General features: G+C 38.7%; 3 protein-coding genes across 3 annotated transcripts; 1 reads left to right on the plus strand and 2 right to left on the minus strand.

Annotated features, from left to right (window-relative positions):
• Positions 1–11,574: 11,574 nt before the first annotated feature.
• LOC122639134 (threonine--tRNA ligase, mitochondrial 1-like) lies at positions 11,575–45,247 on the plus strand. Its single transcript, XM_043831963.1, has 21 exons — positions 11,575–11,900; positions 13,278–13,389; positions 15,049–15,174; positions 15,596–15,655; positions 25,353–25,442; positions 32,303–32,377; positions 32,486–32,614; positions 32,706–32,795; positions 34,531–34,619; positions 34,713–34,809; positions 34,890–34,976; positions 36,834–36,918; positions 37,146–37,240; positions 38,550–38,582; positions 38,679–38,765; positions 39,449–39,541; positions 40,186–40,278; positions 40,460–40,681; positions 42,076–42,147; positions 43,180–43,251; positions 45,018–45,247. The coding sequence occupies exons 1-21, from the start codon at positions 11,575–11,577 to the stop codon at positions 45,111–45,113; spliced, it is 2,229 nt and encodes a 742-aa protein (XP_043687898.1). The 3' UTR covers positions 45,114–45,247.
• A 5,425-nt stretch (positions 45,248–50,672) lies between these two features.
• LOC122639334 (pentatricopeptide repeat-containing protein At1g53600, mitochondrial) lies at positions 50,673–52,953 on the minus strand. The gene has a single exon (XM_043832161.1). It carries the CDS (start codon positions 52,877–52,879, stop codon positions 50,777–50,779), a length of 2,103 nt encoding a protein of 700 aa, XP_043688096.1. The 5' UTR covers positions 52,880–52,953; the 3' UTR covers positions 50,673–50,776.
• Positions 52,954–55,383: 2,430 nt separating this feature from the next.
• Positions 55,384–56,956, minus strand: LOC122639135 (transcription factor MYB10-like). The gene is made up of 4 exons (XM_043831965.1): positions 56,813–56,956; positions 56,212–56,341; positions 55,939–56,116; positions 55,384–55,908 (listed from the first exon to the last, which is right to left on the minus strand). Exons 1-4 carry the CDS (start codon positions 56,949–56,951, stop codon positions 55,384–55,386), a joined length of 972 nt encoding a protein of 323 aa, XP_043687900.1. The 5' UTR covers positions 56,952–56,956.
• Between the last annotated feature and the right edge of the window lie 705 nt (positions 56,957–57,661).

A 57,661-nucleotide genomic window follows, 5' to 3' on the forward strand; every position in this document is an offset into this window, starting at 1 on the left:
TAGAGACAGAAGAGTAGAAATGTAAATGGATTGAATACAAATGGAATGTGATCGGATATGGGTATCCCCCGACTATATATGAATACTTCTAAATGGGATATGGATGCAAATCAAATTCATATTTTCAACTATTTGTTTACCTCCCTAACTTGTGAAACCCGGACCTTCCTTCCCCTGACCGATCCAATTTGTTCTCAATCATGTCTTAGTTGTTTTAGCTCTTTTCCTCATTCTTTAGAACTTGTTAAATCTACAAGAACCCTCAAGATCATTAGCTACTTAATTTTAATTATTAGTTTTAGGGGGAGGGTTTCCCACAAGGGCAATGTAAAAAGGAATCTAGACACTACAACCAAAGAAGGATTGGAAAATGGTATCATCTATGGGGCCTACATGGGGCCCACATAATCAAAATAGGAGAGAAAAATGTTAGTATGGGTCTCACTGTTTATTATGTGAGGGGGTATAAGGGAATTTGTACAAGGGTAGTGTAGCAATCTTTTTCCCTTAGTTGGATATCTATTTGAATCGAATAGATTATGTTCCAGATTATCTATTAGCTGTCATAACTGAAGCAACCAATTCAAATTCAATTTTTGAATTTGAAATCCTTGAATATCTTTGTATTAAATGTCATAACTGAAGCAACCAATTCAAATTCAATTTTTGTTCTTGGCCTGAAGTGACATGGTGATGGCGCGGCTCCATATGGGAAAATTATCCCCATTTAGGATTTGGATGACAAGGGGTGTTCCTGGATGGTCGGAATTATGAAGGTAGTAAGGAGAGGTGGGATCAGAGATAGCAGGGATTGATGGAGCCATTGGAGAAGGAGGACCGATCAACCTTTGACTGCTGATACCATATTAAGATTGTATTTGGGATAATTTCAGTATGTTTTCATTCACCCATGAAGGGGAAATATATACACTTAATTGTTGTAACTGTCCTAGGAAAAGTAGTAAAGAATCTTGAACAGTTATATACAAAGATATACAAAGATATTCAAGGATTTCAAATTCAAAAATTGAATTTGAATTGGTTGCTTCAATTATGACATTTAATACAAAGATATTCAAGAATTTCAAATTCAAAAATTGAATTTGAAATGGCTGCTTCGGTTATGACAGCTAATATTATCCGAATTCGGATTTGGATACCCTCTAACCAGATATAGATTTAAATGGATGCGGATCGAATTCATATTTTCAACTATCCATTTACATCCCTACATAGAAGTACTAGGATACCCAACCTTGTTAGCCTGGAAAACTTTTTTGTTTTTTCACAAATATGAAATATCTATATCTCCAATTAGTTAATATCCTCTGCAAGTATGTTCACCTGAACGTACGCTTCTTTGTGCCAACACCTGTCCTTTTATTTCCATAAATACCAATCTATATCTTTTAAATGATAGTAAAGAGGGTAGGTGCGTTGACACCTAGAGTGTAAGCGCATGTGAACACATGTGATGGGAATTTCAGAGGGCAGGTGCGTTGACACCTAGAGTGTAAGTGCATGTGAACACATGTGATGGGAATTTCAAACTCATCTCCATCAGTATTTATTGTTTTGAGTTAGTGAAAAACCACTATTCAAGTTTTTTGTTTTCTCAAACATTGGAAGAGTGATGTTATGCCAATATCATACAGAGTCATATTGTGTGTACTGTTGCAAAGAGAAACAAAGGATTCCAAAATAGTTGACTACTCTTTGGTTGACCTTAGTTGTGTACCTATGGGTCTATTGTGTGATATAACTAATATAACCATGATCATGACAGTATCAGAAATGGAAGGACATGATTCATGTTATCATGTGATTTCATGCTTTTCCCCACTATGACAATGAAATGTTTCTGGGTTTCATCACTGTAATGATTCCACTATAATTTTCAATACTAATGATTTAAAAAGGGATTAATATCATGTTCAATGAGGAGATCGCTCAAGAGTGCCTAATGAGGCATCCAACGACTAGGCTACATGGCACACATCGTGGGGTACGCCTAGTCAGTGTGCGAAGGCAACCCAGCCATTGGATGCTCATTGGGCGCTCATTGGAGAAGAACCGAATCCTCTAAAAAGGACGTGCGTACATCGTTATCAAGTTCTTATCCGTCAGATAGAAACTCAAAGTTGATCCACACCTTCCATGTTTTGATGTAAATACCTTTTGCATGCTTTCATTTCATTTGACTGGTTAAGTGAAAGGAGCAGTCACACTTGCCCATATTTTGATTTGAACAAATTTACACTTTCTATGAACCATTACACCAATATTTGAGATCCACCAGGTATTGTTATCACCTAACGATAAGGATTAGCCAATACGGCCTATCCAATAAACAATGGTTGGAACTTGAAATGTGTCATAATAAAAAATAATGTTTTTCTTATAAATAAAAATCACTTTATGAAAAATAAAGAAAATAATATATACCAGCCAAAGGGTGACATCTTTAATTAATTATCTCCCTAACAAGGACAAACCACAAAAGAGGGAGGAGGCACTTAAACATAAAGAAAGCAAAGGCCTTTTCCTAAACCAAGAGAAGCACAAAGGGACATAAAATAGAGCAAAACGTACAAAACCAACTCGAAGAAACCAAGGGAGAAGCTCACAAAACTTACACCGAGAACATCATCTAAGCCCCCTTATTTTTTCAAAAGAAAAAACACTTTAATGGAATTTTCCTCCTTGATGGTCACAGCACGACAATGATCCTCAACCTTTGAATGGATTTCTCTAACAATAATGGGAGAAGTCTGGATTTTATTCTGAAATATATAGAAATTTCTCTCCCTCCAAATGTGATCAACAGTATAGTAGAACGCCAGCTTAGCAATGCATCGAGTGGTATCTCCCTTAAAAGTTTATTGATCTACAATGCCTCATGAATGACCCTTCTCTCCAAGATCCTTGATGGGACACATAGTTTGACGATGTCACCCTATTATGGATAGTAAAGGAAGGGCACGTACGCTAGAGTTGTGCCCAACATTGTGACTGCCTTTCTCCTCCTGCTATGGAAAAGTCCCCTGCCCCTCCCATCCCAGCCCCCAACCCAAATTGATTGAGCCGCTAGCTCGACCGACGTGTCCAATCTTTGCCCAAAAAAATAAATAAAAGGTTCTCTCAAGACTAAACTGACTATGGAGGGTATACTAGCACCTTTTCTCTCTCTCTCTCTATACCTCTGTACTCCTCATATGAAATGATCTCTCTATCCCTATCATATGGCCGATTCATTTCCTAAATATTTGTCCTATTGTTCACTCAGATTATGTTATTGTGCAAAGCAAAAAACAACCAATCCCATTCTCTGAGGGTTACAGGGATAGTGTTATTTTGGATTCCATTTCTCTTCACCCAGGTGAGGAGATTTTGTATCTTTATTGTAGTGGATAGGACTTCAAGGGTACAATTGAGAGGGAGACTCCGTGGTACTTTTACTATCTTGTATTGAAATGGACCTTAGTGTAAACTGATACCTTTGGAGCGCATAATAAACATTTCTTTATAATAATATGGACATCTTTGGATATAGAAAACTTGAAGACAAATGATAGCCATACTAACCCATATAGATACTGTTCTTAATAGGAAGAGTACTGCAAGTGTAAAATAGGCACTTTGTCATAGAATCTATGCCTTATAATTCATTTATTTAATCAAAATAAACCTGCTTTGTCCCTATCATTTATGATTAAAAGCATGCCATGCAATACTCCGTGGTACTTTTATTATCTTGTATTGATGTATTGAAATGGACCTTAGTGTAAACTGATATCTTTGCAGCACATAATAAACATTTCTTTATAACAATATGGACACCTTTAGATAAAGAAATCTTGAAGACAAATGATAGCCATACAAACCCATATAGATACTGTTCTTAGTAGGAAGAGTACTGCAAGTGTAAAATAGGCACTTTGTCATAGAATCTATGCCTTATAATTCATTTATTTAATCAAAATAAACCTGTTTTGTGCATATCATTCCTGATTAAAAGCATATCATGCAGTGGAATTGCAAGTTCCCATCATTAATTCAATTTTTTTTGTTTACACAGTACTAAGTGTTAAATCCGTGCCCAAAATCCGGTTTAAAGCCTGGTCTGATCGGTCCAGTTTAAACTTGTGTAGAGTCGTCGGCGGAGTACTATAGGGAGTTGTGTGCGATGATGCTCAAACCATCTTATAAGATCATCGATCGAACGACAAGTGAAGCCGTTGAGGATAGGTTCATCGATAGAGAAAGGGGGAAATTTATTGAAAATGGAGCATTCTGGGCATTCCCTCCGCAAGCGGACCCGCAAGGCCTGTATCGGTTCCCTGTACCACTTTCCGACGACTGGTGGTAAGTCATTACCCACATGTTCTATTATTATACAAACATCAAGTAAGCTTAGGACTGCAAGATCACCCTACCTAGGAATAAAGTCTAGCCCATGGGCCCAAGTGAACTCTAAAGCCAATGACCCAAAAGGGGGCCTAAGGGTAAGACCTATCCAAACAAGCCCTGGGTAAATAGACCTAAGTATTTAGACCTACCCCAAACACACCCTAAGGCACAAATGGGTAAAGTAAATAGGAATCCAAGGATTTACTATTCACTTCACCAAGAGGAACCCTAAAACGAATTTGAGAGGAAGAGAAGGAGAGAAGAAGAAGAAAGAGGAGAAGAAGAAGGTGGGAGGAGCACCCTTTCACCTCACCTCACCATTGAAGGTACACTCCCCTCCATCTCAATTTCTCCCTCTCTTTGCTGTCCTTGGAAGGGATCATGGAGGAGTAATGTCCTCCCATTAATGGAGCTCTACCTACCAAAGGGGAGTGCCATCAATAGAGGGTATTAATGCTTCCATTCTTATACTAAATGAACTATAATGGCCTCTTTGCTTCTATCAATGTTAACCTAAGATCATTTAGGTAAACCCTAACCTAAGAACTTGTGATTTAGGGTTTTCCTTTGGGATCTTGAGCTATACCTACATGGCTGTGTCAAACAACTCATGGAGGTTTGACTTAACATATCTTCCCCTCTTGTGCACCTCAATGTACCAAAAACCCCTATTATATATGATGATCCATCAAACCCTTGGGTTTGTAGATCCATGTGATTGCTATGAAACCCTAACTTGTGGTGTCCCTCTTGACTAATAGATCATAAAGAGCCATTGGTATAAATTATTTTGGATTAAGAGACAAAAATCACAAAACTAAGATGGCATTTGAGACTCAGGTAGACACCGAAAGATGGAGCCCAGGTGACCATCTTCCGGTCTGGAGGCCTCCATCTTCCGATTCCTCTTGGGAAAATACCAGAAGATGACACATGAAGTCCATCTTCCGGTCTGAGGAAGTCCATCTGCCTGTGTCCTGTTTTGGGTTTTTGAAACCTTATCGACCCCCTCCTCTTTTGAACACCTATGTGCGGGTAATTCATGCGTTTTAGTGTAATCTTAGGGCACCTAAGCTCGGAGGCCCTACCACGTTCTAGCACGCCAGACCCCTCTTAACGCATATTCAGCCCAGATCTCAAGGTGAGGAAATCGGATACCCGAACCTACTTGCATTTCATTATATGATTGTCATACACGTACACATGTATGTTTACTTATCGAAAAGTCTATTGTTTAATGATGAAAACTTTTCCATGTTGAGTGTAGACACTAGGTTGCACTTTACTTTCAATTACTGTTATGATGTGATATTTGACTGAGAATATGGTGATATATATTGTGAATGACAATGTTATGTGATTTGACAATAATGGAATTCATATGTTATAGTGTACGTACACCATTAGACAGTAGGTGTTGTGGCTAGGCATTGTTTACCTAGTGCTACGACCCTTGTGAACAGGGATTTAGGTGTTGGATGATCCCCCACGGGAAAACCAGCGATTCTGATTGAGGACTGGGATCGGCGATTCCGATGGAGGACCGGAACCGTGGCAGTGGGGTTAACCTTGGGGGTTTGCTAGGTAAACCAGCAATTCCGGTTGAGGTACTAGGACCGACGAGTCCGATCGAGGATCGGGACCGGCAGGCTCCCCGCGCAACTCGGGTTTGACATCGTCGGATAGGCCATCCGGGTGAGAGTGATGGAGGGCCGGGGATGCTACTTAGGGTGTTGCAGTAGCACTATACCTAGCTTAGAATTAGATTTAGGTGCACATTGTTATTGTTTATTTCATCATGAATATTGTCATCCATGCATGTAGTAACCAATTGCATTATTCGATTTGCTCATTGGGCTCAAGGGAGCTCATTCCTTGTAAAAAATCTTTTTTTTGTTAGATTGTGATGCAGGTGTGGAGGAGCCGATCGACTTGGAGTGCGTGGCCCCTCAGGGTAGCAGTGGCGAGGATTGGTGGGCTCCTGAGGAAGGGGAGTATGGATCTAACTGCTACTGTGAGTCATGCTACTTGGGAGAGTAGCGTTATTTGGTTATTTGGGCTGGTGGCCCTTTTTGATATATTATATTTTGCTACATTGATCATGTTACTATATTATTTTGATTCCAATCATGAGCGATGTATTATCTAACTCTTATGTAATACATAAGTCCTGATGGGAATGTTCGGTATCAGCCGATGTTTGGATGAGTTGAAATATTAAATTTGGATAAACTGCCACAGTTATATATTAAGTTATAACATAGATTCTGCTACTCTGATTTTGGTTAACTATATATAACACATCTTTATCTTTGATTTATCATGTGTGATTTGGATGAGTTAGCTTAACTACTGCATCTGTGATCCTGACGGAGGTGTGGGAGCATAGTTGTATCGGTGGTTTGGAAATCAGGGTGTGACACTAAGAGTTCCATCTTTTCTATCAGAGGAAAGGAATCTTATAATTTCACATGTATGATATTAAAATATATCTAGTCAAATGCATAGTTGATAAATTTGTATTTATAGATAATTTCGAATGAATAGATTTAAGCTTAATTTGTTTTGTCAAATTTTAAAGTTTGGTAAAAAAAAATTACTAAAAAGCAATGGATTGTGGCAAAAAAAAATTGCAAGTCTACTTCAAGACTTACCTTTTTTTATCTTCCAAATGTTCATGGCCAATAAATTTGGCAATTCGATTTTAATGCCTATTGTACACATCTTCAAATAATCAATTAACTGCCATATTTCAATCACAACCATTGATCACATTAAAACAAGAAGTAAAAAAAAATTCATTCTCCCACAAATTGGCTGTTGAAGATTTATATATGATCATCAGATGCAATTGGCCTCTGTAGAACTAAAACTTATTCACGATTCAGAAAACACGATAAACAGAAAGAATAAACAAACTAACACAACCAAACGTAACACAAGGATTTATGTGGTTTAGCAAGATGCCTATGTCCATGGAGAGATTAGACCACTTTTACTAACAATGGATAAAGGGTTACAAGGGTTCTTCTCTGTGTTTACAAAGAAATTCCAGTAATCCTGATAACCCCCCAAACAAAAGGATATGATTTTCCCGAATTACCTCATGTAAACCCTAAAAAATTTCCTTGGGATTGGATGCCCTTGAACCCCCCCGCATGGAACCCCTAACTCCCTGTAGCCCAAAAAATGAAGATAAAACACTAAGGTGCATTGACTCCTCTAGGCCCTAAGCTCTACGGGCTTTTAACGACCCTTCGAAGGCAGCCCACATCCCAGTCCTCAGAATACAAGACATCAACCCTCAACAACCTCATGGTTTTTCTTGATAAGGGAGAGTGGAGGGAAGACAAGAGGGTGATGACTCCCCAATTTATACAAAGAGAAAATAGTACATGGGTTATTTATATTGATTTGAAAGTTCGACCGATAATATATGATAGTATGAACAATATGTCCACAAAATCTAGGATCCAACCAAACTTGCTAAATGATTGTAGTTGCGGCTGTGATGGATATCTTTTTTGATGCAGGTTCAATGGAACTATATCTTTGGTAGTCTGTGATTCTTTATATCAATTATTATTATTATTTTGTAAACAAACTTTATATCAATTACGGGGAATCTTGCACACCCATGCAAGAACGAAGAACCCATTCCTACATGCCTATTAATTTGGAGCGACATGGAAGTTAGGTTGAGGCTCAAATTTGTGAATAGTTGTCCACATCATCTCCACCAAAAAAAAGTTCATATCATCATCTATATATGGTTAAAATTTTAAACCAATATACGATCCATATATCAGAATGTAAGGGATGCATTTTTTTATTTTTTTTGGTAACAATGTAAGGAATGCATTGACATACATAGGAGGGTGTTACATTGCATGGGAAGGTATATGATTAAATTTTGAGGTTGAAAAATAAGATGAAATATTAGTAGATGGTGGCCATATAGTTGACATAGGTAGCTAATTTGACAGGTGGCCTAATAAGGAGGTCCTAAAGCAATCCAACATTACCCTATGGAATTACTAGTCCACTTGGCCAAGGATTGGCATACATTTAGGAAAGCATTCCTAGTCCAAGCCTGGATGATCATTTTGCCATCAATTATTTGTTGAAAAAGGGGGAAACTAGATAGATTCTCTAAAGATTATGGGTGGAGTATTATTATTATTATTTTTCAAATCCTTGACTTATAATTATATATTTGGATATTAGAATTCATAAAAATTCAAAAAGTGGACAACCCTTTATTATTTATAAATTTAAAAACTTGACCCATACATTCCCAAAAACTTCAATTTGTTCTTCCAATGGGGGAACCAACCTCTTAAATCTTTCAGAATTTGGTTTGGTTGGATTTTATTTTATTTTATACCTCTTTATGATTTTTTAAAAATCTTCTAAAGGTCAAATTTCATGAATGAATATTTTTGTAATAATCCATAAAAAGGTATAAAATAAAATAAAATCCAACCAAACCAAATTCTGAAAGATTTAAGAGGTTGGTTCCCCCATTGGAAGAACAAATTGAAGTTTTTGCGAATATATGGGTCTAGTTTTTAAATTTATAAATAATAAAGGGTTGTACTTTGAAATTGTTTTTGATATTTAAACTTGACTTTAGAATTTGGGCAATTTATTCATAAAATTTGTTTCGTTGAATTTATCATGATTTTTTTTCTCCGAATATGTCAACTCTATACATAGGAAAACAATGTTATTCTTTTTTATATTATTTATTTAGGAAAAAAATTTCAGAACATGTAACTTGCTAAGGATCAGATCATTACATAGTTTATGCAACAAAAATTTACGTGTGTGTGTGAAAGGATCAGATCATAATGTAGTTTCAAATAGTGGTATATGGTCTTTGAACATCTATTTTTGACAAGCAGAGTCCAATACGCCTGATTGGGCATTGATCAGACTCCTATGGAAAAAGATTCTATTTTGGGGTCAGGGATTGGCTGATGGAATCTATTGAGCCCATAATGCTTAGGATGATGTACCCCCCTCCTCCAAGGGTTGAGGTACAACAGGGAACATCCTCGTCACGCATAAATAATTTTATATTATTCTTGACAAATTCATCATTACAAATGGCGTGAAATATAACATTGAAGATTTTGAAATCTCAATTTAGCGGCATAACAACTAAGAAGAGGAATATTTATCTATTTTGAAAGTCCCAATTTGGCAGCATAATGGTTGAAAGAGGGATTATCTATTTGGAAAATCCTAAATTTAGAATTATATCGGCTAAAAAGGAGACATTTAAAAACAAATTGTTTTTAAGTAAGCCCACTCAACCATATCTTATGCTTTAAAACTGTCCAACCCTTTTTCTCTTATGAGTTTTAATAAATGGCATATCGCATGAGCAATTATGATATTATCAGATATTTGTCTATCTTTGGTAAAAATAGCTTGAAATGGAAACACAATACGTGCAAAACCGATCGAAGCCTATTAGCAAACAATTTAACAATTATTCTATTACATACAATACAAAGGCTTATTGGTCTAAAATATCTACCAAACAAGGTTTATCTTTTCTTGGAATAACAATTATCACAGTATGGTTGATACCAAAAGGTAATGTAACGATATTAAAAAAATCATGAACAAATTTAATGATATGTAACTTGATTATATCCCAACATTTGTGATAATTTTTTTTCCAGATATTTCATCATGTTCTAGAGCCTTGTAGACCCCAATTCCAAAAACTGCCTCTCCATCTTCCGAAGGAAGACAAGTGAGAGAAACTATTTTCTTAATTTCTTCCTTAGTCATTACAAGATCAAACAAGCCTTCAATAAATGAAGACCTAAAGGTTTTATATATTAGTGTAAATAGATTCAAAATGATCAACAAACATCCTAACTTTAGATGGAGTATTGGAAACTCTAGAGCCAACATTATTTATTAGTAAAGGAATAGATGTTTTCCATAAGTCCATAACTGTAAGTTAGGCATAGAATGAAAAAATAAATAAAATTATTCCTATCTCATTTTGTTATGTAAGAGACTCTAGATTTTGGCATCCATAACAATTCTTTTGCTTCCAGAAGTCAAGTCAAATATTGTTAACCTCAGCTATCTTATTTACAATCAAAGGAGAAGGATTTTAGAGATTCAAGATAATGCATCTCTTCCAATGAAATATATTTTCTTTGCTGTAAATTATCAAAAATATCTTTGTAAATTCATGAGATTATTCTATTTACACACTAAGTGATTTATCAGTGGTTATGTGATCTTGTGATTGACTCCTATGTTATCATTAAATACCACAATATTATCTAAGGTTGGAATAAACGTTTTCCATCTTAATCAAAGGATCAATTCTCAATGGTGAAGAGATCCTCTCTTTATTTAGGGTGAAGAGAAATATGTCCTTATAAAATTGTAAGGAGAGTGTTCTCTATGGTGACATTCCCTTGTCTATCTCTCTCATTGGGGCAGATATCTCATTTTACTAATGAGAGAGATAGACTATGGGGGAAGGAAAAGGGGGGGGGGGGGGGGCAGGGGGGGGGGGGGGGCACAAAGAACATTTTTCCTAAATTGTATAATCTATGTGGAAAAAAACGTTGCCTCGTTATGCCCACACATAGGAGTGTGCAAAATTACTGCCCCACCTTCTATGAAATTAAAAATTCCATCCATGTTAATGCCTCTATAAGTGCTCAATGGCCCCACGTTGGTGGTGTAGGGGCTATGTGACAAGGCAGCGATCTCTTGCCCAATCTATTTTTATCTTAAAATGTATTTATGAATAATTTTCTTTTATCTTAATAACTACATTTGAAATAACCAACTGTTTTTCGGATCCAGATCCTCTACTGCCGAGCTGCCCGATAGGATGGTACTGCTGAGACACAGCAAGACGGGGAATGATCGCTTACCCCTGCCCGAACTCCTTGCCCGAGCAAGGGTAAGGCGGTCATTCACCACCTCGCTGTGTCTTGATAGCACGGTCCTGCCGGGCAGCTCGGCAGTAGAGGATCCAAATTGCTGTTTTTCTCAATTTATTCCTTTTCATTGTATATTATTAGGCAAATTCTCTTTTAACTTCCATTTTTTTTAATAAAAAAAAGAGAGGAAATGAAAAATTATAAGTTTTAAAACCCTCCAATTAAAACAACAATGCGCAAAAATGTTCCAAGGGGCCTGCTTTTCATGTTCTCTTCTCTACTGAGACCTGCCTTGTCTTTAACTTATAGGCGAGTTGCCGTTTTTTCTTCTTCACTGCTAAACCGCGCGTCCTTCTTACACCTCCCTTCTTCCACTGCTGAGCCACCGGCAATGGGTGAGACGCCTGAGCCCAAGTCGGACCCCAAGTCCTCTCCGCCCAGCTACGCGAAGGACGAAACTTATCTTCAGAACGTCATCCCCAAACGCATTAATCTTTTCGAAGAAATCAAAACCCAGCAAATCGCCGAGCGAGAGCGCATCGGTGGAGAATCCATTAAGTAAGAATCCAAAACCTAACTAGCCCATTAAGTAACGGCTATAACTCTCTTTTCTTCTTCTGATTCAACTGCGTCAAACAATATGAAATTTGCAATTTGATATTGGACTTTAACTAACTCCAAGCGAATTTCAACTCAAAGTTTAGATTTTGATGTCTTTATGAAGTAGCGGAAAGTAACTGCAGATCCATTCCCACTAATTTTGTTTGCATTTTTATTCATGGGTTCTGAAAGGGACGCATTTTGTGTAGAGAATGTCATTCTGTAGAGTTTTCTCAATTTCCTTCCCATCCCTTGAGATCCTTTACTTTTTTATAGTGGTATTAATATTATTTTGTAAAAGCACTTTTTGAGTCAAAGTGTTAGTTCAAAAAGCATTTTTTCAATGTGAGTCAAAGTTTCAATTTTTTTTGACTTTTGTTCATTCCAGCCTTTTTATTTCCCTCCAATATCTTGTTTGAATTTGTTGTGCTCTCTTGTGTGCAAGAGACAATAATTGAGCTCAAGAATAGTCCCACATTGGTTGTGGGAGAGTTATTTGAGGGGTATATATATAGGATTGTTTCCTTAAGGGGTGAGCCCTTTGGAGAGGTAGTCACCCTATTCTCTAGCGTGTGGGGGTCCTTGGGGTGCTTTTGAATCGCAAGGCCGTGGCTGGGGTGTGGGCAAAACCTTATTTTTAATAAGTAGAAGTTTTGCACTTTTGAGTTTTAATTCTTCATTTAAAACTCGGTTTGGTTCACCCATGGTTCATCTATATGGTTGAACCGTACGTGTCTATTCGTATATGTCTACGAATAGATACACCCCCTCTCTATACGTGAAGGAAATATGTACTGTCTGTACGTACGTCTCCTGTATTTGTATGGATGTATCCCTTCATGAAAGGGTACTCCATTACTATATATATATAAAGTCTTGCCTGCATTGCATACACAACAGAAATGTATTGTCTCTGCAACAGTCCGTTCCAGAGACAAGTACTTACGGTATTTTTATTTAAGTAATAAGAGGGCTTGTATAGCCGTTTGGTATCCATAGTACTCGTATCAAGTTCTCCAACCTATACGTTTAGGAGTTGTATTTATCTTGGAGGGTAAGATGCAAGGTCAACCCCGTTGCAGTAGTGGGGGGCATCTAAATCCTTAAGGAAAGTATCTTTCAGATACGACTCAACTCGGTTTGTTCGTGCTTCTTCCTTTCTGGTTCGTTTCTCTCTGCAATTGTTGTGTGATAACAGGTATTTATCTATTTTTGTATACCTGATTAGTCGTACAGTATATGCCTTGTATAACAGTTAATTATCTGTCTTTCCTTTTTGTTATCTCCATTTTTAATATTCTGATCTGAAATTATCTTTTGAATTATGATTTCTAGAGTAACTTTGCCAGATGGTACTGTCAACGAAGGAAAGAAGTGGATATCAACTCCTATGGACATTGCTAAGGAGATATCGAAAAGTTTGGCTGCTAATGCTGTGATATCTCAGGTGCACACTAAATTCTTTTTGTTGTTGGAGTATAATAAAACCAGTCCCGACTAGAAAACTAGAGAATGATTTGCAAACAGAGGACCTCCAATGACAGAAAACTAAGCAAAAATCTGTGACTTTGGATATAGAGGCCAGAATGCTTGAAAATTCAGTCGAGTGTTCACACTAAGGGCCTATACTGGACTGCAGAAGATCTCAGGAATCTGAGATCAGAATAAAGCTGCACAGGTGCACTCTTAGTACTACTTGGATAACAGAGAAGTAGTGATTTAACTAGAGTACTCAAAAGGTTAAAAACACATTTACCGAGCGGAGTTTAATAGAGAATGATGACAGACAGGGACTGATAAAGGAAATTTGAAACCAATCGGATCGGTTGATTAAGATATAATCAAGTAAAGCTAGCTGGAGAAGTGATAGAAAACAGGGTACCACTGGCTAGACGAAAGAGATGGAAACGGACCTGTGAACTTGAAGAAAAAAAATATAAAATATAAGAAAGGATAGATGAGCAGGAAAATCATCTGCAATGCTACTGGAGTCTCACCAGATAGCCACCTGAGAATCTCTCCCAAGTAATCCTGTAAATCTCTCACAGCACATAAAAAGAAGCTCAATGCTTTATCCATTACCTCGTTTGTTTGGCCATAGGCCATTGCATCTATATATAGATTGATAAAGTGACCCTCTTACAAACCTAAACTGATTTGGAACTCAAACTACTACTTGGAATAGTAAAATCAGACATGAATTTGGCAAACTTAATCAAACTAGGATTCTAAAACCATAGTTGTCAAGGCAGTGGGGGGGGGGACCAAGGTGACACCAACAAGGCGCCTAGTTGACGCCTTGACAACTATTTCTAACACAATAGCATAACCTAAAAGTAAAACCCAACCAGTTTTCTTTATGACTTGACTCAGCTAACTTCTAATACAATAAGGGCAATAAAGACTGAGTCAAATAACCCTATGAATTTGGATTGAATTTCATGCTTGACTAATCTCGTATTCCTAGTTCCTACCCTTAGTTTAAGCCCGTTAAAATGAAAACCCATTGGACCAAAGGCCCAATACATTTGTAACCCGACCAAATCTTATTTTAGTTTTGGGTTTTGCTTTTATTACTGCCTCCATAAGGTCCAAAACAAGTGTAGATTCCATTGCTAAAAGTTATGGAGTATGTATGTCTCAGAGTCCATTGCCTTTACTTTCATTTTCACGTTGGAAGGGGGGGGGGACCATTAGTAGCTTTGCAAAAAAGGGTCATTTACTTGTCTAATTTGATGGTTTTGCTTTGAGTAGCCATTTTGGAGAATATGGCCTGTTTTTTTAGGATAAGAGTGGAATCTAATTTTGTCCCTTTTTTGGCTTATTTTCTAATTCTTACCTCTCATTGTATTACAAACATTTCCTTTCTTTTAGCACCTGTTTCTCTTTTTTAATCCCCTCTTTTAACACTTAAGCTCTACTTTGAAAGTTAATGGATTTCTCTACTCTCATTTATGTTGAAAATTTTTAGTTTGGATAAATAAAGGTAATATATATGTTCTCAATATCTTCAATAGCTATATATATCAGCACTTCTGAATACCCTATTTGTTACTTCAATTGCAATATTCCTGCTCACATTCTCTTCAATCTCCTCGTGTTATAGGTTAATGGAGTTCTTTGGGACATGTCAAGACCGCTTGAGGGAGACTGTGAGTTGAAGTTATTCACATTTGAAACTGATGAAGGGCGTGACACATTTTGGCATTCTAGTGCACATATTCTTGGACAGGTTAATGAACTTTCTATTGGATTTATGTTTTCCTGCTTTTATTGTACAATATTGGAAGCAGGTTCTATATATAAACAGTAACTTCTACGGATCCCGAGGGAAAAATTAGTTAATAATAGTAACTTCATATGTACAATATGTATATTATCGTTCAATAAGGAGATATTTGCAAAACTAAATCAAAACTCAAAAGGACTTTAGAAGCAGTAAGAGAATGGAGACTGGAGAGAAACTCTGGACAGTGAAATGACTAATAATCTCTAATTTATCATCATCCATATAAAAATTAATAAATATAAATAAGTTTTTGACAGTGTTTCACTCTGTTTATTTATCTATTATCATCTCGATAAGATTTTTGTTATTTTGTCTTATTAATCTGTTTCTTTTCCTAAGTGGAATTGTACTCTTTTTGTGGCAGTCTCTTGAGCAGCAATATGGATGTAAGCTTTGCATTGGACCATGTACCACTAGAGGGGAGGTAACTTATGATATTTTTTTTTTGAATATTTTCATTTATTGATGGTAATAGTTTAAATTCAGTGTTTAGTTTTTGGTGAATACGTAATCAGATCCATCTCTTCTGGTCTTTTTCTCCATGATTAGAACTCTATAAGAAGCATAATCCATGATGTATGGTTGAGTATCACTGATGATGAGTCTGTTCCTTCAAAGCATTCAGATTTTAACCCTTACCACAACAGAACCTCAAACAAAAAATAACCAGCAGTCACCAAACTGCCTCTGAAAAGAGATAATAAGTTTGATTGCTCTAAGTCTCTAACCAAGTGACAATTAAGACTTGCGCAATTGTTCCTGCTTATGTGTTTCCTGATAGATCCAGATGTGTTAGTGCTTCAGTGGGACCACAAGGATTAGTTCAATATTTCAACATGGATAGTTCCTCAGTGATGCTGGTCTGGATAGGTATAGATTGGACAATCCAAACAAAGGACCCACTTATCAAGTGAGAAAAATTCAGATACTGCTACTGGATCAACCAATCCGCTATACGTGCTTGATCAGATTGCTCCCATCTGTTACTAATATGGGCTGGATGATTCAACTGTTTCAATATCAGTATTTAAAACCATGGGGTTCTGTGGATATCTTTTTGCCTCTCCTTAGTTGTGGCTTCTGAAGTTAGTCATTCTCCTCAAAACCAACTCATGGCTGTGTCACCAGTAGTGGCCCAGGAAAGCTAAGTGTATAGCATAATCACTACATAGTGATTTTTGCTCAGGATATGCCTGATCTTCTCTTCCTACATCATTAACCAGTATCAGAATGGATCTCCAAACACACCGTAAAACTGCATAAAATTTTATTGCTTTCCCTTTATTGTTTTCTTTCTCGTCATTTTTTATTTCTTTGCCAAACTTCTTTCTTCTTGGCTATTATAACCATAGCAATCAATGTGTCGCCTAGGCGACAAGGCGGTTCTTGAACCCCTAGGCAACCTGTCGCCAAATTGTTCAAGGTGCCCAGATGGAAAAGAGGGGGAAAAGAAAGGCTAAAATGGGAAAATGGGAGGAACAGGAAGGAAAAGAGAGGAATTGGAAGAAAAACTAGAGAGACAAGGAAGAGAAGGAAGGTACATACTTGGCACTCGTGATGCAACCTGTTACCAAAACCAGAACTGAATGAATGCTTGAATGACCAGAATCCATCATCCAGCCCCTTATTTATAATAACCACAGATCATAACCAAAGTATGAATGCCCCCCTAGTCCTATTCCTATTAGGAATTCCCACTCCAATTAGGAATCCCAAATAGAGATCGGATAGAGGGAAAAATACAGAAAAGAAATAAAAAATAAAACATAAAACAACTAAAACAATAGGACTAAATTACCCCTATCGGGTAAAGTAGCCCATCTCAACACTCCCCCTCAAGTTGGAGCAAAGATGTCGATCATGCCCAACTTGACTAGATTGGGATGAAACAATTTCCCAGACAATCCCTTGGTGAAGATATCAGCAAGTAGATTAGCAGATGTCACAAAGGGAATACAAATCAGCCCATCTTCTAACTTCTCTTTGATGAAATGCCTATCCACCTCAATATGCTTGGTACGATCATGCTGTATTGGGTTGTGTGCTATGCTGATTGCAGCCTTGTTGTCGCAGTACAACATCATAGGAAGACGAATAGGAACACCAAGATCTTGTAACAAACCTTTAAGCCAGAGTAACTCACAAATACCTTGTGCCATAGCTCGAAACTCAGCTTCGGCACTAGAACGAGCAACTACATTTTGCTTCTTGCTACGCCATGTGACAAGATTTCCACCTACAAAGGAGCAATACCCAGAAATAGACTTGCGATTCGCAGAACCAGCCCAATCAGCATCAGTGTATGCTTCTATCCTTAGGTGACCATGTGCAGACAGAAGAATTCCTTTTCCAGGAGCTGACTTCAAATAGTGCAAGATACGAAGAACAGCCTCCATATGAAAAGAGTAGGGATCATGCATAAACTGGCTCACAGTACTCATGGCGACAACAATGTCAGGACGAGTGTGTGAGAGATAAATCAGCTTCCCTACAAGTCTTTAATACCGGCCTTTATCAACAGGCTTACCCTCTTTTTCCTTGAGCCGAACAGTAGGGTCCATAGGAGTATCTGAAGGATGGCAGCCTAACAACCCGGTTTCAGCCAATAAGTCTTGGACATACTTCCTTTGGGAGAGAAAAATGCCCTTAGAAGATCTGGCCACTTCAATCCCAAGAAAGTATCGTAGTTTCCTTAGATCTTTTATCTCAAATTCTTGTCCAAGGAAGGTCTTCAACCGTCTGATCTCATCACCATCATTGCCAGTAACCACTATGTCATCAACGTAGACTATAAGAATAGTGAGTTTTTCACCAGCCCTCTTTATAAAGAGTTTGTGATTAGCATTACTCTGCTTATAGCCCACAGAAATCATGGCCTTGTGGAACTGGCCAAACCATGCTCGAGGTGACTGCTTCAGCCTATATAGTGCACGCTTCAGCCTACACACTTTTCCTTGGTTTCTATCACAAGAGAACCCTGGTGGAATGTTCATATACACCTCCTCATCCAGTGCTCCATTGAGGAAGGCATTTTTTACATCTAGCTGCTGCAAATCCCATCCAAGGTTGACTGCACAAGATAATAACACACGAACAGTATTTAACTTTGCAACAGGTGCAAAAGTTTCCTGGTAATCAATGCCGTATGTCTGAGTGAACCCCTTGGCCACGAGTCGTGCCTTATACCTATCCACAGTGCCATCCACATTCTATTTCACCACAAACACCCATTTACATCCAACGGTTTTCTTCCCAGGTGGAAGAACCACAAGCTCCCATGTGTTATTTTTCTTCAAGGGCTCCATTTCTTCCATCATAGCTGCCTTTCACTTTCCATCTGATAGAGCTTCTTGCCAATTGTTAGGAATACGAATAGAAGAAAGAGAGGAAACAAAAGCACGAAGGGATGGGGAAAGGGAGTCATAAGAAACAACATGAGATATGGGATGCTGAGTGCAAGTCCTGGTACCATTGCGAAGAGCAATAGGTAATTCAGGAGAAGGAACATTACCAGGTGGAGAGGCAGGTTCTGGATCCGGGTTCGGCAATTGGATGGGTACTGGAGCAACAGTTGATTGAACCTGCTTATGTTTCCTTCCATAGGTCTTCACAGTACTGTCATCAATCCTCCTCTGACATTCACTAGTAGTCCTCTGGATAGGAGTTTGGACCTGGGTAGGTTGCTCCCCCTGAATAGAGATAGTCTCCCCCTGTATAGGAACCTCTCCCCCTGACTCAGGGGGAGTACTAGGGGCAGGCCGAACTGGTTCAGACTCGTGGTAAACAGACTGAAGTGGAGGTAGAGAGTCAATAGTCAGCACATCTTCACTAATACTCTCCCCCTGAAGAGGTGGGGACACATAATATGAAACATTTTCATGAAAGACGACATCCATGCTGACAAAAGTCCTGCGGGATGGAGGGTAATAACATTTGTACCCCTTCTGTGTAGTAGAGTAACCCAAGAAAATGTAGCGGAGACTACGGGTGTCAAGTTTACCAGGGGACCTTGTATCCCTGGCATAACAAACGCAGCCAAATACCTTAGGTGGGACTATAAAGGAAGAAGAGCCAAGTAATAGCTCAATAGGGGTTTTGGAATGAAGAACCCGACTGGGCAGCCTATTAATTAAATAGGCTGCAGTAAGGACAGCATCTCCCCTATAAAGGGAAGGGGCATTGCGAGCAAACAGAAGAGCTCTAGCCACCTCCAAGAGGTGGCGGTTTTTCCTCTCAGCCACACCATTTTGGGCTGGAGTATCGACACAGCTGGTCTGATGGAGGATTCCATGGGTAGTAAGGTATTTTTGGAACTGACCTTCCATATACTCTGTCCTATTGTCACTCCTCAAAATTTGAAGAGTGGCATTAAATTGGATCTTAACCAACTGATGAAAGTGCTGAAAACATGAAAAAACTTCATTTTTTGTGTGCATAAGGTAGACCCAAGTGAACCTAGAATAGCAGTCAATAAAAGTTATATACCACCGATGACCAGAAAGGGAAGCTTTCCTAGTAGGACCCCACACATCAGTATGAACAACATGAAATAAGGAAGAGGATCTTTTATTAGAAATAGGATAAGTTGAACGTGTCTGTTTAGCCAAAACACAAGGCTCACAAAAAAAATCTTCCTTATTACAGTCTTTAACTAATGCTGGAAATAAAGTTGATAAAGTACCTAAAGGGGGATGACCTAGCCTAAAGTGCCATTTGTGTAATTCAGAAGAGAGAGATGCCGGGTGATAGAGCCTAGAAGGTAAAGCCTGGGTAGGTGTAGGATCTCCATCAAGCAGGTACAATCCGCCATGCACTTTACCTGATCCAATCGTCTTCCTCGAGTCCAATTCCTGAAAAACACAGTGAGTGGGAAAAAATGTCACTTTACAATTCAGGGATTTGGTGATACTGCTAATGGAAAGAAGGTTAGATGTAAATTTTGGAATATGCAACATAGATGACAATGTAAGAGAAGGAGAACAACCAATAGATCCTTTCCCTGAGATGGAGGAGAGGGACCCGTCAACAATTTTGACTTTATCCTTATCAGAAGCAGGAGAATAAGTATTAAAAAGATTGGAAGAACCCGTCATGTGCTCAGTAGCACCGGAGTCTATGATTCAGGGAGTGGAAACTACTGATGCACAATGACCAGCAAAGGAAATACATGTACGGGCAAAGAAGGAACCTGAATTGGCAGCAGATGTAGTAGAGGCAACAGATGTGTTGAACAGACGTCGGAGAGCCTGGGGTTCTTCCTGATAGAAACCAGTGTTAGTAGTGGGAGTTGGAGTTACACTTTCAGTGTGATTGGCTTTGTCTTTAGACTTAGCACGACCACGTTTGGCCTCAAAATCAGCAGGCTTCCCATGTAATTTCCAACACTGAGCCTTAGTGTGATATGGTTTGTGACAATGATCACACTTCATAGGCTCTTTGGTAGTAGTAGTCGCAACAACACTGTCAGAAGAAGTATCTGGGGTGGAGCTAGTAGTCTGTAAGGCTGATCTCTCAACTTTGGGAGTAATCATCATGGCAGCCCTTCGTGTCTCTTCGCTGTGAACATAAGAAAAAGTCTCCTCTAAAGTGGGGAAAGCAACACGACCAAGGACTTGTACCCGAATAGGATTATAATCATCATTAAGGTCAGCCAGGAAATCATAGACCCGAAACTGATCAATATAAGAGTGATAGGCAGTAGTGTCAGTAGTAGTAGTAGGTTGAAACCGAGCATAATAGTCCAATTGCTGCCATAAACACTTGAGGGCAGCATAGTACTGAGTGACAGACATCTCCTTTTTAGTAGTATTTTGGAGTGTCTTCCTGATTTCATAAACCTGAGCACCACTACCTGATCGACCATAAGTTCCCTTGACGACAGTCCATATTTGAGTAGCAGTGTCAAGGAGGAGATACTGACTAGAGAGGTCAGTGGTCATAGAATTCAAAACAAATGACATCACCATAGCATCGTTGGCAGCCCATTTAGTACGGGCAGCACCTTCTTCAGTAGGCTGTTTGGTTGTGCTAGTAAGATGGCCAGTGAGTCCCCTACCATCCACGGTCAAGGACAATGATTTGGCCCAAATTAAATAATTTGTGCCATCAAGTTTAATGGCAGCAGCATAGGGAAGAAAGTCATTCCTAATCTGACCATCTCCTCCAGAAGTAGCAGTAGTCATCTACTCATCTCTGAGTCACCCATAATTCAGCCAAGCAGGAATCGATCCAATAATTAAGAAGAATCAGATCTTCAAAAAAAATTGCAGCAAATGAGGCTGATAAGCAGGTCGAGTGTAGCAATGTGATAGGGAAACAGTTCCTCAAAAAATCTCCCCAAGCAAGTAGCCCAAAAACAGAAATGGATATGGTGTCAGGGTTTTAGAAAACCCTGACAGTTGAGATCGATAAGAGAAAAGAGGGGCTGGAATTTGAGGGTCTTCAGAATATGCTGATGTAGCTGTGATAGGTGCTGTCCAGAGGTCTTCCAGCAGTGCTCCATGATGAACAATCAACCTCCCATTTGATAGGGTTGATTTTCCAAAAAACAAGAGCAGTCCAAAATCGCAGGTAGATGAAGGCAGCAGCTATCGTGAACAGAATTTAGGGCATAAAATTTGAGGTGAGATGGAGGGCAGCAACTAGATCATAATGGGATCACCTCATTAGTGCTGCCCTTGAAGGATGGAAGAGACCAAGGAAGGGAGAAGAAGAAAGAGAAGAGAGATCGATGGAGAAGGGTGGTGGAGAAGATGGATGGAGGGGGAAGGTTTTGAAAACCCTAAATCAGAGAAGAAGGCTCTGATACCATGTTACCAAAACCAGAACTGAAAGAATGCTTGAATGACCAGAGTCGATCATCCAGCCCCTTATTTATAATAACCACAATTCATAACCAAAGTATGAATGCCCCCCTAGTCCTATTCCTATTAGGAATTCCCACTCCAATTAGGAATCCCAAATAGAGATCAGATAGAGGGAAAAATACAGAAAAGAAATAAAAAATAAAACATAAAACAACTAAAACAATAGGACTAAATTACCCCTATCGGGTAAAGTAGCCCATCTCAACACAACCAAATGGGTTTCATTTTGTAGAAAACCTAGGACTTGTAACCAGTAACTTTAGAGAGGAGAAACGAGAGAAGTGAAGATGGAAGAAGAATAGATTGTAATGCTTGAGTGATCTTATTGATCAGACAAGCCCTCTATTTATAATAAAGAGAAAATTACAAAGGGGACAGAAATACCCCTACACTAGCCAACTCTATAAGAGAAGCAGGCTATACCTAATAACATAATAAATAAACCCCTAAAAGGACCAGAATACCCCCACTGTATTCTGGTGTACATATTCCAACACATTTGTTAGATTACGACTGTAAAAGCTATTGTTAATTGGGAAAAGGTTCTCTGAACTGATGGGGTAAAAAGGAATCTCCTGCGCCCCCCCCCCCCCAGTGCTAGCACTTTATTGACTGTTGGATTGTGGAAAAAAGATCCCATCTGTTCAATTCGTCCACCACTGCATCTCTCTATCTTAACTGCCCTTGCACCCTACTCTCTGTCTCACCTCCACTCACCGTTGCAACCAATGGCCACTTCCATCTCCTGCCTCTCTCTCTCTCTCTCTCAACTCAAACCTGCAAAAACCGCCGGAATCTGAAGAGAGATGGGTTCTGGAAAGAAAGAGTACATGCTGCAAAAATTGCTCCCCTTTCCATATCGGGGAAAAAATATCTGCAGTGCACTGATCTGGCGGTGCACTGCAGTGCGGGCTTGAGAGCTCGACACGTGGATCGGTGCGACGTCTAATGGTGTGAGATCGAGAAGAAAGAAAGAAAGAAAGAAAGAAAAAACTGGGTCAATCGATCTCGCACCGTTGGATGAAGTATCATCCACATGTCAAGCTCTCAAGCCTGCATTGCAGTGCACCGCCAGATCAGTGCACTGCAGAGGATTTTAATCCTTCTATATCACCATCTCTTTTTCCCTATGGTTATATTATATACGGTAGTAGAAGATCGTTGTCGTCGGAAAAAAAGAGGTTTTTTCAAAGTTTGGAAGTGAACAGAAAAATTCCATGTCTATTTTATTTGTGCATATTGTGGGAATTACTTCTCTCGTCCCTAATGGCATCCATGCTCAATCTCCATGGATGTCTGATTCAAGGCCTCTTAGTGTTTACTCTCCCTCACCAGCCCCATTCCTCTTGCTGAGGCATATGCATTTATATCTTCGATTTTGTTCCTTTCCCCTCTCCCCACTTGTTTCTCATCGGTCTCAATCTCCTTCTCTTCCTTTATATTTCCATTTTGCAGTTAGTTGTTGTAGTTGTAGTCTTAGACTCAGTTTTACAACTTTATGTATGCGTATGCTTGTAACCGATCGACAGTACTGGAGATTGAATGAAAGTTCTTACCATGTTGCTGCCAAGAGCTGTCTGTGCAGGTCTATCCTCTCTCCTCTGAATTCCTCCCTCGTTTCAGGTGTGATCTTCCCCTTTCTCATAAGTTCTTCCTCTATTCTCTTTATTTTCTTATTCTCCTCCATTTTTATTTTTCTTGATTCTTTATTCTGTCTCCTCGATTCTCCTTTTTTTTTTTAATTATCGTTCTGTTCTTAATTTTCTGCTACAGCCATCCCTACTGATGGTGAAGATCTTGACCTAACTCTATAGTGATCAATCCTTCTGGCCTGAGGTTGAAGGCAGTCTTATTATAGACGACCCTAACCCCAGAGTTTAGTCCTCCCAACTCACCTGCTGCTGCAAGGTATTCATCTAAGTTCAAGCCTGAACTAGCAACTACCGCCTGGTAGTACTTGCAGGGCTCTATTTGATTTTTCTGGTAACTATCTGGGCTGCCGGTTGTGTGTTTTCAGGTCATCGAGTTTCTGGCTCCTCGATTCTCCTTTTTTTTTTTTAATTATTGTTTTGTTCTTAATTTTCTGCTACAGCCATCCCTACTGATGGTGAAGATCTTGACCTAACTCTATAGTGATCAATCCTTCTGGCCTGAGGTTGAAGGCAGTCTTATTATAGGCGACCCTAGCCCCAGAGTTCAGTCCTCCCAACTAACCTGCTGCTGCAAGGTATTCATCTAAGTTCAAGCCTGAACTAGCAACTATGGCCTGGTAGTACTTGCAGGGCTCTATTTGATTTTTCTGGTAACTATCTGGACTACCGGTTGTGTGTATTCAGGTCATCGAGTTTCTGACCTCCTCCTAAAATCTCGGCTCAATCGGAACCCATATGGGTAAGTTCCTCTACCTAAGAGTAAGTTGGGTTACTGCTGGGAGGTAAAGTTGTGAGGTTGAAGAAGGATAGATACTTCAATTACAAGTAAGGACAGATCTGTCCTTCACTCAAAGAGCCCCTGATTTGCAAAGATTTTTTATTCTACCTTTATTCTCAGTTGAAATTTCAGAGTCCTTTCCCTTTCAGGTTAATTACTTTTGTGTCCCTGACTTGTTTCTTGCTTAAAGTATCCTACATATTCTACAAATTTACAAAATTGCCACTGCTCCTTTGAAATTGATATAGTTGTTACTTGTGGGCCTTTCAAACCCGTGATCACATCAACACACATGATCCCATGCATGACATTAAAAGGGCGTACCCAGTGCACAAGGCTCCCACCACTGTAGGGTCTGGGGAGGGTCATAATGTACGCTGTCTTACCCCTGCTTTCGCAGAGAGGCTGTTTCCAAACTCGAACCCTTGACCACTTGGTCACAATGGAGCAACCTTTACCGTTGCACCAAGGCTCGCCCTCATCCAATGCATGACATTGTATGGAAATAATTAATAATCTACTCAGCCCAATCAAAATGTCAAAAAAAACATTAATTTTTATATAAAAATAAAAAAATTAAAGTGCTCAAACAACAAGGCGTGTGAACGTCCATTACTTGGAAAAATGCTTTGTTGCCTAGGCGACGCCTTGACAACTATGGCTATAATAAACTCTTTTTGCTTCTGAGCTCTGGGTTAAACATCCTATATTTGATAAAGAATATATGGATTCATTTTGTTCTATTCCATTGCTTATTTGCTATGTTGGAAATTCACATGTATGTTTAGCAGTTCTCTTATAAAATGGTTTAATTGGCTTTGACAGGGATTCTATTATGATGCATTTTATGGCGACCTAGGTCTGAATGAGGATCACTTCAAGCACATTGAATCAGCAGCAATGAAAGCTGTTGCGGTATGTTTGCTTTAACTTTATATGTTTTTATAATGGAGAATACATCTTTATCTGCCTTCATGTAATATAATTATGGTCTGTTTTGTTGGCTTTTGTCATGGTTAGTGAGACTCCTGTTATAGATTGTTGAATTGGTCATGACCAGTAAGATCCACTTATTCTTTACCCTAGGTCCAGCTCTTACATTCCTCTCTAATGCTGGAGCATCTCCGGCTAGAAATGCTGCTTAATTTAAGGGAAGTCATGTGTTATGGGATCACTTAAGGGTTGTTATATTGGTTGTTTCTGTTTCTACTCTTCTGATTTCTTCAGATATATTTTTGGAAGGTTAAAAACCTATCCTTTTAATATGATTTTGGTGATTTTTGATAGACTTTTGGAAGGTTAAAAATGCCACTAAAAATTGATTCTTCATAAGAAGGATAAACTGTAGAAAATGCTTGACAGTCTGGGAGAACATTGATCTTTTATAAGAAGAAAATGCTTGATGATCTGGGAAAACCCGATGCACATCTACTTCAGTGAATCTTGAAGTGACTAAGATGCTATTGTGTGCAAATGAACCTGTCACACTTCTTACAGTTTTTTTGCACATTGGAACACTCCCCTTTTGGTCTTACATTTCCCAAAGTATCTTAGGCCTGCTCAGCACATAATTGAATAAGCTTTCTAGTGCAACTGGTAGATCCTCGTTTTCACTGCCTTAGCAAAATGTTATAGCTTCTAAAGTATGTCATCAATCTGTCCAATGGCTTATTGTTGAGGACCTTTATTCTTTGCTGATGAACTTGAACAGTAACTCAACTTTTTTGTATATATATTTTTTTCTTTTTCAGGCTTTTTTTCTTGTTTCAGTTGTTTGGATGTTGTTGCAACTGACATCCCTAATTTTTAGTGATCCCTTTGTCCCTTCACATGCATGCACTTAAGCAAGGTTCAAGATCTCGGGTTTCGACCTGTTTTCGACCAGGCTGAAATCGAATATGGTCGAAACCTACCGAAACAAGGTCCACCTGGTACTTTTTGCCAGCCAACTCGAGACAGTGGTTTCGAGGTCCAGAAATGGTTTTTTAGGTCTGATTTTTTGTATATAGCCCGTTTTTGACATTTTAAACACAATGTATGAACTATTTTCACAAAAAAAAAAAAAAAAAAAAAACTCAAAATTGTACTTGTGGTTATTGACCCAACTTTACTAATGTACGGTGAAGGATACACTAAACTGGTATTATAAATACTTATAGTTCACATAAAGTTAAAGTACAAGAACACTTAATAATACATGTTATCCAAAAAAGAAAAAACATTAAGGTGCTCCTTTCTCAATTCCATGCGGAGTTTCTTGGTGGGTCTAATCCACGTGTTGCGTACCACTAAAGATTTCAGAGCCGTTCCTCTGAATGCACCACATATGTATCCCATGACATGTTTTGGGACCAATTGTTCTAATAGTCCATAACTGCCCATTGATAAGCTCCATCATCAGCTTGTCTGAGATATCCCAATCTAGGGAAGGGCTCACCAAGAGTGTAAGAAGGTGGAGCCGACACACATGGCTGGGATGGATACCCGAATATACTGTTGACAAGGGATGACCCAACACCTAACCCATCCCCATATCCATATGTAGCAGCAGATGTATCATGACCACTCCCATATCCAAATGAACCAGTGCTCTCAAAGGATGGTCCACCAACATATCCACCACCATACGGTCCATACCCAACACATGATGCTGATTTGACGCTCTCGAAGCCACTATCATGATGTTGTGTTGGACTAGGGGTCTCTCCTATGAAGGATGGTGCGCACCAATATCCAGATCCTCTAGTCTCCCCCAAACTCATGGCTTCCATAGTTCTAGGCAAGTCTATGCTTGCTAGGACGTCTACTGTAGGTACGTGCACCATGATTCTCATTTTGTATTGCATGAGTAAATTGACTCTCCCCTGTGAATCTCTGTGGATCTGCCTCTTGCTGCTGAAACATTTGATCCTCCTCATTGCGTAAGGAATCTAATATGAGATTATCATCATAATACCCACCAGTCCTCATACCACCACCACCATCGCCACCACCGTTATCATCATCATCATCATCACCACCACCACCACCATGACCCTGAGTTTGGGTAGGTGGTTGAGTAGCATCAGAGGAATAGGACCAATCATTATCATCAGCTCCACTACTACTAGGGTATGGCTCGAATGGATGTGGGGTTTGCGAATGAACTCTGCCATCTGTTGTCATATACTCATCAACATCAATACCCATCTGTGAAGCAATATGGTTGTTGGTTCGACCCCCATCCTCATCTAATAAAGGCTCACCTCGATCCCTGACCCACTCATAAAGGGGATTCTCATCATCGTCAACCACTTGGAAAATGTCTGCCAACTCAATTGGGCTTGTATCATGTTCCATTCCCAGTCGTATGTGCTTCTCTCTCAATCTCATATTATAATGCACATATACCAAGTCTTCTAGTTTCTTTGCTCCCAATCAATTCCGCCTCTTAGAGTGTATGAGGTTGATGTACTCCAATTACGCTCGCATCCAATTGCAGAGCATGTCTGGGATAGCACTTTGCGTGCTATCTTGGATAGGTTGGGGGAATCGGTGTCATATTGCAACCACCATTCAGCTGGAAGAAAACATTAAAGATTATTATTAGGTAATAGTAAATAAGGGTATATAGTTATATACTTAAATATAAATGGAAAGACTAATTCAGCCGTACTAACCAGCAACAGTGTTTTCCTGAGCTGATATTGCCATTGATCGGCCGAAACTCCCTGTGGCATCCCGAAAAGCTTTCATCTGATATTATGTAGCCTTAAATTAATATCAATACCTAAAAACATAATTGCATATGTTTTTACTTACTAAACAATGACTGGTTCTCACCTCAGCATTGATGATGGACTGTGTATTTGAATTTGGCTCAAACCTTTCCACCACTCTGTGAACTGTATTTATCAAATCTATTTGCATCCCAAGTCGATGCTTGTAGTGGTACTTGGGATTTAGATAGTATGCTGAATGCAACAAAGTTCTACAATTAGAGACTAAATGACAATGACACATTGACAAGTTGAACTGAAGTTAATAAACTAATAACTTACCAGCCTTATGTAGTGGATGCATGAACTGCCTCTCCCATCGATCCTTGATAATCGCAAGAAACTTTCGATTACCCCTTCTGTAAGTTGCCTCCACTTACACCTTCATCATATCAATTGCTGCCCACAAGTGTGGTAAGGTGGGTTTCCTCTGTTGGTCCACCATACCATTTTCAACATTGTAACAATTGGGTCTAGGATATTTACAACCTTCTTCAAATCATCCCATAACCTATCACTAGAAATGGTGGCCTGGGTTGTCCTACCTCCACTTCTTGAAGACCCCTCCCAGTTAAACCATTCCTCAAAAGCAAACATCGACCTAAGACCAGTCTTCTTAGCCTCGAAGCTTTGAAGTGCAATCCAATTGGTTGCAAACTGTGTAATCCCTGGCCGAACTAGGTCTCCACCATCCCTTTCACAAGTTTCAAATGCCCCATGTCCTTCAACATGAGATTGATGCAGTGAGCAATACATGGTGTCCAGAAGAGTTTGTATCTAGGATTGTTCAACATTTTTTCCTCAGCCTTCTTAAAGTTGCTACCATTATCCTTAAAGTTGCTACCATTGTCCGTAATCACTTGCACCACATTGTCCAATCCCACATCCTTAACTACTTCGATCGACAACTTGGAGATATATTATGCATCTTTTTTTCTTTAGATGCATCCATAGACTTGAGGAACACAGTCCTCCCATCACAGTTCAACATAAAGTTGATGATGGACTGTCTAGTGGGTCCGGTCCAACCATCATACATCAGTCACTCCACAGTACTCCCACATAGTCTTCAACCCATCAATGTACTCCATCAAATCTTCCGTGTGATAGGGTAAGTAGACATTGTACATCTCATATGGTGTTGGCCCCTTCACTCCAGATCCAGCCTTAGCTATCTCATCCAACATATGCTGATAGTATGGCCCTTGGGTGACATTGGCTGGAATGTTGTGGTAGAAAGCCCACTTGGAGAAATCTATCCCCACTTTCTCCTTCACATTAGTCCACATTTGTTTTAATTTTTTTGTTTAAACTTTGGTTGTCGAAAGAGTACAGGATCTGTTCGGAGTCTCAACATCTGGGTCCCTCACTGGGGGTGGGGGTGGGGGTGCAGGCCGTGGGGCTCGGGCCCGTCGGGCTGGGGGCCATGGGGCTGGTACTGAGTCTGGTTCTGGGGCCCTCATACTCTGGTCCTCCTCAGTGAAATCTATGGCTCTCTCTGTCTCAACCCCCTCCTACGAGATTGCTCTGACACTAGCTCGTCTCTAGCCTGTCTAGATGAACCAGCTCCCCTGGCCATCTGTAACCTTCGCTCATCATCAATCCGTTGTTGCTCTCTGTTCATCGCCTTTGCCCTCCTCAATTGTGCAGCCTTTGCCGGTGTTTCACAATTATCATACTCATCTGGCTCCTCATCATCATAATCCTAGTCCCCAAAATCAGGATACTGATCTAGACATGCCTCTTCAAACTCCTCCCTAATTGCCCTCTTCTCCCTCCTAGCTGCCGCCCCACCCCTTAGATGTTGTGCCATAGCAAACTTTATCTGACTTGACACATTAGGGCAGCCTATCACATTCCTATCTCCACCAGCAAGATGCGCCTTCAATCTAGTCGCTCCACCTCCCATTATCTGCTTCCCACAATAATTACATTCTGACTTCTTCTTGTCAACTAAAAGGGGTCTCCCATGCATCCAAGCAATGTCATCCCATATTTCAGTACTTAGAATTTACCAACCTGTTCCAACAAGAATACATAGATTATTAACAAAACACTACAAATATGACTCCTATACAACAACAAAGCATATTCTAAATTACTCCCAAATAATGAAAATTTTCGCCTTTTTAATACTAGTTTTTAATAATTACTAATTAACATTAATTAATTAAAGAACATAACATTATTAATCAAATATAGCTGAAAACATATTCTACAAACTTTAAATCTTTTTCTACCTTTTTTTAAACTAAAAAAACATATTTCTCCTATTTATTATGTATTTTTTTTTTAATTTCAGCAATTATTTTTCAGAATTCTGGAAATTTAAATAAATAAATAAAAACAGAAAAAAGATTTCGATACAATCATGCCGTAGATCGGCCAACGGTGTCTAACATATATTAAATTGATGTTCATCCAACATATATAAGACATATTTTTTTTTCAAATATATGTGTAGGAAAATAGCATTTCTAAAACAGAAAATAAAAAATGTAATTCAACTACCAAAAAAAAAAAAAAATCCGGCTCCGTAGAGTCGTAGATCGGGCCATTGTAGCTAACATATATAAATTTGAAAGAATTCTACCGTATAATTCCTAAAAAAGTACAAAAATTTTGATTTTTGGGAAGAGAACACTATTACCTTTTAGATTGAAGGTTGAAACACCACTCTAGGATGCTTGATACAGCTCTTAGATGCAAGATCTGTCGAAGTTAAGCGAAGAAATCCAAAAATCTGGGCCAAAATAGGCTCTCCTAGTCGAAACCTGCGAGATATGGGAGTTTTTGTCGAAACTTTGAAGAAATGAGCATGTCTCGGTTGAAATGGTGTATTTTAAAGGCTTGGTTCAAGTTGGTTTAACCATATTTCGACCGAAACTACAGTTTCGGTCGAAACCTGCGAAACTGAGATGAAACCATGTTTTTTTAAAAGTTACCCCTTTTCTCATCTTGGAAACCTGCGAAACCGAGATATCTTAGTCAAAACCACAGGTTTCGACCGAGATTTGTTTCTATGCTTAAAAGTCATGTTTTTATTGAGTTTTATACATGCGTTGTAAATTGCAACTCAATCGATAATATAGCCAGGATATTGCTTTCTTTACCCTTTTTTTTGGAGGGGGGGGGGAGGAAGAGGAATGGAATTTGCTTTGATTTCGTGCAGTTGTATGTTGATTTTATCACCCCCTCCATTGATTAGATTGTTGGTTGCCCAGTTGATCATTGTTAGAAGGAAAAATTGTGATGTCAGAAAGGTTTGAATGCTTTTTGCACATTTGCCTAATGGCCTGATATAGACTTATCAATGAGTGTTCACAATAGTGGCATAATGGGTTTCACCTAACTACTTCGTATAAGCTTACAAATGAGTGTTCCAATTTTTGATAGTTGCTTGTGCCAGTTCGTGGTTGTAAATTCGTATGTGATACAGTTTGGTGCTGGTATTTGATAACTGGTATTTGATAAATGGGATGTTTTGCTTCTGTTCAAGCAGGACATATATGCTTTTCTTTTAGTTGGATACATTTTTATAGAGTTAAGAGGGTGAACATCGGTGCAACGGGCAGGTTGCTTCATTGCAACCTAGTGGTTGCGGGTTCGATTTGGCAAACAGCCTCTCCGCGAAGCGGGGGTAAGGCTGCGTACATTATGACGCCCTCCCCAGACCCCACAGTGGCGGGAGCCTTGTGCACTGGATATGCCTTTTTTTCTAAATTTTTTTTTATAGAGTTAAATATATTGATATGTAGGGGTGGGCAGTTACAGAAACTTGAAGACTCCCAACTCTGGAAAATTTAGGGTGATTTGACAATTTTTTTTAAGGTTATCTAAGTCACCTGACCTGTTGACTATGCGTGCAAAAACTGGCTTTGTTTGACTGATCAATGAATTCTCACACTTAGCATTCGACGGTCGAACTGTCAATGTTGTACCATAAGTTTTTTGTTTTTCTGTATGTGCTTGCATGTTACAAGGTTTCTAATGTTATTACTATCCTCTATATTGCAGGGAAAACAACCTTTTGAGCGCATTGAAGTGACACGTGAACAGGCTCTTGAGATGTTTTCTGATAATAATTTTAAGGTGTTTTTCCTGGCAGTTTTATTTATCCGCAGTTGTCTTTCTTGACATTGTATTTCTCATGTGGAGGTTCTTGTGAGGAAAAGCTAAGAAACTAACCTTCTTATGTAGATTGAGATCATTAATGAATTGCCTGAAGATAAGACCATCACTGTATATCGATGTGGGCCCCTAATTGATCTCTGTCGCGGACCTCATATTCCAAGCACTTCTTTTGTGAAGTCATTCGCTTGTTTAAAGGTGATGAAATCACTTGACATTGAAGAGTGGAACATTAGCTATTTGCATGTGCATATGCTGTTTGTGTTAATTGTGTTGTTCTAATCTCCAGGCTTCTTCAGCTTACTGGAGGGGGAAAAAGGAACGTGAAAGTTTACAGAGAGTGTACGGGATATCTTATCCAGATTCCAAGCGTCTGAAGGTATGTTTCATTGTACTAGTTTGTTCTTGGGACAAACATGTCTATTAGATGTTGGGACATCAATATAAACTGGTCTTCTATACTTGTGGGTTGTGAATTTCTTTCATACATGTCCATGATTGATTAGATTTTGGGACATCTTGAGATTTTTTCTGACATGAGTTCATTTTCATGCCTTAGTCATAACATGCGACAAGTATCAGCAGGTTTCCATTACTGATGTTGTAATTTCTTCAACATGACAGTTGCATTATTTTTTGGTTATTCTAGTATATTCCCCCCCCCCCCCCCATCCCAACCTTATTGAAATAATATCAGAAACAGGAGATCAGAACCAGCACAGTAGAAGAGGAAGAAAGAAAGGAGAGAAGAGACTGTTGACAAATAAAAAAACAGAACTCTACTACCGGCAGTCCTCACATAATATTATATAGTAGGGCACAAAATACAAGGCCAAGGACAAGAATACCCTTAAGTCCTTGCTGTAGACTAACTAAAAGCAAACAAACAATAAAACAAATATACTGCTATACAGCAGGGTATGACAAGTATACCCCTGCGGTAATACCACATCTTAACACTTATTTTGGGTTATTCTACTATGTTGTTCCCCCACCCTCCCTTTCTGGGTTGTGGTTTAGAAAATGAATGTACTAGCTGTTAATAACAGTATTATGATGATCCATGATGATGCAGACCAATTGATGGAAGGGTGGGGGAGAATGATCAACCTGCTAGAGACACCGTTTCAAAGATCGGAATCAGCCATGACCGATCCCGGTTCTTGGTCCAAACCCTAGAATCGCTGAGTTTTCAGATCTGGGGCCAATTCAAGGGTTTTTTGGGAAAGATCCTGGCCCGATTCAATCTGGATTGGAATTGGCAATGACTGATCCGATCCCCAATTCCGTGTTTTGAATCCTTTGCTAGAGAAGAAGAAGAAGAGAGAGAAAGAGAAGGAGAAAACCCAAATCGTTGAGGAGGGGGAAGAGAGGAGTAAGATAACAATCTCAAAACTAACCAAATACTATTACATTCGTTCAATTAAATCTTGGGGGAGGCAATGCCTCTTACAAAGTATATATAAGTATGTTGGATAAAACAAACTCTAACTAGGAAGATAAAACAAAACAGAAACTAACAAGGACTCTCTCATTTGTGGACTGCAATAATAGTAATCTGACATGACTCTGGATCCAATAAAAAGAAACCAAACAGAAAAAGGAATTTTTCTCTAACGTAGGCTAAGTTGGAAAACACAACTTATAAGGAAACTGAAAACTGAAGAAATAATCTCTAATTGACTCCCACAATTTAAATAGTGATTAAAATTGAGGAAATCTAGAAAAACAAGCAATAAATCTTCTTCAACTGGGTTCCACGAGTCCTGATTTCAAGGAATCCAGTTCTCTGCATATGCAAGGGGTGGTTTGGGGTAAAAAAACTGGTTCCAAAATGAACCAGACCAAACTGAAAACAGGTTCAGATCTGGACCAAACTAGCATAACCTGCAGGAGCTTATTTTCCTCTTTTTTTTTGCTGGCTGAATACTGCATCACCCAGTCCTGCATTACATGACCATATTGAGATATTCAACTTTGTCATCTCTAAAATTAACTAACTTCATATGCGAGTGTCATTGACTTCAGTCTTCAGTATTGTGGTTATTGTCTTGTTATATGGAATCTTCCATTATTTTCAGTAATTGAACCCTTGACTGTCGTCTTCTGTGCAGGAATACCTCACCCAGCTGGAAGAAGCAAAGAAATATGACCACAGATTGTTGGGAGCAAAACAAGAGCTTTTCTTTTGTCATCCACTTAGGTGATGAACCACATCCTAGTTAAGCTTGTAATATCTCTTGGAGTGGAGTTTGTCTATGATCATCATTAATTAGATTTCTTATGACATTTTCAGCCCAGGAAGTTGGTTTTTCCTGCCCTATGGCACTAGAATTTATAACAAGTTAATGGAATTCATACGCACTCAGTACAGAGAGAGAGGTTACCAAGAGGTAAGCTCTATGTCCATTTTTTTATTTAACTATTAAAAGATTTTTATGTTTATTATGAGATTCATTGTCCTCTTTTGCAGGTTTTGTCACCAAACATGTACAATATGCAACTTTGGGAGACATCTGGTCATGCTGCTAACTACAAAGAAAACATGTTTTTATTTGAGGTGAGGTTTTCTATTAGTTCCTCGCTATACTGAAATTAGTTCATCAACTTGTAATCTATCCTTTAATCACATGAGGAAGAAGAGAAAACCTAAATGAGAAATAAAAAGATGAGGAAGATCAGAGTAGGTTCTGTTTGCATACTAAGGCTATCTTTGGTATAGTTTTTATTTTTTATTTTTGCCTCCAAAAACGTTTTTGGTTGTGTTTGGTATCGTTTATGGAGTCTATTTCTATTTAAAAAAGATTGAAAAAAATCAAAAACCAAAAACGACTCTTGATCCATTTTTGTGTTTTGGCCAAAAGCTATTTTTTTTCTATTGTTTCGCTCAACGTTAATGAACATGTGCTTATATCTCACAAAAGTGGGGGTAAAAACGTCATTTAGTTTTATTATTAGAAAGGCAAACCCCACTCCCCCTCTCTTCTTCTTCGTCTTCTTCTCACCCTCTTCCCTGCTCATCGGTTGCCCACCCCTTCCCCCACAACCCCGTCCCCATTCATGCTGCCTCCCCCACAAATCTCCTATATTTTAGGGAGAATTCTGTAGTTCTCTCTCACATGCTCTCTCCCCAAGCCACCGCCCCCTTTCCCTCTGTTACCCCCGCCCTCTGCATCTCACGCCCCTCCCCCGTATCTCCTTACCATTCTCGCAACCTTGTCGGCCCCTCTATAACCCCCATTCCAAAGCCACTCTTCTCCCCAAGTTTCGCTACCCCAAAATCTGGCAGTGGAGTGAGTACGAGCAGCGCAGAGGCGAGTTCCAGATATCAGGCAATTACCCGTCCCCTTCTCAGAATTTGCCGAAGATCCTCAGCCAAAACAGCAAGATTAGCATTCAAAGTGCAAATAAACCGACTAAATCTGATTGGAGTACAGGGGCGTTGGGCGAGAGTGAGAGAAGAAGGAATTAGTTGTTCTCTAATACAACCCATGCATCTCAGATTCTCAGTTGGTTTATCAATCAATAAACCCAAGATGACCCAAACCCTTATTCACCAAGCATGAGGGAAGGGTACATTTGGGGCAGGGGATATAACATGTGGCAGGGAGTGGAGATTCAGAGAAAGAGAGGTGGCAGTGGAGAGGGTATGCAGGGACAAGGTACCCAACGTCGACGCCAGACAAAGATGCAGAGGGGGGGGAGAGGAGGAGCTGGAGCGAGGAGAGGGAGAGGGAGGGGGAATTGGTGAAGAGATTGGTATAGTTTCTTCCACTATACAAACCCATCTCTGATCCATTCATCCATGAATACAATTTTTATGCTTTGCAATTTAACTCAAAGGGCTTGGAAAGCTGAGAGAGAGTTTTAAAGAAGGTGGGTGAAAGGAACATCTCTTAACCCCTTTTTTCAAAATACCATTTTGTACATAGAGATACCAAACTCATTTCTTCAAAAAAACCATTTTATGTCTATTGGTTACCAAACCATTTTTATGTTTTGATCAAAAATAGTTTTCGTTAATAATTTATGTTAAATTGACTAAAATCAAAAAGAAAAATGATACCAAAGATAGCCTAAGCAAACGAAACAGCTCCTAAAACGAAAAACCGTAACCTTTTTCTACTGGTCCAAACCCCAAAGGAAAGAACTTCACTTTTGTGTCTAGCAGCTAAATGTTTTACGTAGATGTGCTGGCAGCTTCTTAAGTGATTTATTGTAACTCCAGCTGCGGGGAAAATAACTTTTAAGTCTAAGGACATATGCTACATCTGAAATATTTTCTTTGTTCTATTAATATTACTAGTTGCTTCTTATGTCTTTTCTATTACTTACTTGAGATAGCTTCTCTTTTCTTATTTTTTTCCACTATCCGAAGCATTTTTCCATAAATGTAATGATATCATGTTTTGTGCAGATTGAGAAACAAGAATTTGGACTTAAGCCAATGAATTGTCCTGGGCACTGTTTGATGTTTGACCATAGAGTTCGTTCATACAGAGGTGAACTTTTCTGTTAAAATTTTTGTTCTTTTTAATATATCTTAACTAGTTTTCCATCATAGCTGAACTATTTTGTGGACTCTGAAGCGGCATTGCTTAATAGGAAAATTAGTTATTGTTGAAATCTATGAACCATGCTTGATTCTTATATTTCTTACTGTTCTCCAATATTTTCTATTTTCCGTTTTCACCACATGCATCTTTACTGATTATGGATGGTATTGTAGAATTACCTCTACGCATTGCTGATTTTGGGGTTCTGCATCGGAATGAAGCTAGTGGTGCTCTTACTGGATTAACACGTGTCAGGAGATTTCAGCAGGTATTATCATTGGTAGTGATATTAATAATTTGGTGGAATAAGATAGATAGACTAGGAATAAGATTCAACGAGAGAGTGGAATAGGAATAGGATTCCTTGAGAGGCTAGGAATCCTAGAGAGACTAGGATTCTGGCCTTGCTTTCTTCCTTGTCTGGTACTGTAGCTTCTATTTGGCTGCTGCATAAAGCATGGAGCAATTTAAATCTAATATGCTCTTCTCAACTAAGCCTTTGTCCAAACTAATGGTTTCTGCTACATCAATGAGGCTATTGGTGCTCAGGTATTATCATTGGTGGTGGTGTTAATAATTTGGTGGTGCATTTGTGTTGAAGTTGGAAATTTCTTTTTGGATTAGTCGGATCCTGACATCACAGGCTGTAAATATTAAACCTTCTAATCATTGAACTGACAAGGTTGATTAATGTGTTCATTCCTAATTCTATAATTTCTAAGAATCTCAACATTCATATCACCTCCGCTCAATTCAAAGAAAAGCCTCATTCCCATTGCTCGGTGTCAGTCATGAAAAATCCTGCTCCACACTCCACTCTGTTTAAGCAATAATCTTCTATTAAGTAAAACACCTCATGTCTTTTTCCACTACTTCATTTGAAGGTATTTTTGTCATTACTCTTTTTTTTTTTTTTTTTTTTTTTTTTTTTAATTCCTTGAAAATTGCTGGACAGTGTTGTTTTATTCTTGCATGCATACCACACTTTTGCATTTTGTCAATTTGTACTGCTTTACTTCATCTTGTCTACAATTGTTGCCATTCCTACATAAATACATAAACTTTTGGTCAATGCTTTTATTTTTAGTCTTGCTACTCATTATTTTCAACATCTTCATCTTTGTATGTTCTTTTATTTTTGAGCATTCTTCTCCATAAAGAAGGCTGATTTTATTACTGTCTTGTGAAATTTACCCTTGTGTTTTAATGGAAATGCGTCATTCACCCTAAGTTATAAAGCATCCACCACTTCATCTATTTGACTTTAATTATGTGCCCAGCTTAAATCTCTTCCTACTTAGTGATGATTGAACCACAATGATGAAAATGAGTTTCTCTGGGGTATCTTTTGGTCATCAAACTTAACCACTTATTATTTTTAACTCCTTGCGAGGTTTGCTTCTTTTTTTTTTAAAAAAAACTTAATATTATCATATGATTTCTTATTGAAATTTAATTAAGTTAATTATCATATGATTTATTTTTGAAAAATTAATTAAGTTAACTATCATATGATTTACTTTCGGAAATTAATTATGTTTGACAAACTTTTAACTATATGCTTCATATGTTTACAGGATGATGCTCATATCTTTTGCAGGGAGTCTCAGGTGACTTTAAGTTTATTGATATGCAGCAATTACTTGTGAATAAATCTTGTCTTTTTTTTTAATTATCAAAATTACTACTTTTGATTAATTTTTCAGATAAAAGATGAGGTTAGGAGTGTATTGGAGTTCATAAATTATTGCTATGATGTATTTGGGTTCACATTTGAACTGGAGCTATCAACGGTATGAAAATTTCTCCTCATCTTTCACTTGTCGAGCATAATTTATTAACTTCAGATTGATTAGAAAGATCTATCATGCTGCTGGTGACTTCTGGCTTTAACTGCTCGATCATTTATTCTTAAGTCATTTCATGGATTCATGCCTTGAGGACCAGTTTCCACTTCACATGATTCTATATTTGAGCTTTCCCTCAAGAAATCTCACTTACCATTTACATGATTAACTTTTATGAAATTTCCTCCATCTGTTCCTTCTGTGCAGCTTCCTCCCAAACAATTCCTTATATCTTTCGATCCATCTTGTGTAATAGGCCCTATTATTCAAATTTCTCCTTCTTTATCTTTCTCTCCCTCTCAGTTGCTAAAAAATCTGGACTTGAGATTCATGCTGAGACAGATATTCAGATATTAATATTTCTAGATTCTTGTATAATATAAAATTATTTCTGAGTAAAAATAGGACATATTGTGTTATAAGTCAGATATAACACTTGACTGAGTACTATGATTTACATTACAATTTTTTTTCTCTCACGTGATGTGTATACCTCTGATGTCATCTTTTAAATGTTATTTTATCCTCTTATATTGTGAATTGGGATAAAACAATCATACATATGATGTGATTGAATGACTAGACCAGAACTTCTCAGATCTTTAATATCAACTGTTTATGTGATGTAGCGGCCAGAGAAGTACCTAGGAGACTTAGAAACGTGGCAAGTAGCTGAGAAAGCTTTGACAGAAGCACTGAATGAGTTTGGTAGGCCATGGCAGGTAGTATCACCCCTTTACTTCTCCGTCAACTCTTGTATGTCAAATCTGCTTAGACATCATATACATTGTTCATTGTCTTGCTTATGAGTATGGATTGAAGTTCCATTTATTACATTAAACATTGACTCATTACCTTCTATTTGTGGTTGTATAAAGCTTTCAAAACAATTTTGCTAATGTTATAAGCCTTTTCTTTTTTCTTTTATTTTGTGCACCCAAAAAGCATGTTATGTATAGGCTGCTCTCCATCCCTAGGTTGCCTGGGTCAAAGTTGTGTACATTCAATATGTTGCCAATCCTGTGCTTTTGTTTTGTTGGTTGGGTAGGCAATCCTGTATTGTCTAATCAAGAGGAAATTTTCCAAGGGTATCAAATGATATCTCTGTCTTGCTTCCCTCAATTGGATGGCTCATATATACCTCCAATCAATGATAGCCCATAATGCCACCAAGTTTATTAGACTCTGATTAAGTGTGGTGCTCTCCCCCCCCCCCCCCCTCCAACAAAAAAAAATAAAAAATGCTTGCATCATGGAATTTGTTTTTCCATGGATGCTGCTTGCATCACCAGTTGTCTGCATTTGCCCCATATGTATAATTTTAGATACTTCCTGTTCAGCTACTTATTTGAGCTATGATACACAGATCAATGAAGGTGATGGTGCGTTTTATGGGCCAAAGATTGATATTAGTGTTTTCGATGCTCTAAAGAGGAAATTTCAGTGTGCCACATTACAGGTAATTAGCAATGACAAAATGCAAGTTAATGTTTTGCAGTTTTTCTATGTTTAATGAACTGCAGTTTTCCATCCAAACAAGGAAACAAAAAAGATAAAGGTGTTGCTGACAACGGAATTATTGGGTCTTAATTTTTATTTTGTACTTTGTTTCTTAATTGATGAGATTCATTTGGGTGCAGCTTGACTTTCAACTACCTGCTCGTTTCAACTTGTCTTTCTCGGCAGAGGATGAAACTAAGAGGGAGAGACCTGTTATGATTCACAGGGCCATCCTAGGTTCTGTTGAGCGCATGTTTGCTATACTTTTGGAGCACTACAAAGGAAAATGGCCCTTCTGGCTTAGTCCACGCCAAGCAATTGTTTGCCCTGTTTCACAGAAATCTGAACCATATGCCCTGCAGGTATAAAATCAGTTAACACTTCTGCTAGATATTCTTTTGACATTTTGTTGTTCTCTAATATAACATTTATCATGTTGACGACGTGAACAGAAAGGGACTGCAATTTTACTGCATGCTGTATTCTCTTTCTATTTTATTTTCTGTTTTGAACTTATTATTGTCTCATTGAGGTGTAACCTTCTCTCTCGAGCTTAGTCACTTATAGAACTGAAGATTTTTATTTTGTTAGTCATTTAGGATTTTAGATTTCAGTTACATACTGTTTTCTTTCATTTTTATTTCTTTTAAAAAAATGTTAAAGCTTTGCTCCCTTTTCTGGGATCTGGCCCAGTCTAGGGGGTCTGAACTGCCCCTCAACCAACCCCCAAAATAGGTGGGCCATCCTGTTGATCCGCTCTTTGCTCAAAGACCCAAATCCATTGAATTACCAGGTCGTTTACCCGGAGCCTTGGTGATGCAGTATCACTTGATTGGTTGGACCAGCATGATAGGCTTTGGACACCCAAACCCAGATGGAACCGGTCCAACCCTGGTTTTTGGTCCACTCAGGTTTGGAAGTAATTGTATCAAGTATGACCTCGGATAGAGCCTATTGAAGAGCAAGGATCCATGTAGCAGATCCCATTTAGCTGAGATTCTCCTGACTTGTTGGGTTGTACCTCTTTCCTCTTAGTTTCATTTATTTTATTTTTTATTTTTTCATATTCCTCTTTTCCCTTCTCTTCATTTGCCTTTGTTTGATTAGACCGTAGTTCTACCTACTTTGCTTTGTTTGGATCCATGTAGCCGACCCCATTAAGTTGGGATAAGGCTGAGTTTGTTGTTGTAAGGTTTGGAAGTAATTTGTTTATTTAAGTCTTTTATTTGTTTTGAGTTGAGTATGTAGGATTAGGCTGGTTATCGGTTATTTGAATTCTATTTCAGTTTCAGTGTTAGAATAGGAGCCTTTTATTTTTCTCTTTAAATACTTGCATGTACACAACATTGGAGACAGATTTGAATGGAGAGGTATTGGATTTTGCTACGTGAGAGTATGTGATTGTGTGTTTCTTCCCCTCCCTCCCTGTAAGTCTGAGTTTCTTCTCACATTGTCTTTCTTTCCTACTAGCCCTCCACCAGTTGATCAGGTGGCCCAGAAGGCAGAATCTGAAACAAACACAAAACACATGCACATGCTTGCACACACATGCACATGCGTGCACGCACATGTGGATACATTTCTTTCATCTTCCTGAATTTTATGAAGGCCAAGAGACTAACAGGAGTGTAGTTCCATGGCCAAGATGTTTGTGTAGATCCATAATTATTTTCACTGGGTATTCTCTTTTTTTTTTCCTTCACTATTTTTCATGATCTAGAACTCTTAAAGATATTATTCCTCTTGCCTTTCATAGGTTCGGGATTGCATTCATCGAGCAGGTTATTATGTTGATGTTGATACTACAGATAGAAAGATCCAGAAAAAGGTACATGTGTTTGCTATTTACACATTGCTTGGTAGATAGGTTTTAATTTAGGTCAGCTTTTGTAACTTCAAAAGTTTCTTTTGGCCAATGCTTTCCATTGCTGATTATGTTTTCTGCATTTACTGACTTCTAATTTCTATAAAAATATAGATGGTCATGAAAATATTTCTCCGGATGGTGTGGAATGGAAGGTCCCAAAAATGTTTCTAAAACACTTGTAGTATAAAAAAAACAATTAAAAGCTGCTAGTGTTTTGCCTTAGATGTTGTACGCAAATCATGATTCTTTTGTTTTCCTTTTCTCTTCCCTGGTAAGTAAAGAAATTTTTTTTTGCATCAACTTCTGTCTAAGATTCATTAAGAAATTTTCCTTGGAATTTTTTTTTTTGCTTTCATAAGTTGGGTGAAAGATTGTTGTTTTGGTACTTAGTTTAAGAATTTTTTTTGGGGGGGGGGGGGGGGGGGGTTTAGATAAACTTTAAAAAAAAATTAAAAACATAAAGATTCAGCTGAATTGGTACATGTGCATGTTTGTGCATATGTTGTGAGATGCTCTTATGAATTATATGATGTGATTCGTCTAATATAGGGGATGTTATAGAACAATGCTTGCTCACTTTGGAGAAAATGATGTGCTGTGTGGTTTACATATTATTTCTTATTTGTTGATGAATAAGGGCTTCTCCGACAGACGGTCAATCTGAATTACAGGAACATTCCTCTCTGACTCATTCCAGATTGGTAATGTTTAATGTAGCTGTAGAGTTTCAAAACATAAAGCAACTAGAGTTGCTAATTGATATGTAAAACCCTACCAAGCTGTTGAATGTTTTTACTTTTGATTGGCATATTGGGGATCATAATACTTAGCCAAATTGCATCCCCACTTGCAGATTGTCGATTATAGCAATCACAGAATTTTTCTCATCTTTGATATGCAACCCCACCATGCCCCTTCCCTCACTCCATTTTCTTCCCAAGTGGTGTTCAAGGTATTTTCATCTCATCCAAGTACCTGATGGGCTCTTTGCAGGTACGAGAAGCTCAGTTGGCACAATACAACTATATCCTGGTTGTTGGTGAGGAGGAAGCAAACACTGGACAGGTTTTATTCGTTACTCATTCCTTTCAGAATGTTGGTTCCTTAAGATAATGATAGCATTGATATGTTTGTCAATCTGTACTATATTGTTGGGTACAGCTGTACTGATAATGTTTGTGTTGCACATCATCAACATTTTGAAACGTTGAAGGTGCCAACATGTTTTGCTGGTATAGTCTGTAAGGTTGCTTCCAGACCTGCGACCAAGGATTTCAAGAGCGGAATAAGGATCTCGATCGGTTCTGGCTGATTCCGATCTGGATCGGATCAGAATCTGCCAGAATCGGTAGGAATTGACTAGAATCGGATGAAATCTGCCCTAACCCTAGATTTGGGAAGGGGATTGGCCGAGCCAGATCGGCTGGAATCGGGATCAGCCTCGGCCGATTTCGATCTGAATTGGCCGATCCGATTCCGATTCTTGAATCCATGCGTGGGACAGAATCCTGCCGTTGTTTTGTACTAGGTGTACATGACCAGCCCTTGATGTCCTACCATTTATGTTTTTTAAAAATTAAAACATACTTGCATTGATGGCTGTTGTGCTTTTCACGTCATAGATGGATTAGTAAGTTGCATGGTGCATCACCGAGTCATTGTGGCAATTTGACATGCTGTATCAATTCTGTGTATTTAACTGACTCATTTTCTGACTCGAGTCTGTAAGTACGATAGGATAAGAAATATCTATGAAAACAGGATCAAGTCTGGAAGAGAATTTTGTGTACTCAATTTATATTTGATTCTCTTCTTTTTTTTTCTTTTTTTTTTAATGAGTGACACCTAACTAACTAATTTATTTATTCATTTACCAGTTATTATTTTTTTAACTTTTGGCTCATATCTAAAAATAATACATGTAAAAAATCTTGATTGCTCAAACTTATTTGGCTACTTTTTCCTCTTTGGACTGATACCATGATGCCCCCAGCTACCGATCATGAGGTAAGAAAATGTGTTGATCACTGTGTGTTCAACCAATTGATGAATCATTTTACGGCTTGTTTTGAGTTGATTACTTCATTGTGTTTCTGATTCCTTTGGATGCCAAATGATCACACCTCTGATTAGGAATTTATTAACTTAGGTAAATTTGGTTAGCTTCTCTATGATGACGGAGATGCCTTTTGAGCCCTTAGCATATTCATTGAACATCTGGTTCATGTAGATGCCAATAACAGCAAATTCTTGCAGATGGTTCTGCAAGTGTCCATAGGCCAGATATGTGGGGTTATTTTCCGCATGTTATGATCATATGAAGTTAAGAACCAGTGGATGTAGTTCTCCTTTTTTTGTTCTCTTGTTTGGAGACCTGTTGCACTCTCTTTTCCATGCCTTACACTGCTTTCATTTTCCTCTATGAATATGATCTTTGTAGCTCCTGGAAAAGATATTGCAGGAAATGATTTGAAGGCTTGAATAGACAGTTTGAATTCATAACGCTGCTAACACATAGATTGAATAGTGAATTAACCAAAGCTACTTACTGACACATCAATGTGAGATTTGACATCCTGACATTCTTTAATAGCTTAAATATTTAATGGTCATTCAATCCAAGGAAAAAATCTGACAATCAAATGTTTACTTGGGATTCTATTGGATGGACTTTGAAGGCTGGTACTGGAAACCATTACCCTATACTTTTTTATTTGGTTTGAGTGTGAAATTGTTTGCTTCTGAACAAGGTTTTGCTTTAATGAAACTACAGAACCCAATCATGTCTTGGCGTTCTAGATTTTCTATAACAATCTTTCTGATGTCTGCAGGTTAGTGTAAGGGTTAGGGATAAGGCAGACCATTCTGTCAAAAGAATGGAGGAGCTACTGAATCATTTTGCGCAAGAAGTAGCAGCTTTCCATTAGATTGCTTATGCCCAATGAGAAGAAACAAATGGATAATAGAGATGGATAAAACATACACACAAAACTTGAGTTCAACCCTAATGAGTAAGCAATGGACGTCAGTTCAGTTTCTTTATAATTTGAATGTTTTTATTTTTGTTTTCTGGTTAAGCATTATTTTTTTATGGTAATTGCAATCGTGCTCACAACCTTGATGAGTAATTGCAATTGTTCTAACTAGGTGGATTTTGACTCTCCTCTGTATCTGTTCTTGGTATTTTATTGAAGTTTTAGAAACAGAATTGTACAAGATCCATTGTAGTTTCTGTGCCAATTTAAGTATATCCACTGCAAAGTTCTCAGATGAAGATTCTTTCCCCCATAATCAGGCTTGGTGTAACCTGTCATGAATTGTAAAAAGAAAGCAAAATGATGACAATCAATCTTTACGTGGTGTTGATTACAGGCAGATCAATTTTTTAGCCCTCCAAGACACCAGGGGAATTAAAAAGAAAGCAACTGAAAAAGGAGTCTGTTATTAATGGTCAGGTTTAGGGCTTCAACTCTGCCCAGCCTAAGCGCATTCCTTGAGTTACACTACTACTCTTGCAATTCTCATAGTGGAAAAGGCCATTGCTTTCTCAGCAATGGCAACATATTGGGAAGGATCTCACTGGGCTTGCAGGTGATTTGGGAGGTTCTGAACTTTCTTTTAATCATTTACTGTTTCTTCATCGTCCTTTTCTTTTGATAGTCAGCAAATTAAGAAATTATGTAGCCCAAGATGTTTGTTTCTGGCTTGCAAGTTGTGTCACAAGTTAAAGCCTTTTTTGTCAAGTGAGATATAGAATAGAACCTTATCTTTTGTAGAAGAGCTCTGAAACCTTCCACCCTTTCCCATCTGGTACAAGACATTTATTTTAAGGATTGGCAATTCACAACAGGTTGGATTTGGGATCTTTTTGCACTCTGTTGATCCAACTTTGATTAAATCCAGACCTGCCCTAACCCATGAAACAGACCATCTCTCATTACAAGTTTTGTATCTGCGGTGGGCAGGAAATTGAACAAGGCAGTCTTTTAAGAACCAAACTTTGTATTGCAGGCGTTTGAGTTTATATATTATGGTTTTTATCAACTTACAACCCTGTTCTGAAGTAGTAAACAGTGGTTGCAATTTGAACTATTGAAGCAAATTCAGGTAAAGTCTGTTTGACTGTTCCCATTCTAATAACTCCCCAGGACTGAAGTGGAAGTCCTGGAAAACAATGACTGACTTTAAAATTACAATGTAGGGTTTTTTCGACTGATCCTGTTGATATGCCCACTTTCATCAAGTCTAGATTGGTAAATTTTGGGTATGGATTAATATAGTGGTATCTGATAATTGATAATATTTACATGATTCAAGGTAAACATTCATGTAAGAACCTGAATTGAATCCTCCTGTCCCACTAGGATCCAAACTGTCCTAATTGATGGACCACTCTTGAAACAGACTGTGCAAAAGAATTTTTGGTTTTTATGATTGGAATAGACTGATAAATGATTCTCAGATTGGTGGTCCAAGTTATTGATGCTCTAATCAAGTCAGTTTCTATTCAAATCCTATGTGTTTGCCCATATCATCTTCTCTCATGTAGCAAGTCTCTTTCCAGTAGTTTTGTCATTTGGAAAAGGAATACCCATTTTCTTAAACACTTTCTAAGTTAATTACAAATTAATTAAAACTTTGAAACTTAAACCCGGGAAGAGCCAGAGAGATTGATATCGACTGCACTCGCAATGTTTGACTCGGCTGAAAGCCACCCAAGTTGGTGGAAGTAGTCGTAAGCCTACCGTGGTTGGTGATGGAATTTATTAGTATCATGAGGATTATATAATGGAAAAATCTTGTTGTAACCAAAGTTGGTGTTGATTGCAGTTGTAATGGTCGACTAGGTTGAAAGCCCCTCCCATGTCGGTGGAAGTAGTCGTCAGCCTCCCATTGATGGTGATAGAATTTATTAGAGTCATGAGGATTATATAATTGGAAAATCTTGTTGTAACCAAAATTGGTGTCGACTGCACTCGCAAAGGTCGACTAGGCTGAAAGCCTCCCAACTTGTTAGTTCACCTCTTTGGTGACATCAAATCGTTCCTTTACATAATAAATTAGCCTTTAATTTAGCTAACCATGTCTTTGATATTTGGTCATCGACATCATCTTGCACCTGGCTAGAAACTTGACCCATCAAAGTTCTCATAAAAAAAAAACAACTTAACCCATCAAAGGATCAAATAATATATATTTTTTTTGGATGGATCAGAATACTATATATTTTGACAGTCTTAAAGCTTCAATATCTTCAATTTTCAAAATATTTTTCACTCTTTCAACTCAACAATTCTAGACCAGCACGAGCAGGACACTTGGGAAAGGAGTATGAGTGTAAAATTTTAGGAAGCTTTGAACGGAAGGTGACTTTGTGTTCACTGAAAGGTAAACACCTTTTGTTTGGGGCCCTAAGGTGGGCTTTTTCAATCTGAATGGGTACCAAGTCCCTTCCCGAGTCCGGATCCTCTGTCGTATTGCAGGGTGTGCGGTGCATATCCTGCGACACAACAGAGGCCATGTGTGCCACTGTGCCACAGGATGTGCACCACACACCCTGCAGTATGGCAGGGGATTTTTATTGCTTGTGACCTTTGTGCTTCATCCCTTAACTACCCAATTTTTTAATTCCTCAAAAGAATTATTTATCTTTCTTTGTAGGGAAAATTGCTTTTACACAGGGAATGTGGTCTTAAACCATGGGAACATAATCTTGTTGCATTCAGGGTTTGGGTTAAACTATGCAAACCCATGTTCATGTCATACAGTACTTTTCCCCCCATTTTCATTCTTTAACCATGGAGGGGGAGATTTCATTGATTAAGAACGTTAAGTAAAGCCTCAATTACAGTCGAACAAATAGAAGTTTACCAAAAAAAAACCTCCCATCAATATCATTACAATAGGGGGCCACCCTTGATTGAAGGTGTGTGACCTACGGGTTAGCGGAGGCACAAGCATGTCTCTTGGAGGGAGTACAGCTCAGGTTCTCGTACGGCCTGAGCCGCACAGATGGAATCCAAGATAGGTGGATCCCACTCTTGGATTCCATCTGTGCAGTTTAGGCCCGACTAGAACCTGAGCCAGCCTCTCTTGGATGGAGGGGGTGGTCTTGATCTCGAGACTCAGACCAAGACCCTCGCCCTGGAAACTATTGAAAGGAACAAGCCACCGACCTTAGTTGATGTCCACATTGTAGTACAAGTTATCCACACTAGCATCTACCTATCTAATAAATTTCATCTCCCAAGGAATTTTCTCATTTAGATATCTAGCTTTAAAGAACTGCTTGAGAAACACAAATTTGATGAGAATTTTCAACCATTGAAATAGTAGTTTAGCTTCGACACTCAAACATAAAGTGGCTATCTATTACCTTTTGGATTCAAAAATAAGAAAGAATTCTTGGATGAATTGGCAATAGAATAGAGTTCATGTCGCTCGTACTCATGCCACTGTCCACATGGAAGCACTCTTACAGTTTGACGTGCGACTAAATCTAATATTTTATATGAATAATGCAAATTATAACTCTCTCAAAAAGAAAGGACGTACCCTGTGCACGAGGCTCCCACCACTACGAGGTCTGGGGAGGATCATTATGTACATAGTCTTACCTCTGTTTTCACAGAGAGATTGTTTCCAGACTTGAACCCGTGACCACTTGGTCACAATGGAGCAAAACCTTACCGTTGCACCAAGTTCCGCCCTCCAAATTGTAATTCTCCCATCTAGATCTTTAGAACAGCCTGATTTCGATGTCTTTCCCCCAAAAAAAAAAATCTAAATTAGAGAAACGAGTCTCTGGACACCAAAATTCCCTATTGTTAAAAAGATATTTCAAGACTCTCCAAACCCAATTTCATACACAGCATTACTGAGATCACTTCCAAATGTAATCCCAAGCCACCCATGTCTTAAAATGGCATCTGGACCATTCAATGAGGCACAATGATGATATTCTGATTCATTGAGCAAATAAACTTACACTGCAACTGGTTTAGTTCTTGTCTGCAGATTTTGGAAGAGCCCCTGATTTGTCAAAGGACTATGCCCCTGCAAAAGAGCTCACCATTGCAAGAAAGAATTTACTGAGAGAGAGAGAGAGAGAAAGGATAAGGATATACAGTTGGGCACACATATAATAGTCCTTTAACCTAGCATCCTTGTCAAACAATAATCAACAGGTTGTCAGGGACATCCATAGGATGAAATTATGTCCATCAATCACCTTATGAACTTCACATTGCTAAAAGAAAGCAAATTATATTCAGTTACTCTGTTCAGCAGCTGTTTCATTCAAAATATTGCAAATTTTCCAAGGCCAAGGCCTCTTCTTATTGAGGAGTCTAACTGCAACTTTGGAAATCAGATTTACTTCCTAAATATGTTCAGATCAACTTGAACCCTCTCCAAACATCTTGCTACTCATGCACTAAGATATAAGGAGAAACAGCATTCTGCTGTAGCAAGACCAGGGGATCCCAAATGATCACAGAAATGCATTAAAAGCAGGCCACTGAAGAAAGTTGGAAGTACTAAAAATTCCGTAGAGGTAGTTTTATCCTTCACAGCTTTCTGAGATCCAACCTTCCTGTTTCTAGCATCCACAATATTTTTATAGCATTTTTTTTTTCAGCTAGAAGGTACTATCTTGAAATCCTCTGGTTGCATTTCATCTGAGGTGGTATGCAGTTGCAGCCTTGCAGAAAAGGATGCTTTGCTTGATGAATGTGCAAAGGAACTTCCCACAATTTCACACCAAGGACACATTATGTTGAAGATGCTTTCTTCTTGGTTACTCATGATATACTGGGGATACTGATGCATCATAAGAGAAAACCAAATTGCTCTTGAGTATGAGAAAATGAAATTACATGACAGTATTCACAATATCTTAAGAAAAACAAATAAAAAGAACAAGTTTTAAAACATTAAAAGGGTTGACCTGATTCTGAGTGCAAGGCCTCCTTTGTTAACGATAGTAATTTTGCTGTTTGTATATTGGGGGGGGGGGGGGGTTTGTTAACAATGCTGCTGTTTGTTCTTTGTTTACGGTAGTAATTTTATTGAATGCAGAGCAGAGGTTGTTTGCGGATGAGGTGTCATCAGCTCAATTTTTTGCAAAGATTTTGCAGTTATCTGCTTCCTTCAGTTATGCACAAATAGACCATTCGTCATAGTGCAAGGGTCTTCTTTGTGATCCTCATTGTGGCATTAACTTGAAAAAGATTAATGTGTACTACAGAAAGCCCGTGCTGCTGATAATATTCTGAGAGGACAATACATGATTTCACTTGTGAGCTCCGAAGTGTTGATCCTACACATCAGAAGGATATCTGTATTTTGATGATGTTATTCTTTTCCGATGTGGGAGAGAACCAGAAAGGAGGCAACCCATTTCTAGGCAAAATAGAGCAGCAGACCACAGTTACTCTGAACAATGTTTGGTGTCTTAACCTATTAATTTTCAGTCTGTTCTCTACTCAAGTTTGAGGCACTCAGGGCCCAGGTTGGCCTGGATTAACCTCTGCTTTCAATTTAGTGATAAAATCAATTTCTTCTTCTCCAAAGGAAAAAGGTAATAGATCTAATCTCGGGAATCATCACCTGCCAGGAATAAGTGGACCTTCTTGTCCACTATAATCCAACTGCAACCTGGACTCTTCTTTACCCCTCTCAATTTCTTGGCCATCCTTATCTCTTCTCCATCTTCCTTATGCCCCGCAAGAGAATAAATGTCAGACAAGACGACATAAGCAGTTGCACTATTGGGCTCCAATTCAAAAAGCTGTTGAGCTGCAAGCTTAGCAAGATCAAGATCCAAGTGGGTCCTACAGGCACTTAGCAGAGCACTCCATACCGCAGAATGTGGTTTGAAGGGCATTGAATGAATCAAATCAATTGCTTCCTTCAGCAATCCTGCACGGCCAAGGAGATCAACCATGCACGTGTAATGATCAGGGCCTGGTTCAATGTTATATGAAGAGCTCATTGATTTGAAGTAGGCCTGTCCTTCTCCTACAAGTCCCACATGCACGCAGGCCGAAAGAATACCTAAGAATGTAATTTGGTTGGGTTCAAAACCTTTGGCCTCCATTTGCTCAAATACTTCTAGAGCTTCTTTACCGAAGCCATTTTGGGCAAAACCTGTGATCATTGAGTTCACTGAGATAAGATTAGGTTTATGAATGCCAATGTAAATCCGGTAGGCATCACCAACACTTCCACATTTTGCATACATAGAGATGAGTGCATTTTGGACGGACACTTCAAACTCCATATCCATCTTCACAACATGGGTATGTATCTGTAGACCCTGATTCAGTATTGCTAAACCCGCTGAAGCGCAGAGTACACTGCTTAATGTGAGGCTATTTGGTTTGACTGAGCACTGAACCATCTCTATGAACCAACGCAAAGCCTCCTCATATTCCCCATTACTCACAAGCCCTGAAATAACAGCAGTCCATGAAATATCATCTTTCTCAGGCATCTCTATGAACAAATCAATGAATTCTCCAATCATTCCCTTATTTGAGAATCCCGAAATCATGGTTGTCCAAGAAACAACATCTCTGATTGGCATCGTCTCAAAAAGCATGTAGGCCTCCTCAGTTTTGTCATTTTCAACATAACCAGCTATCAGTGAATTCCAAGAAACTATATCTTTATTGTTCATGAGATCAAACATAGTCTTAGCAGCATCCATATAACCAACTCTGCAATACATGGTGATGATAGAATTACCTAAAAAGACATCAAAATCAAAACCCATCGAAAAAACCAGTCCATGAACTTGAATCCCTTCTGAAAATCTACTCAGATCAGCACATGCTTCAAAGACTATAGTCAAGGTAGTAGAATTAACCTTCACATCATCTTCCTTTCTCATCCGTAAAAACAACCCGAAACCGTCACCAAACTGCCTCATCTTCATATACCCCCCAATCATTGATGTCCAAGAAACCACATTTCGCTCCGGCATCTTCTCGAACAATTCTTTCCCATCTGAAATCCTACCATCTTTGCAGTAGCCATCAACCATTGAGCTCCAAGTAACCACATTTCTCTCGGACATACCTTCAAATATCTGAACAGCCTCTTCTAATTTACCCACCTTCAAGTATCCTGAAATCAATGCATTGGAAGCGACAGGGTCCCGCCCCGTCAACGGCATCTCCAAATACAGTTTCTCAGCCTCAAGTATCATTCCTGCCCGGACAAATCCCGTGATCATTGCAGCATAAGAAACAGGATTGCGCTCGGGCATCCGACAGAACAGCTCATAAGCTATATCAACCTGCTGGTTATTGCGAATGTAAGCCGTGATCATTGCATTCCACGATGCAGTATTCCTCTGGGGCATTTCATCAAACAGTTTTCGTGCCTTATTAATCTTACCATTGTCCGCACAGGCCGTGAGCATGGCTGTCCAGGAAATGACGTTTTTAAAAGGCATACGATTGAATATGGATTCAGCTGCCTTAAGATTACCATTTCTTCCATTCTTGGAAATTTGACAGTTGCAGAGAACAATGAATTTGCTACTGCTTTTGGAATTAATTGCGGAGCTGGGTTGAGGCTTTGAGAGGAATGTGGTGGAATATGTCGAGTAGGCAGAGATGAAAACTAACAAATCTAAGCGAAATTGGTGTTCAGAGAGAAGGATAGAGGTCCGGATTGCTAACATTATTGGAACTTATCGAAGGAGTCCATAATTCTTTTACGCAGTTACACAGTTCCGCTTGCAGCAAGGAAGGCGCTTCTTCAAGTAGATTTCCTCGTGAGGTATTGGCAAGGGTTTCAAAATGTACAGCCCAAAACCGACCGGGTTCATCATGGGCCGAATCGAACCATTATCTGTTTGGGTATTTTGAAACGTACAGATAGAAACCGAAATTAAACTGGAGTACTGGACGATCAAATGCTTTGAAAACTGAAACCATATCGAACCTGACAAAAACCAAGATCAGATCGATAGTAACCCGATAACAAACAAACAAAAAAAAAACCGGATTAGTCAAAACCGATACTAGTCCAAATACATATTGATAACAAAAAATCGGATCAAATCGGACCGAAGCTGAAAACTTTTTTAACGGTTTGGTTTTGAGTTGGGCCAACAACAGACTGAAACTAATACAGCCCGACTGAAATTGGACCGAACCTATTGAAGTATTGGTATTTGGGAAGGAGAAAAGACGACGATCTTTCTACATTTGGTTGCCTGGAAAATTTTTCTGATGGAAATCAAAGAAAGTTTATAGTAAGTTTACAGCCAAACAGCAAAACAGGGGGATGGATAATGTATCCTACAACCAGATAGTCTAATCACCCACCCAATCTCACGCCGTCCATGGGGAATGGTCTGGGGACCACCCCAGACCAGTCCCATGGATGGTGTGGGACCATTTCCCATGGATGGTGTCAAATGGGTAAGGTTGTTACCAGAAGGGGGGAGGAAGGAATCTGATTCCAATTCTTTTGTCATTTGCATAGCTAAAGTGGCCAGGATTCCGGTAGAGAGGTCAATCATAGTCAAGATTAGCGCAGCTGGCTTGAAGGGGACATGAGACTTCGCCTCAGGAAGCGAGGTCTCGTGATCAAACTTTCGCCGCTACATAATTTCTTGGGGCCACCCGCCTGAGGTTGACTAGGGCCCAGAAGCTCCCAGTTAGTGCGTGGCGCGGGGGTCATGTATGAGCCCAGGGGGGATTTAGTCGGCCTAAAGTCGGATACCCCTCCTGTCTCCAAAAAAAAAAAAAAAAGATTATTTACGTGTCAAATTCAATCAAATACCTTTCTCTATATTGGCATGTATTTTATGGGAAAACGATCGCTACTTGGTGGTGTTACTTATGGCCTCTCGTAGAACACCTTGAAATGATACCTTTACTCCGTAAGTAAATACTCAGGCGTGCTCATCCATTGGCCCAGACAATTGTGTAGAGACCATGCGACCAAGTAGAGATCTCTTGCCCTATTTTTATATATATTCTTCCTATATGCTTACAATACTCCAACCATTGCCATGCACTCTTTCACAGCCTTAGATTTATAAACCATTTGTTTTGCCACATGGCAAATTCCATAGGAAAAATCAGATTTTAACTTATTTTTTGACATTTAATCCAAGAAATTATTTTTCATTCTTTAGGTCATCAAATATTATCAAAAGAGAATAATTTCAAATTTTTCCTTAAATTGAAATAGATATTTTTTCAATATTTAGCCGCATTATATTTTGTGACATTTTTTATAACTAGGTAAATTACATTACGGTAAACATTTAGGGAAATGACAATTAAGGTATCTCACGTTTCAAATATTATGTTTTTTCCTTTTTTGAGTTTCAAATATTATGTTTAGGGGTTTCTTTTTCATATTTCCAATTTTGCTCACACTTACCATTTCCAAAACTCATCCTCACCATGACCACCTCTTCCACCTCCGAGGAAACAAACATGGTTTTTTGGCCAGAGAGGGTTAGATTCAGCTGCAGCCACCACCTTCAAAAACCAGAGCACCATCGAGCCTCCCCGCTGTCCCCCAAATGGTCGGCTGTCACCCGCTGCATCCCCCTCCCCCTCTGTATTTCTCTCCCCGCCCTCTCTGCATCTTCCTCCCTCTCCCCACCTTTGCATTCCCAAATGGTCGACTGTCACCTCCTCCCCTTCCCCCTCTATATTTCTCTCCCCACCCTCTCTGCATCTTCCTCCCTCTCCCCCACCTTTGCATTTCCCTTTCTGCCCTCTCCCTCGTCCCTCTTTGCATCTCTCTCTTTCTCTCAAAAATGTCTAATTAGGTAATTTGATGACAGTAAATTTTGGATCATCATCAATAACTACATCTAAAGCAGCCCTTGAAGTACAAAGTCAAAGTGACTAGTAAGAATACAATATTCTTCAATAAAAGCTAGGAAAGGTGAATAGCAGATCAAGAGAGAAAACAAGAAAGTAATGATAAAGAGCAAATAGAAAATGAAAGCCTCCTATTTTATATTAAAACCTCCACTTGTTCTACTGAATAATATCAACCATGGGTTTTCAAAGCTGACTTATCAGCAAGTACCCACCAGCTCCACCAGACATTCTTGACAGAGACCTAACTACTGTTACAGACTGTTAGGACCAACTAATTGACTAGCTTCCACAGCCTCATTGAAAACTAATAATTTTGAAATTTATTTACAGATCAAAGATTCAGAGGTGAAGATGGCCACATTTGAAAGTAAGTTACAATAGGATCATTTTCAACCTTGACCAGAATCTCATCTTCAGAGGAAGTAGTAGAGAAAAGTGGCTGAACAGCTTCGCAACTTCTTGTCTCAAGTCCAAGTTCATTTTCTAAGTTTGTCACCCAACTCATACTTTCTAAATCCTTTTTTTCCACTATATTTGAGTGTTGGTAAACCTCATTTTCAAACATTGGAACCACACTTGATGTAGAAAAACTCATATCATCATCTTCTAACATGTCCCATAAGTCTAGGTTGGGCTCATATGGTATTTCAAGTTTCTGTTCTGAGATATCTTCTTTGTCCAATAAACATGATTGTTCTTCTAATCTAGACCCATCAATTTGTGTTGAGTCTAAACTAGATGAACTACAAGATGTCGATGAGAGCGATCTCCGAAGGCTTTGTTTTTCGTCGAACACATCCAAGAAGTTGTTCCATTGGATTGGTACTGTTTCATCAACTAGGGAACTATGCTTCTTCTCCAATTCCTCAGTTGGGCTCTCAGACACAGATAGAGTAGAACTGGAGGAAGATGAGGAGGTAGTGACAGACACAGACACTTCTTTGTGTTCATTTCCAGAAGGGTTTTGTCCTTTCAAAGCTAGTCTCTTCTTCAAGTGTGTATTCCACACATTCTTAATCTCATTATCAGTTCTCCCAGGCAAGTTAGAGGCGATTTTCGACCACCTGTGAAGCATTGGATTAGATCCTATAATGAAAAACACCCTAAATTGAACAACTGACAAAATCAATGTAATATGAGACCATGAGAAGAATTTTACTTGTTTCCAAGCATTTCATGTAGGTTAATTATTGTGTCCTCTTCTTCTTTGGAGAAATTCCCCCTCTTGATATCCGGTCGAAGGTAATTAGTCCATCTCAATCGGCAACTCTTCCCACAACGCAGCAATCCTGAAACACAAACCGGGTTAAGGTAATTAGATAGTTGATGTATACATTGATGTTGTCCTTCTCTAATAGTTCGAGCTTTTAGGTGAAACAGTAACAAACATGGTATCAAAGTAGGGAGGTCGAGTGTTGCTCCATGTGCAGGACAATGGATAACTCATAAGGAAAGAATACTAATGATTGATTTCACACCGCGAAATCCAAAGTCCTCAACCACCTCTGTTTTTTTTCCTCATTGATTATAAGTAGGTAATCAACCACCTTGATGTTGAGAGTTTTCAAACCATTATGAGTTTAGATAATGAATGCAACAGTTGCTTATATGAATTTATAAACATTAGCATCAAGCAATTATCTATGGAAGGCACAGGATTCTTGTACATGAAACAAGCTTCAATTTTGAACTTTCTTTTGTATTTGATGAACTGAAAAGCTTCATATTTGAGAGTGTGAGAGAGAGAGAGAGAGAGAGACCTGCAAGTTTAGGGAGAGCACGCCAATTGCCATGTCCATGCCTCTGAATGAAGGCAATGAGTCTCAAATCCTCTGCAGGGGTCCATGGACCCTTCTTCAATCCTGCCTTGTCACAACAGGGAGCACGCCCTCTGCCCATCTATAGCTTTGGAGTAGGGAATAGGAACTAAGAATAAGCAATTAAGTAGAGACCAATACTAAAATGCAAGTCATGAAACACATATAACTGCTTCTTATATATGCTGGGAGCCAACAAGGTCCATGCCGTGTGCTCTTGGATTTTCTCCTTACCAAAGTGTACTCAATAATAAAAATCATTAAAAAAGATATACAAATATCTCTCTCTGTCTCTCCAAACACCATTAAGAAGTATATAAAAATATCTCTCTTTCTCACTATTTTATGTTTTTGTATTCTCAAACAGTACTGGAACTGTGACTGTATTCTAAAATAGTGAATGGGTCTTGAGTGACCTTAGTTGTCTAACTGGCTATATTCTAATAAGGTTACAATAGAAACATATATGAAAGCTCTTATCAAGGCAAACATGACCAACCTTGAGAAAAAACAAAAAAAAAACTTTGGTGAGTAGTCATCTCATCTTATTTTATAGGATGTGAAAGGAACTAGTGTATTTTATATATAATATACTAATAGGTTGGTAAATGACCTCCTAGGACTGATGGGATCTATACCTTAATTTCTTTGAGCATGAGCCCATACCAACCTTCATCCCCCATCCTTAGTTAAGTTAACAACACCCTTACTATTTTTCCAAGGGCTAATAATCTAATCATCATAACTAATGGGAGATTCAACTTATTATCCAAGGAATCAGAATGGGCTTCA

This window comes from Telopea speciosissima, chromosome 9 (assembly GCF_018873765.1).
Source record: "Telopea speciosissima isolate NSW1024214 ecotype Mountain lineage chromosome 9, Tspe_v1, whole genome shotgun sequence".
Classification (NCBI taxonomy): Eukaryota; Viridiplantae; Streptophyta; class Magnoliopsida; order Proteales; family Proteaceae; genus Telopea; species Telopea speciosissima.

Bases quoted from the DNA above. Each gene is read 5' to 3' on its own strand.
- LOC122639134 (XM_043831963.1), top strand. From the start codon at position 11,575: ATGCGCAAAAATGTTCCAAGGGGCCTGCTTTTCATGTTCTCTTCTCTA. The intron at 34,810-34,889 runs GTAAGCTCTATG...CCTCTTTTGCAG, and splicing joins GAGAGAGAGGTTACCAAGAG to GTTTTGTCACCAAACATGTA. The intron at 37,241-38,549 runs GTATTATCATTG...ATATGTTTACAG, and splicing joins GTGTCAGGAGATTTCAGCAG to GATGATGCTCATATCTTTTG.
- LOC122639334 (XM_043832161.1), bottom strand. From the start codon at position 52,879: ATGTTAGCAATCCGGACCTCTATCCTTCTCTCTGAACACCAATTTCGC.
- LOC122639135 (XM_043831965.1), bottom strand. From the start codon at position 56,951: ATGGGCAGAGGGCGTGCTCCCTGTTGTGACAAGGCAGGATTGAAGAAG. The intron at 56,342-56,812 runs GTCTCTCTCTCT...TTTGTGTTTCAG, and splicing joins TGCTCTCCCTAAACTTGCAG to GATTGCTGCGTTGTGGGAAG. The intron at 56,117-56,211 runs GTAAAATTCTTC...AATGCTTCACAG, and splicing joins CATGAAATGCTTGGAAACAA to GTGGTCGAAAATCGCCTCTA.